Here is a 72089-nt window from a genome sequence, read left to right on the forward strand (position 1 = left end):
ACAGTAATGATGAAGATTTTTATAGAATGAGGTTTTTGGCTCACTCTTTAGACACGCAAAGAAAAGCAACTGAGCTGTATACCATATTAGTATTCACATGTTTTATTTCAATAAATAAAACAGGGAAAAATGCTGAGAAAAAAAGTAGGGTATCTTTTTTTTGTTTTAACTTTTCTCTTAGTAGATTCTGAAAAAGTGAATATTTGCTCCCGCTGTGACTGTTATTAAGTGGAGTATTCTCCCTCTGGAAAAGTAGATTACAGCTCCAAAACATATGGAATGCAACAAAAAGATGAAAGAACAGCACTTACCAATGTCTTCTTTATATAACAGGTACAACTGTATCTGAGCAACAATTCCCTGCAGATTATGCCATGTTTACAATGTAATGGAACAGAGAATTTTGACAGTGGAGATCACGCCGGATACCATAAAGAAAATCTATCACAAAAATATGTTTTTATTGTGTGGCTTACTTTGAAAGTCTGATAGCTTGCAAAGCCAGGAAGATGCATTTATTATTTCTCAATAGATAATTGTGCCTAAAAAATGCATTGTGTAACGAGTTAATATTGCATTTACATACAGTATATTATTTGGATTACTTTTAAGAACTTTGCTGTTATAAAGAATTTTTAACTTGGAAAAAAAATGTTTTTGATTTCTTTGTTTTTTGTCCAAAATGGTAAGCTCGATTTTATTGTCACAGAATGATAAAAATTAGTAATGAGCAAGCACCTCAAATCGAAAAGGTTGTACACTCAAACTGTGTCAATTTGAGTCACAAGCATAATGGAAGTCAAAGTGGAACTCAAGCATTATTCCAAAAAACCTCTGCAGGAAGGCTGGGGGGCAGGAAAATTGCTGAAATTGATGGAAACAGCACACAAATGGAATGGTAACAGTATGGGCAAGATGTCTGGTTGCTGCTAGGAATTACAGTAGCTTACAAAAGTTAGTACGCCCCCCACATTTTTGTTAAAATGTTATATCTTGTCATGGGTAATGATGGGCAGACCCATAGATATCCGGGATTGGTGGGTCCAACCATGTTTAAAAAAAAAAAACAGTTCTAGCCCATAATTGATCCCAGATATCTGCCCAGACACCAGTCCCCATATAATATTTGCCACCAGTTTGGCCATATTTCAGAGCTACAACATTACTGGAGTATCAAAAAGAAGCACAAGGTGTGCCATACTCCGGGAAATGGCCAAGGTAAGGAAGGCTTAAAAAAGACCACCTTTGAACAAAACATAAGATAAAACATCAAGAATGGGCCAAGAAATATCTTAAGACTGATTTTTCAAAAGTTTTATGCACTGATGAAATGAGAGTGACTTTTGATGGGCCAGATGGATGGGCCAGAGGCTGGATCAGTAAAGGGCAGAGAGCTCCACTCCGACTTAGATGTCAGCAAGGTGAAGGTGGGGTACTGGTATTGGCTGGTATGATCAAAGATGAACTTGTGGGATCTTTTCGGGTTGAGGATGAAAGACAACTTCTTCAAGCAGTGGTACAGGAAGAAGTCGGTATCGTTCAAAAAAAACATGAGTTTCATGCAGAACATGCTCCATCACATGCATGCAACTACTCCAAAGCATGGCTGGCCAGTAAAGGTCTAAAAGATGAAAAAAAATTTACATGGCCCCCTTGTTCACCTGATCTGTGCTCCATAGAGAACCTGTGGTCCCTCATAAAATGTAAGATCTACAGGGAGGGAAAACTGTACACCTCTCGGAACAGTGTCTAGGAGGTTGTGGTGGCTTCTGCATGCAATGTTAATCGTAACAGATCAAGCAACTGAGAGAATCTATGGATGGTAGGCTGTTGAGTGTCATCAGAAAGAAAGGTGACTATATTGGTCACTAATTTTTGGGGATTTTGTTTTTTCATGTCAGAAATGTTTATTTCTAAATTTTGTGCAGTTATATTGGTTTACCTGGTGAAAATAAACAGGTGAGATGGGAATATATTTGGTTTTTACTAAGTTGCCTAATAATTCTGCACAGTAATAGTTACCTGCACAAACAGATATCCTCCTAAGATAGCCAATTCTAAAAAAACAAACACTCCAACTTCCAAAAATATTAAGCTTTGATATTGATGAGTCTTTTGGGTTGATTGAGAACATAGTTGCACACAGTGTAATCCAATACTTTAAAATGGTGGTAGAAGGGATAGAGGGATTGGAGCAATCGCGTTATACTTAGTAGTAACGTTACTTCCGGGGCCACTCATTAACCTCATGTACACATGAACTGTTTCCCCTTTTTTGCCAGGAGAGAAAATTTGGTTCAGGAAAATAATGTATACGTTTCAGCACCAAATCTGCAACTTTTATAACAAAAAATGCACAAAAATGTTTTTGATGCCGTTTCAGTGTGGTTTTCTGCCAGTAGATGCAAATTTGGTGCTGAAATCTGGTTTAAAATACATTTTACATTTATTTTTCCTCTGAAATTGAGCAGATTTTAAACAGTGGCTACTCGGCTTTCTCCACAGGATCCACAGCCCTATGGTAGTGGTCGTCCTTCACTGCTGAAACATCAGTGGCAAGCCCAAGTAGTTCTCTTCCCCACCCACTGTGTATCCTGACCTGTCCTTTTCCTCTCAACTTCCTGTTTTTAGCAACCCCAGATATAAATGTAGAAGTCACAAATTTTTCCCCTTTTGAATTTTACCTATATTTTTGTACTCCAAAAGTCCTTTAATTAATTGCCCACCAAAAAAGTTCACATGCCCTTCAATGTACAGTATATCCCAAAATCCCACTTGAGTTCATTCTCATTCCTGGATCCCCACAAATGTCACTGAACTAAGAATTTTGGGGGCATTACCCTAAACATGAGGTTAGTCAAAAAGCTCAGTCTCTGCTCTTACTGTGCAGCAAAAACTGCCTACAGCACCCCTTTATTTGCATCCATTATGACCTAATCCCAATGAGACCCTTTTACGATTCGTCCATTTTAGCAACAATTCTCAAGACACTCAAGAAATGACCCAAACTAGGTCCGCCTTAACAAATTGAGACCCTTAATTTTCCTCCTAAAAGACTCCTTCCAAAATTCCTATTCCTCTGATCAAAATGTTTCAATTAATGAGTCTTTTATGACTTTCAAGGACCATTTGTCATTTCACCAATTCATCGACCCCAAGTGCACCAAATAGGGAATAAAATTATATAAAATATGTGAAAGCACAAGCAGGTACACGTGTTCCCTTCTCATTTATAAACCCTCCAACCTGCCTCTAGACAATTGGCATCCCAGGGAAAAATACTAATGTTATCAAAATCTGTGACGTACCTGTGGATTGAAAATGCACACTATGCCCCTAGATAAAATTCTTGAGGGATCTAGCTTTCATGATGGGGTGACTTGTTGAGGGTTTCTGATGTTTAGGTACCTTAGGGGCACCCCAAATGCAACATTGTGATTCATGTGGGGTATCAGCACCCTAAAAAGAAACTGGGTAAAAAAAATTGGGGGTCCATTTTGTTGTATTATTTCTTCTAAAATAAATGAATGATAGAGCACCATTTTTAGGTAAAATTATATTTTTTTTTTAATTCCACATTGTTTTACTTCCTGTGAAGCACCTGAAGGGTTAATAAACTTCTTGAATGTGGTGTTGAGCAGTTTGAAGGGTGCAGTTTTTAGAATGGTGTTACTTTCAGGTATTTTCTATCATGTAGGCCTGTCAAATTCACTTCAAATATTATGTGGTCTCTTAAAAATTGGTTTAGTAAATGTGGTTGAAAAATTAAATGAAAAATTGCTGAACCCTTCTAACTTTCTAACTCCCAAGAATTTTTTCTTTCAAAAATGGTGCTGGTTTAAAGTATAAATGTGAAAAATATTGTTTATTAACTATTTTTGTGACATAAGTCTCTGGTTTAAGAGCATAAAAATGTGAAATTTAAAAATAGTTACATTTTCAAAATTTTCATCAAATGTCCATTTTTTTCACAAATAAAAGCAAAAAATATCATCCTAAATTTACCTCTATCATGCAGTATAAACAACAAGAAACATAGTATACGGCCAAAATCAGTCAATTTATTAACACATTTTATTAAACATAGAGCATAAAACATACATAATGCCAACAAGTATTGGGAGGAAAGAGAATATTGCACACTATAAAGGTAGATCAAAATGATGTCCAAGGATTAATAAATATAAAGTGAGACAGTGCTTGTAAACATCCAAGGAAAATTCATTATACAATCAGCCTGTATTGCAGCCTATGGAACTATAAAGTGCAAAAGTGCACATTCTAGCAGTGAACAAACAGCAGGGGCAGCCCAAACAATTAGTTTATATAGAAATCCAAAGTAAGTGGATAATGTAATTATGCTGAGCAAGTTTAAAAAGAATTCGGGCTGCTGCAGTGTGCAAACATGCTAAGAGAGATAGTAGCCAGGGGCAAAACAGGGCAAAACAGGCAAAGAAGATTAGAGATCTACAGTTAAATAAGTAAATAGACTTGCAAGTAGTGCATAATACCTCTGTCCACACAACCACGCCTCCAACGCACATTTCGTGACAACTTCTTCAGGGAGCATCCCTGAAGAAGTTGTCACAAAATGTGCGCTGGAGGCGTGGGTGTGTGGACAGAGGTATTATGTGCTACTTGCAAGTCTATTTACTTATTTAACTGTAGATCTCTAATCTTCTTTGCCTGTTTTGCCCTGTTTTGCCCCTGGCTACTATCTCTCTTAGCATGTTTGCACACTGCAGCAGCCCGAATTCTTTTTAAACTTGCTCAGCATAATTACATTATCCACTTACTTTGGATTTCTATATAAACTAATTGTTTGGGCTCCCCCTGCTGTTTGTTCACTGCTAGAACGTGCACTTTTGCACTTTATAATTCCATAGGCTGCAATACAGGCTAATTATATAATTAATTTTCCTTGGATGTTTACAAGCACTGTCTCACTTTATATTTATTAATCCTTGGACATCATTTTGATCTACCTTTATAGTGTGCAATATTCTCTGTCCTCCCAATACCTGTTGGCATTATGTATGTTTTATGCTCTATGTTTAATAAAATTTGTTAATAAATTGACTGATTTTGGCCGTATACTATGTTTCTTGTTGTTTATATTATACTAGTTTTTGGCCGTTATGCTCATAAAAAGGTATAGTGTGGTTATTGTTTTTTCTATCATGCAGTACAATATTTTATGAAAAAACAATCTTAAAATTACTGGGATCCGTTGAAGCTTTTCAGAGTTATTAACTCATAAAGTGACAATGATTAGGTTACTAAAATTTAGCCTGGTCATTAAGGTAAAATACCTGTTTTAGAAAATAGAACACAAGTATTATATGAGTGATATCTTTAGTGGCTAATGAAAAAAATATATTGGCAATATTTCAATGTGTAACAGTATCACATAACACTGTTACCTTTTGTTTTTATCAAAATAGTATTTAACTGGATTTTCTGATTTTATTTAAAAGTCAGCAGTGTGAAATAATGCTTATCAAAAAATCAAACTCACTCCAATAATCCACCCTCAGCTGTAGTAAAAGTTAATAGCTACCATCATGTGCTTGAAAAGGTGTGCTATTTAAATACAGTACACATTGGCTATAAGAATTCTACACATCCCTGTTAAAATGTCAGGTTTTCGTTTTTTTCCACCTTTAATGTCTCCCATATTCTTTACAAATCTATTGAGAAAAAAATGAATTTTTTTGGGGGTGGAAAATAAAAAATAAAGAACTAAAATAATGTGGTTGCCTAAATATGCAAATCCTTAAAATAATTATTTCTTGAATTATTCTTTGAATTTATGACAGCATTTAATCTTTTTGGGTAGGAGTCAATCAGCCAGGCACATCTAGAATTGGTAATCCTTGCCCACTCTTCCTTGCAGTAATGCTCCTAATCTGTCAGATTGTGAGGGAATCTCCTGTATCTAGCACCCTCTTCGGGTCAACATACCATGGCTAGGCCTTTCAAAACTTTGATCTTCTTTTGGTGAAGCCATTCTTTTTTTATTTGAAAGTATTTTCAGCAAAAGCTGGAAGGATTTGATACAACTTCAGAAAAAATGATCACACAGCATATTTCTTCCTCCTTTATGTTTCATTATGGGTATGGTGTTCTTTTGGTGATGCGCATCATACCCATTTTGGACAAAAGTTCAAACTTGATTTCATAAGTTCATAATTCTTTTTACCACATGCTTATTGTTGACTTGATGTAGGCTTAGCAAACCATTGCCAGGCTTGGATGTTTTTATTTTCAAGAAAAGAGTTCTGTCTTGTCACGCTACCCCATTGGCTAGACATGTGACTAACACAGGAGAATGTGGACAAATACAGTACGCAACCAACACATACTTGCCATAAACTTCTGATTTTTTAATATCTTTGGGGCTGCTTAGCTGTCTTCCGGCTCAATTTTCTTTTGTCTTTTCATCAATTTTTGAAGGACTTCAATTCTAGGTTATTTCACTGTTGTGCCAAATTTAAACCATTTTTTTCATGAATAGTTTACAGTGTTCCATGATATATCTCATGTCTTAGAATTTTCCTATACCCTGCTCCTGACTGATAACATTCCTCAATAACATCCCTTTGCTGTATTGTAAGCTGTTTATGGATCCTGCTTTATGTTGTGAAATGCAACTAAGAAAATGACACTTTATATGGATTCAATCAGAATCACCATAAATGATGGCAGCTGTGCACCGACTACTATTTAATATGAGTTTAAATGTGACTAATTACAAATTACACTATACCCCCCATCCCTCAAAAAAAAAAGAGGGTGTTCACATGTAACCACTTTGTTTTAGGTTTGTTATTTTTATTTTCTCCTCAATATTCTTTTAGCTTTAACTGGAAAGCTATGAGATACAATTTTTTTAGGAAAGATAAAAAAAAATCCAATTATTTGTAAGCTGTAATAAGCAAAATATGTATGGTAGAATAATAAAATACATACATTGGACATAAAAAGTGTACACATCCCTGTTAAAATAAGAGTTTTTGTTATATTAATAAGATCACACCAAGAGGAATAATTTATGAACATTTTCTATCTTTAAGCTATGTGCGCACAATGAGTTTTTGATACATTTTTTATGCAGATTTGGTGCAGATTCATCATCAATCTAAATGCCTATCTTTATGCCCACAATGCCAGCAAAGCCAATGAGACTTATGAAGTGGTGTGCACACATTGCTTATTTTTTCCTTGAAGATTTAGTGCAGAAAATAATCTGCACCATGTCAATTGTTGGTGCAATTTTTGCCTGTGTTTTTTTAGCCCTTCCACCCATTAATTAAAAACGATCACTAGGCACAAAAATGCACCAAAAATACATGTGTTTATGGTGTATTTTTCCGCCAGAAAGTGTAGTTTTAGTGCAGAAACTTTCTGCACCAAATGTTTAGTGTGCACCCATAGCTTTAACCCCTTCACGACCTTGAACATATATATATAGTCATATGAAAAAGTTTAGGCACCCTTATTAATTTTAACCTTTTATCTTTATAACAATTTGGGTTTTTGCAACAGCTATTTCAGTTTCATATATCTAATAACTGATAGACTGAGTAATTATTCTGGATTGAAATGAGGTTTATTGTACTAACAGAAAATGTGCGAACCGCATTTAAACAAAATTTGACCGGTGCAAAAATATGGGCACCCTTATCAATTTCTTGATTTGAACACTCCTAACTACTTTTTACTGAGTTACTGAAGCATTAAATTGATTTTGTAACCTCATTGAGCTTTGAACTTCATTGGCAGGTGTATCCAATCATGAGAAGAGGTATTTAAGGTGGCCACTTGCAAGTTGTTCTCCTATTTAAATCTCCTATAAAGAGTGGCATCATGGGCTCCTCAAAACAACTCTCAAATGATCTGAAAACAAAGATTATTCAACATAGTTGTTCAGGGGCAGGATACAAAAAGTTGTCTCAGAGATTTAAACTGTCAGTTTCCACTGTGAGGAACATAGTAAGTAAATGGAAGAACACAGGTACAGTTCTTGTTAAGCCCAGAAGTGGCAGGCCAAGAAAAATATCAGAAAGGCAGAGAAAAAGAATGGTGAGAACAGTCAAGGACAATCCACAGACCACCTCCAAAGACCTGCAGCATCATCTTGCTGCAGATGGTGTCAATGTGCATCGGTCAACAATACAGTGCACGTTGCACAAGGAGAAGCTGTATGGGAGAGTGATGCAAAAGAAGCCGTTTCTGCAAGCACGCCACAAACAGAGTCGCCTGAGGTATGCAAAAGCACATTTGGACAAGCCAGTTACATTTTGGAAGAAGGTCCTGTGGACTGATGAAACAAAGATTGAGTTCTTTGGTCATACAAAAAGGCGTTATGCATGGAGGCAAAAAAAACCACGGCATTCCAGGAAAAGCACTTGCTACCCACAGTAAAATTTGGTGGAGGTTCCATCATGCTTTGGGGCTGTGTGGCCAATGCCGGCACCGGGAATCTTGTTAAAGTTGAGGGTCGCATGGATTTAACTCAGTATCAGCAGATTCTTGACAATAATGTGCAAGAATCAGTGACGAAGTTGAAGTTACGCAGGGGATGGATATTTCAGCAAGACAATGATCCAAAGCACCGCTCCAAATCTACTCAGGCATTCATGCAGAGGAACAATTACAATGTTCTGGAATGGCCATCCCAGTCCCCAGACCTGAATATCATTGAACATCTGTGGGATGATTTGAAGCGTGCTGTCCATGTTCGGCGACCATCAAACTTAACTGAACTGGAATTGTTTTGTAAACAGGAATGGTCAAATATACCTTCATCCAGGATCCAGGAACTCATTAAAAGCTACAGGAAGCGACTAGAGGCTGTTATTTTTGCAAAAGGAAGATCTACAAAATATTAATGTCACATTTATGTTGAGGTGCCCATACATTTGCACAGGTCAAATTTTGTTTAGATGCGGCTTGCACATTTTCTGTTAGTACAATAAACCTCATTTCAATTCAGAAATATTACTCAGTCCATCAGTTATTAGATATATGAAACTGAAATAGCTGTTGCAAAAACCCAAATCAAATTGTTATAAAGAGAAAAGGTTAACATTAATAAGGGTGCCCAAACTTTTTCATATGACTGTATATATATATATATATATATATATATATATATATCCTAGGTCATGTTCCCCACAGGATCCGATCAGCAGACATGTGTGGTTAACAAGTGTGGGTGGATTGCCTGCTAACCAATTGGATTGCACTGTCAAAATCTGACAGTGCGATTTAAATGGCTGTACGCAATTCCCCACCACCATTGGCAGCCCTATAGCGTGACCACGGGGCAGGAATGTGTTGACATGGTAGCATGGGGTCAGCTGATAATCCCTGATGCTAGCATGATGTATTTCCTGTGAGACCTGACAGAGAGCCGCCACACACAGGAACGCTGCACAGGCAATTGGACTGTGCAGTGATCATATCCCCTAGGGGGACTAGTAATATCAATAAAAAAATTTTAAAAAATATGAATACATTTAAAAACCTAAAAGTTCAAATCATATCCATTTTGCCACATTGAAATTAAAACAATAAAAAAAATAAAAAATATACACATATTTGTTATTGCTGCATTCAGAAATGACCTATCAAAATGTAAATTCAATTAATGTGATTTGTACATAGCGTGGTGAGAAAAAAATTCTAAATGACAAAATTATGTCACCGCAACATTGCATTAAAATGCAGTACAGGCAATCAAAACATTACATGTATGCAAAAACTCTATAATTAAAAGGATAAGCTCAAGATGCAAGAAATTAGTCATCACTGAGCCTTAGATCTTCAGAAATGAAAACGCTACTGGACTCGGAATATGGTGACAAAAGCGCTATTTTTTGGGGACAAATTTAGAATTTTCTTTAAACCCTTAGATAAAAGTAAAAGTTTTCTTGTTTGGTATCTATGAACTCATTCTGACGTGAGGCTGATATCATACGGACATGTCAGTTTTACCATATAGTGAACAGCGTGAATAAAAGACCCCAAAAACAATTATGCAATTGCACTTTTTTTGCAGTTTCACCGCACTTGGATTTCCCCCCCCATTTTCCAGTACACTATATGGTAAAACTAATGTTTTCAATAAAAAGTGAAACTCATCCCGCAAAAATACCCTCATATGGCAATATTGATGGAAAAACAAAAAAAGTTGTGGCTCTTAAAAGAAGGGGAGGAAGAAATGAAAACAAAAACTGAAAAATAACTGGGAGTAAAGGGGTTAATGTCACCCATCATCTGTAAAAAAAAATGTATAAAGTCAAGATCTTGAACTAAATGGGATAGACCACTGGAAAATTGTTTTCTAATTCCAATGCAGTTGTACACGATTTTTATTGTGCAGAGTTTATAAACCACATTTTGTTCTTGTGTGTAGTATTAAATAGCAATCCCTGCACCAGGGGCGATTCCTCCCAGTGCAGAATGCAGATGATGATTGGACGTGACATGTTTCAATAAAGGAGACTCGTACCCTTCTGCTGATTGGTAGCAGATGTTCCAGCAGAGATCTTTCAGCTACATAGAATATTTTAATAAGACTGGATAATGTCAGCATATAAATTAATTACTGTTTGTAAAACAAAAAGAGAACAGAAACATATAAATTTAATCAGAATGAAAGGTTATAAATCAAGATGTATTCAACCATTATTGCAGACTAACATCTGCAGCAGCTAAGGAAAAAATGTTTTAGCTTAAAGGGATCCTTTTTATTTGAAAAGTATCTAAAATTGTTTTGTAAATCATTCCCTGAAATATACATCCATTGTTTAAACACAATCACAAAATCCAGCTAAAGAAAAAGTCAATTTATTAGATTTTAAATGGTACTTTTCATTTCAGATGTCTATTCAGAATAAGCGATCATGTGTTTACACGAGTTACAACACTACCATTTGCCATTATACTGTATAAATTGTATCCTGTGTTGTTCACTGTTTTACCCCCTACTGCCTCTAGTTCTAATTTCCACTTATCTCTAAAGCCCGCTTTACACGCTACAAGATATCTTACGATGTGTCGGCGGAGTCACGTTGTAAGTGACGCACATCCGGCATCGTAAGGTATGTTGTAGCGTGTGACAGCAACGTGCAATTGTGATTTTATGAAAAACCGTTCATCGCATGCACGTCGTTCTTTCCTGACGAATTGAACGTCAGATTGTTCATCGTACCTGGGGTAGCGCACATTGCAGTGTGTGACACCCCGGGAACGATGAACAGATCTCACCTGCCTCCTGCGGCTCCCGGACCACAATGCGGAAGGAAGGAGGTGGGCGGAATGTTTATGTCCCGCTCAGCTCTGCCCCTCCGCTTCTATTGGCCGGCTGCCGATATCGTATGCGAAATTGCAACGTGTAAAGCAGGCTTAAGAGATGGGGTGTAGACTAGCTGCCATGATGTCTTATGATAAACTGCATCCAGACACATAAAATATTTTTCAACTCTTGCCTCTTTGTCCCATATTTTCAGCAGAAGAGCATGGAGTACATTATACAGCAGTACGTAGTGTTGCTGTAAATCCAGCGGTAGAGTCAGATAAAACTCTTGAAAGCTGCAGGGTTAATTGATGTGTCTTTGCTTCTTTCTTTCCCTCTGCTTCTAACCACCCTCTCCATAGACTTCAATAGTCAGCTAGAATCTGACCCCTCAGTAAAGGGTATTTTACACGCTGTGACATTGATACCGATATATCGTCGGGTCACGTCGTTAGTGACGCACATCCAGCGCCGGTAGTGACATCGCAGCATGTAACACCAATGAGCGACGATCAACGATCACAAAATCGTTCCAAAACAGTGATCGTTGACACGTAGTTCATTTTCTTAATATTGCTGCTGCCACTGGTACGATGTTGTTCATCGTTCCTGCGGCATCACACATAGCTATGTGTGACACCGCAGGAGCGATGAACATCACCTTACCTGCGTCAACCGGCAATGCGGAAGGAAGGAGGTGGGTGGAATGTTACGTCCCGCTCATCTCCGCCCCTCTGCTTCTATTGGCTGGCCGCTCAGTGACGAAGCAGTGACGTCGCTATGATGCCAAATGCACCTCCCACTTGAAGGAGGGATTGTTCGGCGGTCACAGCGACGTCACGGACAAGGTATGTGCGTGTGGCGCTGCTGTAGCGATAATGTTCACTACGGCAGCGAGCACCAAATGTTGCAGGAGCGACGGGGGTGGGTGCTATCGCGCACGACATCGCTAGCAATCGCTAGCGATGTCGCAGTGTGTAAAGTACCCATAAGTCTTGTTTTGCCAAATACAGATATTAGGTGTTTTTTAGAGTGAATGATGAGTTCAGGGAAAAATTAGAAGTGGCTAATAACTTAAGGAAAATTAGATTTCAAGAAAAAAAAATATTAGAGAGTTTCTTATAATTTCTTGAATTATTGATTTGTCTTAAGTTTGTGGGAATGAAGGCAACCGTTAAACTAACTTACCTTAATTCATATTTATATAAAAGGAAAGTATCAAATTGTTAAAATGGAAGTTGCATACATACAAATTTAAGCCTCTTGTAGATAATGTGGCATACTGATGATGATGATGCTCTGTTAGGGTATGCTACACTGAATGTTGCATGAATGAAGGTATTTATACCTAGAAACATAGTTCCATTTTCCAAACTCTCAAGTCTTTTGCAGCCTCTAACACGTTTTCCTTCAGGATTGCCCTGAATTTAGCTCCATCCATCTTTCAATCAACTTTTACCAGCTGCCTTGTATCTACTGAAGGAAAGCATCCCCACAGCATGATGCTGCCGCCATCATGTTTGACTGTGGTGATGGTGTTTTCAGGGTGATGTGCAATGTTAATCTTCCACTTTTTCAAATTTTGCAGTTAGGCTAAAAAGTTCTATTCTGGTTTCATCTGACAAGAGAACTTTCTTCCACATGCTAGTTGTGTCCGCTACATGTCATGTGGAATATGGTCTTCTAGTCAGAAGAGACCAGGACCAAAGTAGAATTTTTTTGGTTAAATGCAAAATGCTATGTATGGCAGAAAATAAACACTGCACGTTACCCTGAAAACACTACATCCCCCCTCTGCTGTCAAACATGGTGGTGGCAGCATCATGTTGTGGGGATGTTTTTCTTCAGAAACTCCAGGAAATTTGGTTAGAGTTGGTGGGAAGATTGATGTAGCTAAATAAGTGGAAATTATTTAGGGTAAAACCTGTTAGATGCTGCAAAAGACTTGAGACTGGGAATTTCGGTTCAATTTCAATAAGGATAACGACCCTAAACATAATGCCAGAGATACAATGGAATAATTTAGATCAAAGCAAATGTGTGCAAATAGCCCAGTCAAAGTCCACACTCAATACTCATTGAGAATCTGTGGCAAGACTTGAAAATAGCTTTTAACATAAACTCTCCATCCAATTTCACCGAGCTAGAGCTATTTTGTAAAGAAGAATGGGCAAAAACTTTCAACCAAAGCTAGTAGAGACATACTGTATCTCAAAAAATTTGAAGCAGTAAATGCAGCAAAAGAGCATTAACTCAGGGCTGCTGAATACAAATGCAAATCACAATTTTCAAATTTATATTTTTAAATATTTATAAAACTGTGTATCATTTCCTTTACACTTCACAAATACTTGCTACTTTGTGATGGTATATCACATAAAATCCTAAAATCCCAATAAAATACATTTAAGTTTGTGGCTATAACTTGAAAAAATGTAGAAAAGTTCATGAGGTATGACTTCTTTTTCAAGACACTGTACCCTCACTGAGTTGTGTACCTGCGAGAGAGCATAATAGATTCCAATCTAAGCACCAATTCGTACTGAGAATAGTGAATAGTAAATTGTATCCACTATGCACAACACTGGGAATACTTATCAGGTGCAGGTTTTTATTTTTTCAGGGATTGATTGAGAGGGTGCATACATGGAGGGTTTATTTTCACACCATGGATTTCCCTTGAGAAAATTATGTGAAAAACGCACGTCGAGTCATGGATATTCTATGTGATTATTGGGGTAACTATTAACTATTACTACTTGTCTGATTGATTGATTGATTTCCCTTCTATTATTTTGTATATTTGGAATTTATATTTATATATTTGTTAATTCGGTCTAGATATTGTTTTATGCACATGTACCTTAATATGAGTATTATTATTAACTTGACCATATAACAGATTACTTATTTGTATGGGGAGAATTATGTACTGCATATATTTGACTTTATTGACTATATCACCTAAGCAAATCACTTTTTTATGTCTACTTATATGTTTGTTATTTCCCTGGCACAGATATCTGTATTTTAATGATGAACTAATATTTTATATGTATTTAATTAACAGTGTATTTTGCATTTATACATGTGTGGTATCCATTTTTTTCTGTAGCATCTACTATTTATCTATTGGCAAAGACCTGTTTTTTTACATTGGTGATTCAGTTATGGGGTTTAGTTGTTGTCATGGATGATAGGCAACCTCTCCTTTCAGTTGTTGAAATGGGTTATGATTATGCTGCAATAAGAACTGTGTCTTCTCTGAGTATCTTTTTCTTACCATCTTAGGCTATGTGCGCACGCTGTGGATTTCCCACTGATTTTGCCGCATATTTGCCGTGGAATTGCAGCAGAAAATGTGTCTAACATTGCTGCAGTCATTCCCCAGCAAATCCTATGTGTTTTAAAAAATGCTGTGCGCACACTGTGTTTTTTTATACCCACGGACTTACCAGCGAATTCCGCTGCGGAATTAATGAGTATGTCACTTCTTTTCCGCAGGTACCTGCAGTTTTTGCCATAGATAATGGTAACTACCGCTGGGACCAAATTGCGGAAAATCTGCGGTAAATTGTGGCAAAATCACGGGTGCGGTTTTGCCGCGGGTGTGGGATTCTTTCAGAGGGTCCGCTTTTTCTTAAGAAAATGGCACTTTCTAGTGCACACATAGGCTTAGGGGGCTTTTAAATTGGGTAGGTAGGTTTCTTAGGGTTTTAGTAAGAAGGGATGGTTTACAACTTGAAGATGTGTGTAATCACGCTGAAATACTTAGCTATATGTTGCTAAGGTCTAAAACTAATTAGGAGGGAAATGGCTGGTCCTTATTTGTTTTCCTTCTTGGTTCATCTAAAGTGTGACCAATTTGCAATTTTGGTTTGTATTCAGCCTGCATGACATAGATGAGAATCTGATTGTAATAAATTGGATTTCAGATCTTATCTATTCCAGATGGGTTTTGTTATGTGTTTATGTTGTCCTCATTCTATTGGGTTTAGAGACATATTGTGGGGCAGATTTTTAGTAAAGTGTCAGCTTTATGTGAACCTTAATGGCCTGCCAGATATTTTGGTTGTGCAAGCAAGGGGTAAAGAATTGGGAGTCAGTGCATCAAGAGAGCTAGTTAGAGGTATAAATTGGAGTTTAAGTAATGGAGGAATGATTTTCTTAAAAATAATTGTTATTTGATAATACATTGTGGCAAGTAGATCAAGAAGGACTGACACATTCTGTTCAAAGAGTTAAAAAAGTATCAATGTTGATAGGGAGATTGGTAAATTTATGGCTGGAAATGGAGGCATAGTAGTTTGGCACAAATAATTAGTAAGCTTTAGTGAGAATTTTTCAAGGGAAGATGGTCACTCAGAACCTCAATGTGGAAGGTGCAGATTTGTGGATGTTAGCAGTATAAGATGGGCTTGAGTGAGAGGTTGTTTTATGGAGTAGATTACTCTTACGAGGTGTCACTAGAATTAGTTGTTGTGGTAGGGATGTATGGTAATAAATCCAATGAAAAATACTCGCTTTTGGGTTGCCTTGGGTGAACTCAGAAAACAGATATGGGGACTTTAAGCTGGGTTTACACACTGCAACATCGCAAAGGACATCGCTGTAACGTCACCGGTTTTGTGACGTAACAGCGACCTCCCTAAGTCTCTGCTAAGTCGCTGGTGAGCTGTCAAACAGGCAAACCTGGCCAACAACTCAACAGCGATCCGGACCTGCAGAGCGACTTAGCTGGTTGTTGGGGACGTTGATAAGCAGCCTTTTGAAAGGGAAGTTGCTAACAAAGTCTCTGCAAAGTCTTCAAACACTGAAACTTCATGCTGCACAGCGGGAAACAAAGGACCTAGGAATGGTCCTGAACGATTTGTAACGATTACAACTTCACAGCAGGGGCCGGGTCGCTGATAAGTTTCACACACTGCAACATCGCAAACAACATCGCTATTGCGTCACAAAACCGGTGACGTTACAGCGATGTCGTTTGAGATGTTGCAGTGTGTAAACCCAGCTTTAAGATGCAGGTCTGGTATCTTTAAGTTGTTGCAGTAGCGGATGTAGGTAATTAATTGGGCTGCCTTATCATAGAAAATACATGTTTGCAGTGGCTACATGTTTATGGAAGCTGCAAAATGTTTATTTTACTATGTTTGTTATGGTATTTATTAATAAATTTCACTGCATTGGTTGTTTAACCCTATATCATGAAGTGTCTAGTCCCCACAGTCAAACTCAGACAGGGGATGATTGTACAAGTGGCTCCTACACATATAGTCCTTCCCAAGCAAAGTCTATGAGAATTCAGAAAGGCTGTGCACATGTTGCTTCTTTTTTCCTTGCAGTTTCAGTTGCCAAAAAAAAGAAGCAGCATGTCAATTCTTTCTGCATTTTTACCTAATTTTTGCCATTGAATACAGTGAACAAACGTACAGTATGGGCAAAAATGTACCCAAAAAAGCACCAAAAAGGCACCGCATGCGTTTTTTATGCATTTTTTTGGCTAAAGTTGCGTTTTTCTGCCAAAGGGTGCATTTTTTGCTGAAGAAACAAAACTACAGCATGCACACATAGCCTAAGGGGTACTTTGCACGCTGCGACATCGCAGGCCGATGCTGCCATGCCGAGAGCGATAGTACCCACCCCCGTCGCAGCAGCAATTTCATTGTGATAGCTGCCGTAGCGAACATTATCGCTACGGCAGCTTCACATGGACTCACCTGTCCTGCGACCGTCGCTCTGGCCGGCGACCCGCCTCCTTGTTAAGGGGGCGGGTCGTGCGGCGTCATAGCGACGTCACACGCCAGGCGGCCAATCGGAGCGGAGGGGCGGAGATGAGTGGGATGTAAACATCCCTCCCATCTCCTTCCTTCCGCATATCCTACGGAAGCCGCAGTGACGCCGGTAGGAGATGTTCCTCGCTCCTGCGGCTTCACACACAGCGATGCGTGCTGCCGCAGGAGCGAGGAACAACATCGGACTGTCGCGTCAGCGTAATACGCCGACGCTGCACCGATGATACGATTACGACGCTTTTGCGCTCGTTAATCGTATCATCGAGCCTTTACACACTACGATGTCGCAAGCGATGCCGGAAGTGCGTCATTTTCAATTTGACCCCACCGACATCGCATCTGCGATGTCGTAGTGTGCAAAGCCCGCCTAACTCTGGATGCAGATCGTCACTTTTGGCTTTTGGACAACTACTAATTAGTAATTAATTTTCCTAAACTTATTATCAAAAAGTTACTTCTATTAGAGTTTGTAAAGTGATATATATATATATATATATATATAAAGTGGTCATGTTTACTAGCAAATAAATATTGTTTAGGTATGTGACTGAGGAAACTAGAGAGGCTAATCAACTGGCAGGAATCAAATATAAAATATAGAATATATTTTGCCTAGGCCTGTGTCATTATGCTTGACCTTGACTTGATCCAGACTCTTCCCTAGTCTTGTACATGTTGCATATGTGAAGCCCCGCTAGTATGTGTCGGTGCAGTACCTTCAGGGACTCCACGTGGATGGAACAGTCTGGTCACAGGTAGGGAACCTTCTATTAGGATTGTCGTGACGCCACTCTCAGTATTGCGGTCAGCGGGGACCGCCACTGCAGGTTAAGGGATGCCTGGGGCTGATGGTGGGTGCAGTAGGTTGTAATAGCCTCCTGAGAGTAAGGCAAGCCCCAGGTCCCTGTGTATGTGAGTGGGACCACAGGTCGCAGAATGACTCAAACACAGTCCAAGAAGTCTTTTAACGTGTTTACTCACTGTTTAGAGGTCACGGTGAGATGCCCGGGCGACACTGTGATAACCAGGTGGAACCAGGAATTCCAGGAGGCCGTTCTGAGGGTAGCTGTCCACTCGCCTTCCTTGCACTCTTTCTGTTTTAGGAGGATCCTTTGCTTGAAGCGTGGTAGGACCCCTCCAGGGAAGCTGTTACCACCCTGCTCCCCTCTCTCTGGCTCGTCTGCCGGCAGCGTGGCCTTGGTGGGATGGCTTCTGGCCCTGTCCCCTTATGGGCCTGGTGATTGCTGCTTGGCTCAAGCTCTGTGTAGTCGTGGTGAGGGCATGAAGTACCCCCCCCACCTGTAGGTTAAGCAGCTCTGGATGATCTGCTGCCTGTACTGGGGACCTAGTTCCCCTTGTGTGCTCGGATACCGGGATCTCCGTACTCAGCCACCCTTCTCTCTGGATGATTTTCAGGCCGACCCACGGTACTCCTTTCTCCCCCGCTTTCAGCTACTGCACTCCTCAGGACCTGTCTGACACGAGAGCTCCTCTGCTCCCTTCCACACACTTCAACTTCTTCCTCCAGACTTTCCTCCTTCCTCTCTCTCTCTGCCCTGCTTCCTAGCAACTGGCCCCTGAACACACCCCCAGCTGGGAATTGAAAGTTAACCCCTTCTGGCTACCCAAGGGTCCCCTCTGGTAATGTGGGAGGCCTGGTCACTATATGTTTGTGTGTGCACCTCATCCTGGCCTTTGGAGATTACCTGGAAGCATTGTTCCCGCATGGGTGCAATACTCTGTGGTGCCTGACCAGGTCAGGGGCGCCACACATACAATCTAGATATGCAACAGATATTAGAACAGGAATATTCATCCTACATCCAGCAAGAAATGAACTTATTCAGAGATAGAAAATACTATTCAATTCAGCATAAATTTATATATTTTACATTCAGCAGAAAACCTTTCTGAACCATCAATGGGACTTTTAAGAAAAGAGAAACTATTATATCATCAAACATTACAAAAATCTGCTTACATTAGTAAAAAATGGAGTTGATAAAAGGTGAATATATTATGAACCACAGGGGAAAATGGAAATGTGTTTAAACTATCATAAGACCTGCCACAGATCATTAGAAGATGCTTTAATGGCCCAATGAATTTTTCAGATATATTTATTGTCAGATCTCTTGGTAGAAAATTTGAAACCCCAATGCAAACCACTCTGAATGGCTGTAAAATACAGTCTACAAAAAAAAGAACAAAATCCGAGTCACACCTATAATGGACCCTTCATTCGCTTTTCCATTTCACTTAACAAAGCAGTGAAAAATTAAAGAGATGGGAGTTATTGTATTTAGTATAACTAACAGATGCTACCAAAGTTTTCCAAAATAAAGAATACTAGGTTACATAAAAATGAAATAGGATTCTGAAAGATAATGAATTTCGAATCTGTTAGACCTGGTTGAGACAGAAATGCATAATAGGGCAATACTGCAAGAGAAAAAAGAGGGTGAGTGATGGTTTTCTCATCTAGGGGGCTTGTGTGAGGACACAACACTCTAGAGTATGTGGTTGAAGGAAAAGCTCTTCCAGAAATCAAGTGACTTTAGTGGAAATATCAGGTTAGCTGACCTGTACTTGTGAGAATGACGAAGCCTTGATGGTCTATAGTTCAGGTTTTTATTCACACCAATGTATTTCACACAGCTCTGCTACTGTGATATCTCCAATAAAGTGAAAGTGAAAATCAAATTTTGTAGATTTATGGTTGGACAGAAATGTGCCCCAATTGCCATTAATTCCTTCACGATGGCCGATTTTGTGCTTTACTTTTTTTTTTCACCTTTCGTCTTCTGAGAACTGTAACCTTTTTAGTTTTCAGTTAATCTGGTCATGTGAGGGCCCATTTTTTTGTGAAACGAGTCGTACTTTTAAATGAAACCATAAGTTATATCATATAGGGTACTGGAAAACGGCTAAAAAATTCCAAATGCAGAAAACTTGCAAAAAAATACCATTGCACTATTTTTTTTTGGGATATCTTATTCACTGTGTTCACTATATGGTAAAACTGATGAGTGAGTGTGATGCCTGAGGTCAGTGTAAGTTCATAGACACCAAACATGGAAAGGTTTACTTTTATCTAAGGGGTTAAAAAAATCAGAGTTTGTCCTCAAAAAGGGTGTACTTTTTTATTATTTACTAGTACCTCTAGGGGACTATAAGGATCAGCAGTATGATCCCTCATTCATTTCTCCCGATCAAAGCAGCATCGCTCAGACCGGGAGAAATGATCATCTCTTGTAACAGGCAATACTTGGCTGTTTCTTACAGGACCTGAGTCATGTGAGCTACAGGAGTCATCACATGACCCTGTGCTACCATGACGATCATCGGATCCATGTGATCACATCACGTGACTTCCGGTGGAGGCCTATGAGTGTGCGATTACCGCGATTGCCGTTAAAATGGCGCTGTCATATCCTGAATTCCACTCAGAGCTGTGAGGGACACATGTCAGCTGTACAAATCATTTGACATGTGCGTGGATCCCCGCCTGCAGCCCGCAGCAGCAGGTGGTGATTAACACCATGACCGCATGGACGAACTATTACTGTCTGCAGTCATTAATTGGCTAAAAAAAACACTGTAGAAAAAGAAAATGGACCAGGATCTGAAGGGATTAAAAATAAATAATCTTTCACATTTGGCCCCTCACCTGTTCATGCTGCCATAGCTCCTCGCAATTTTTCCACTTGTTCCCTAAGTGCTAGTTCCAATCTTCTCTTCCCTCTTTGATGGTGCCTCTGGTGCAGGCTAGGCTTTGAAGCATGTCATAAAATAATGATTTGCATTACCACACAGTCATATGGGGTGACAGATGTTATGTTCTATGACATATCTGTCATAATGTTCGACATAACCAATTTAGCATTGTAGGCACTGACAAAAAGTGAACAGAAAACCAGATTTTAAGGGTTTTTTGCATTAGGGCGCAAGTAGAAAACCAGCTGGAAACATGGACAGGTGAGTGCGAGGTGAGAATGATAACCTCTTCCGATATGATATTTACAAAATGAAGGCCAACTGAATTGCTATTTTGTAGGATTTGAATAAATAGTATCCCTCAAAAATCAAATTTACTAATAATCCACAAATTTTGTAAAAGACTAAAAGAATTTGATGTATTTAAAATTATTTGCTTATCCTAAGTGCATTTAAAATCCAAAATCTAAAACTCATGCACACCTGTTTTTAGCAAGATAAGCATTGGTAAACTGTGTTCATGCACCTTCTTTGCTAACAAGCTATTGTCAGCTGAATGTAATTACGATATTGGTAATAGGGAATTACTTGCAATCAAATTAGTATTTGAGGAAGGGTGACACTTTTTGGAGGGAGCTTTCCATCTTCTTACAGTAGTTACCTACCTTAAAAACCTTATCTTCCTTGACTTTTCAAAGTGTTTTACACCGAGATAAGCTCAGTTGCCATTGTTTTCCATTAGATTTAATTTTTTCATATCCTATCGGCCTAGGTTTAATAACATTATACAGTCAGGACCAGAAATATTTGGACAGTGACACAAGTTTTGTTATTTTAGCTGTTTACAAAAACATGTTCAGAAATACAATTATATATATAATATGGGCTGAAAGTGCACACTCCCAGCTGCAATATGAGAGTTTTCACATCCAAATCGGAGAAAGGGTTTAGGAATCATAGCTCTGTAATGCATAGCCTCCTCTTTTTCAAGGGACCAAAAGTAATTGGACAAGGGACTCTAAGGGCTGCAATTAACTCTGAAGGCGTCTCCCTCGTTAACCTGTAATCAATGAAGTAGTTAAAAGGTCTGGGGTTGATTACAGGTGTGTGGTTTTGCATTTGGAAGCTGTTGCTGTGACCAGACAACATGCGGTCTAAGGAACTCTCAATTGAGGTGAAGCAGAACATCCTGAGGCTGAAAAAAAAGAAAAAATCCATCAGAGAGATAGCAGACATGCTTGGAGTAGCAAAATCAACAGTCGGGTACATTCTGAGAAAAAAGAAATTGACTGGTGAGCTTGGAAACTCAAAAAGGCCTGGGCGTCCACAGATGACAACAGTGGTGGATGATCGCCGCATACTTTCTTTGGTGAAGAAGAACCCGTTCACAACATCAACTGAAGTCCAGAACACTCTTAGTGAAGTAGGTGTATCTGTCTCTAAGTCAACAGTAAAGAGAAGACTCCATGAAAGTAAATACAAAGGGTTCACATCTAGATGCAAACCATTCATCAATTCCAAAAATAGACAGGCCAGAGTTAAATTTGCTAAAAAACACCTCATGAAGCCAGCTCAGTTCTGGAAAAGTATTCTATGGACAGATGAGACAAAGATCAACCTGTACCAGAATAATGGGAAGAAAAAAGTTTGGAGAAGAAAGGGAACGGCACATGATCCAAGGCACACCCCATCCTCTGTAAAACATAGTGGAGGCAACGTGATGGCATGGGCATGCATGGCTTTCAATGGCACTGGGTCACTTGTGTTTATTGATGACATAACAGCAGACAAGAGTAGCCGGATGAATTCTGAAGTGTACAGGGATATACTTTCAGCCCAGATTCAGCCAAATGCCGCAAAGTTGATCGGACGGCGCTTCATAGTACAGATGGACAATGACCCCAAGCATACAGCCAAAGCTACCCAGGAGTTCATGAGTGCAAAAAAGTGGAACATTCTGCAATGGCCAAGTCAATCACCAGATCTTAACCCAATTGAGCATGCATTTCACTTGCTCAAATCCAGACTTAAGACGGAAAGACCCGCAAACAAGCAAGACCTGAAGGCTGCGGCTGTAAAGGCCTGGCAAAGCATTAAGAAGGAGGAAACCCAGCGTTTGGTGATGTCCATGGGTTCCAGACTTAAGGCAGTGATTGCCTCCAAAGGATTCGCAACAAAATATTGAAAATAAAAATATTTTGTTTGGGTTTGGTTTATTTGTCCAATTACTTTTGACCTCCTAAAATGTGGAGTGTTTGTAAAGAAATGTGTACAATTCCTACAATTTCTATCAGATATTTTTGTTCAAACCTTCAAATTAAACGTTACAATCTGCACTTGAATTCTGTTGTAGAGGTTTCATTTCAAATCCAATGTGGTGGCATGCAGAGCCCAACTCGCGAAAATTGTCACTGTCCAAATATTTCTGGACCTAACTGTAATTGATGATTTGTCCAGGAGTTTTCCTGGGGGAACCCTGTGAGGAACCTGTCCCAATTCTTCAGAACAGAGTTGTGGTGTGAGCGCTCAGTACTGATGTTGAGCCTGAAATAGCTAAGGCTCAAAGGTATGGCCAGTCTGAGGTTGCAGTAAAAAAGTCCCTTTTTCCCTTGAATCTTAATCTTAAGGTTCTGGTAGAGCATCATGATTCTGTTCTGGCTGGTCACCCTGGGGTTAAAGGTACTTTTGATCTTATATTCCATTGCTTTTGGTGGTCCAGGATTCGGAGGGATGTGGTAACCTATATGTCTGTGTGCCACCTGTGCACTCTTGAAGGCATCTCACTCTCATCCTTCGGGATGTTTGAAGCCTTTGAGTGTACCTAGCTAACCTTGGACAGACATTTTTATGGATTTTATAATGGATTTACCATCCTCTGCTGCTAGTACGGTCATTTTATGTATAAGTGGGGAAAATATGACTCTCCGACCTGTGACTGTGGAGCAGATCATCAAACTATCCAGCACATTGTTGAGGAGCCCCCTGAGATCCTACCATGGTGACAAGAAGGATTTCTATATCGTAAATTATAACGCTATTGCATATATAGAAAATCTTGATATTCAAATTTGATTTTTATCCTGTTGATATTTTTCAATCACTGTCTATTGTCTGGTGTTTATTTTTATATGATGGTAAGATATACGTTCATACGATTAAATTAAAAAATAAAGTACGGTCATTTTGATCGTGGAGGATAGGTTATCAAACATGACACATTTATCACTTTGCCGTCTTTACCTTAGGCCTGGATGTGGCTAGGGAAATTGATCTCTGCTTCCCAAAGATGTGATAAACTACAAGTAATTTATGATTTGGGGGTGGGGTAATCACTTTTTCAGACAGGGCACTACAGGTTTGGATGTATTTTTCCCTTAATAATAAAGACCTTCATTTATAAACTGCCTGTTGTGTTTACTTGAGCTATCTTTGTCTAATATTTAAATTTTGTTTGGTGATCTGAAATGTTTAAAGGTCCAGTCACACTAAGCAACTTACCAGCGATCCCAACAACGATAGGGATCGCTGGTAAGTTGCTAGGAGGTTGCTGGTGAGCTGTCACACTGCGACGCTCCAGCGATCCCACCAGCAACCTGACCTGGCAGGGATCGCTGGAGCGTGGCTACACAAGTTGCTGGTGAGCTCACCAGCAACCAGTGTCCAGCCACACGTGCAGAGAGCAGGGAGCAGCGCACACTGAGCGCTGGCTCCTTGCTCTCCTAGCTACAGCACACATGGGGTTAATTACCCGATGTGTGCTGCAGCTAATATGCACAGAGCAGGGAGCAGCGCACACTGCTTAGCGCTGGCTCCTTGCTCTCCTAGCTACAGCACACATCGGGTTAATTAACCCGATGTGTCCTGCAGCTACATGTTTACAGAGCAGGAGCCGGCACTGACAGTGAGAGCGGCGGAGGCTGGTATCAAAGGTAAATATCGGGTAACCAAGGACAGGGCTTCTTGGTTACCCGATGTTTACATTGGTTACCAGCCTCTGCAGAAGCCGGCTCCTGCTGCCTGTACATTTAGTTGTTGCTGTCTCGCTGTCACACACAGCGATCTGTGCTTCACAGCAGGACAGCAACAACTAAAAAATGGCCCAGGACATTCAGCAACAACCAACGACCTCACAGCAGGGGCCAAATTGTTGCTGGATGTCACACACAGCAACATCGCTAGCAACGTCACAAAAGTTGTTCGTTAGCAGCGATGTTGCTAGCGATGTTGCTTAGTGTGACGGGGCCTTTAGTGTGACAAACATGCAAAAGATTCAGGAAGGGGGGCAAATACTTTTTCACACACCAGTATATGTAAGAGATTATTAGTGGTAAGCCTAGTGTAGAAGGGCTTGACACACACCCTGAAGAAATTAAAGGCAATGATCGCATCAGGACCCTCTTGATATGGCAGAGGTGGAGCAGAATAATATGAAAAAGCAAGATAAGAATAACTATGTCCCTGTCATGGGTGTGTCATGCATGAAAGACAGTCCAGTAGTTTCTATCTGTAGAAGGTTGCAGCATTTGGCTACACAAGCTGCACTCTGACTTTCCCTTTTCTCCTGCTTGGGGTTTATCCCTTTCTCTTTTCGACCCTGCGGATTTCTTCACCTTTTCAGCTGTTAATCTTCAGAATTTCCCTTTATGCTTTTAAATACCCTCAATTCCCCTTACTCTGTGCTAGTGATAGTTAAGTCTTCAGTGCAAGCAGTCTAGCATTCTTCTGGAGAAACTTTTTTTGTTGCACTTCCTCTTCCTGAATCATCTGCAGATAAGTTATTTGTTTACTTTCCCCTGTGTGTATTTCCCTGTATGTTCTTAAGTGGTTTACTAAGCACTCATCCAATCCTTTCCCCACCTTGGGACTATTTCAGGGTCAGGTATCGAGCTCAGTGCATAGGTGCAGAACCTATCTAGGGAGGTGAGGGAAGCCAGGAGACAGCAATAGGTTTTGCCAGGGGTCACCATCTCCCCCTTGTCTATACAGAGGGTTTCCCCTTCCCTTTTGACATTCACTTGTTTTTTCTCTGTACCTAGTGTGAGGTAGCACGGTCGGCTGCGCAGCAGAAGACACGGGATCCAGGCATTAAGGTTCACAGCACACGGCTTTAATGTCCAAACAAAAGTCCATAACAAAAATACATGTGGCTCTCCAGCAGAGACTCAGGGAGTTCTGTTCACTCCCTCACACCCGGCACACCTGCCCTTGTTCCTGATTTTATTTAACCCTTCCTTCAGCCTGTAGGGAAACAGCATTAACCCTATAGTGGATCCACTTTCTATCATGGAGTGAGCACAACCGGGGCGAGACATACCGGCCGTCATAGATAACCCCGGTCACAGTCTCACATACCCCCCCCTCAGTTCAAGCGTGCGGGGTTGAACTCCAGCCATCAAACACGGGCCGCGGGAAAAGGCATCGGCGTTGCCCTGCAACCTACTGGCCCGGTGTTCAACCGTAAACCGGAAGTTCTGCAGAGAAAGGAACCACCGGGTAACCCGGGCATTCCGTTCCTTGGCGGACCTCATCCAGACCAGTGGAGAGTGATCCGTCACCAAGTGAAACTGCCGTCCCAGCAGGTAATAGCGTAGGGACTCCAAGGCCCACTTGATCGCCAGGCACTCCTTCTCCACTACGCTATAATTCCGCTCGGGAGGGGTGAGCTTCCTACTCAAGAAGGTGACGGGGTGTTCCTCCCCCTGAACCACCTGAGACAGCACTGCCCCCAGGCCGACCTCCGAGGTGTCAGTCTGTACAATGAACTCCTTCCGGAAATCAGGGTTGACCAGAACGGGCTGTCCGCACAGGACCTCCTTCAGGGCCCGGAAGGAGTCCTCGGCCTGCGGAGTCCAGCGCACCATGACGGACTTCTTGCCTTTGAGAAGGTCCGTCAAGGGGGCTGATAGTCCCGCAAAATCCTTTACAAACCTCCTGTAGTACCCCACGATACCCAGGAAGGCCCTAACCTGCTTCGTGGTCAGGGGTCTAGGCCACTTCTGGATCGCCTCAACCTTGTTAATTTGGGGCTTAATCACTCCTTGGCCTATCACGTAGCCCAAGTAGCGGGCTTCCGTGAGTCCCAATGCACATTTCTTGGGATTGGCTGTCAATCCGGCTGTTCGAAGCGCGTCCACCACCGCTTGTACCTGTTCCAAGTGGGTCTGCCAATCGGAGCTGTAAATAATGATGTCATCCAGGTACGCTGATGCATACGCCTGGTGGGGTTCCAGCACTAAGTCCATCAACCTCTGGAACGTGGCCGGAGCGCCATGTAACCCAAAAGGCAAGACAACATAGTGGAAGAGACCCTCCGGCGTAACAAAAGCGGTTTTCTCCTTGGCGGACTCCATTAGTGGCACCTGCCAGTACCCCTTGGTCAGGTCGAGCGTGGTAAAATATCGCGCCTGTCCCAGCCTATCAATCAGCTCATCCACCCGGGGCATGGGGTAGAGATCGAACTTGGATATTTCGTTCAATCTCCTAAAGTCATTGCAGAACCTTAAGGAGCCATCGGGTTTTGGTATTAGGACAATCGGACTAGCCCATTCACTCCGGGATTTTTCGATGACCCCCAGGCGTAACATTGTCTTTACTTCCTCCGATATGGCTTGTCGTCGAGCCTCCGGTACCCGGTATGACTTCAGGTGTACCTCGGAGAAGACATCGGGGTTCTGCTGAACCAACCGTCTGGCCTCTCACCTCTGTTGCTTGGTGAGGGCTTCTCCAATCCTTACTTCCGGTTCGTCCTCTCCGGAGGTCGCTGGAGCCGGATGTGAACGACCCGAAGAGGAGGGAGGTGGGGGAAAAAACAGCCATCAGGCTTTCCCATTCCTGCCAAGGTTTTAATAGGTTGACATGGTATATTTGTTCAGGTTTCCGCCTACCGGGCTGCAATACTTTATAGTTAACCACCCCGACTCTTTCCTTTATCTCGTAGGGGCCTTGCCACTGAGCCAGGAATTTACTCTCCGCCGTGGGGATTAATACCAACACCCGATCCCCGGGTTTAAAGGTCCGCATGGTGGCTTGTCTATTGTAGCGGCCGCTTTGCGCGGCCTGAGCATCCTGTAAATGCTCCTTCACAATTGGCATGACCGCGCTTATGCGGTTCTGCATACCTAAAATGTGTTCGATCACACTTTTATGGGGGGTGGGCTCTTGTTCCCATGTTTCTTTTGCCAGGTCCAACAATCCCCGGGGATGTCGCCCGTATAACAATTCAAAAGGCGAAAACCCCGTGGATGCCTGTGGCACCTCTCGTATGGCAAACATCAAATAGGGAAGCATCATATCCCAGTCTTTCCCGTCTTTTGAGATCACCCTTCTTAGCATGGTTTTCAGGGTTTTATTGAAACGCTCGACTAAACCGTCCGTTTGAGGATGATACACAGACGTACGCAACTGCTTGATCTGGAGTAGCCGGCATAGCTCTTTGGTCACTTTAGACATGAATGGGGTCCCCTGATCCGTAAGGATCTCCTTGGGCAACCCCACCCGGCAGAACACAGCAAACAACTCCCGAGCTATAAGCTTTGCTGCAGTATGTCTGAGAGGTATCGCCTCGGGATACCGGGTGGCATAGTCAACGATCACTAGGATGTGTTGGTGCCCTCGAGCGGACTTTACGAGGGGCCCCACCAGATCCATCCCTATCCGTTCAAAAGGGACTTCTATAATGGGTAACGGTACCAACGGACTGCGAAAATGGGTCAGGGGTGCGGTAAGCTGACACTCCGGGCAGGTTTCGCAGAACCGTTTTACCTCCCCAAAGACCCCGGGCCAATAGAACCTTTGCAATATTCGCTCCTGCGTTTTCTTGACCCCTAGGTGGCCACTCATCAGGTGTTTATGAGCCAAGTCGAGGACCCGCCGGCGATGCGGCTGGGGCACCACCAACTGTTCTACCCCCACGCCCCGTATTTCATCTACCCGGTAGAGTAAATCCTGCTTAAGAGCGAAATGGGGGTACCTTACCTGGGCACCGGGCAGCTGTGCCACCCCGTCAACTACTGCCACCCGACTCCGGGCATGTATCAACGTAGGGTCCTGGAGTTGGGCTGTCCCAAACGTATCCGGGGACGCCTCCAACTCCGGGATGGGCTCGACCATCTCAGCCTCTCCTGCCAATACCTCTAGGGGCGACCTACCGGGTTCACACTCTGTCCCTATCATGGTGACCCCTACGGCAGGTGTCCCGGATTCAGGATTGTAGGGCTCAGGTCCCGGACCAACCAATATCTGAGGGGACTTAGGGGGTCCCCTCCATAAAGTCCAAAAATAGAGCAGATCCCTTCCTAGGATCACGTCATAAGGAAGAGTGTTAAGAAGTCCCACCTCATGTTGCACCTGACCGCAAGGTGCTGTGATGGTGACAATCCCCGTGGGATAGTCGCGGCGGTCCCCATGTATGCAAACCACCCCCACGGTGCGTCCTGTGGCCTTTACTTTAGCCCTCAAGGTGGATCGCACAAGGGTCACTAAGCTTCCGGAAACCAACAATCCTGTAACCGGACATCCATTCACCTGTATTTGGCACAAGTGGGGCTCCGTCTCTGGGGAGACAAGGTCAGCGGTACACACCACCTGAGCATACATTGAACCCCGCCGGGTAACCCCACAATCCATGGGCTCCGTGGTGAGTGGACACTGGGCTTCCATATGTCCCACCCGCTGGCACCGCCAACATCTAATGGGGACGGAAAACCCCTTGACGGGTTGTCGTTTAGGGTACAGAACCTTCCGGACCTCAGGAATGGCGGCCGCGGCCTCAGACGGGACGGTAGGGGACTCCTGCACCGTTGTCAGCGGTGGGTCCTTGGCCCTAGGCTTGGAGGGGCCGGACCGACGGGCGGTACGCAAAGTCTCAGTGTCCCGTATCAAGTCCTGCGTAGCCACATGCCGCTCTACCAGGGACACTAATTGGTCCAGGGTACTCGGGTCACCCTGTCCGACCCACCGTTGAACGGTGACGGGTAAAGTGCGCACAAAACGATCCACTACTACCCTTTCCACCATTTGCGCCGGGCTCAGAGTGTCAGGCTGCAACCACTTTTTTACAAGATGCAACAAGTCATAGGCCTGGGAGCGTACGGGTTTGGCTTCCTCAAAGAACCACTGATTTACCCGCTGAGCCCGTACATAGGTATTCACCCCCAACCGAGCCAGTATTTCGGCTTTCAGGGTCACATAGTCAATGGCGTCCTCGGTACAGAGGTCCAGGTACGCTTTTTGGGGTTCCCCCGTCAGATAGGGCGACAATACCTCAGCCCACTGCGGGGTCGGCAGCTTTTCCCGCTCGGCCACCCGCTCAAATACCGCCAGGAACGCTTCCACATCATCACCCGGGGTCATCTTTTGCAACGCTTGTCTCACCGCTTTCCGGACGCTGCCGTCGTCACCCGGTCCCGGTGTTGTTGCTGCTGGTCCGGCACGGATCGACTTGGCCAGGAGAACCATCTGTTCTTGGTGCCTTTTTTCCTGCAATTGCAAGGCTTGCTGCTGACGTGCATTGGCCTGATCCATCTGTTCTTGGAATTTTTTTTCCTGCACTTGCAAGGATTGGAGCAGGTGTGCATTGGTCTGTTGCTGCTGTGCATTAGCCTGAGCCAAATGCTTTAGTATGTCCTCCATGGCGTCGCCGGGTTTGGGCTGTAGTATAGCCGCTCGAATCCAGGACATGCGCAGCTGGGTCACCAGGGATGGATGCTACACCTCACCGGCTGTCATGCCCGCATATTCTCCACCATATGTGAGGTAGCACGGTCGGCTGCGCAGCAGAAGACACGGGATCCAGGCATTAAGGTTCACAGCACACGGTTTTAATGTCCAAACAAAAGTCCATAACAAAAATACATGTGCCTGTCCAGCAGAGACTCAGGGAGTTCTGTTCACTCCCTCACACCCAGCACACCTGCCCTTGTTCCTGATTCTATTTAACCCTTCCTTCAGCCTGTAGGGAAACAGCATTAACCCTATAGTGGATCCACTTTCTATCATGGAGTGAGCACAACCGGGGCGAGACATATCGGCCGTCATAGATAACCCCGGTCACAGTCTCACACTAGCTTGACTATACCCTTGTGTAAGTGGGAAGGGGTGTATGGGAATGCTACACAAAAAAAGGAACATTTTAATTGACTTTATGTTTGGCTGCTGTCATATGGTGGGGTTGAGATATCTGGGTCAATGCAAGCCTTGTACATTTTGATGAGTCAGCCTGTCAGCATTCTCAGTTGACAGGCGGATGCTTTTATCAGTTATTATGCCTCCAATGGCACTAAATACTTGCTCTGACAAAACGGTAGTGGCAGGACAGGCCAGCATCTTCACGCCGTAGAGGGACAGTTCATGCCACATTTTTAACTTGTACATCAAAGAGGAATAATGGAGGATGGTGGCATGGTTAGCTAGGCACGCCAACATGTTTCATGACTTTTTCCTCCTTATCAGAATATCCCATGTATAAGGGGCTGGGCACTGGTGGGACCTAATTAAATTGTCCCAGTCCATTGAAAGTGTTCTCCTGCCTCTGATAAACAGTGTGTGTCTCCTTCATCTTTCCTCCTTGTTTGCTCAAGGAACTACTACTTCATCCACCGTGGTTGTCAGATGGGACTTTTTTGACCAATTCTTCAACTATGAACTTCTGGTTTTGCACCACTTTAGTAGCCCTCTCCGCCACAGGAAGGAGAGAAGAAAAGTTCTCCTTGTAGCATGAGTCGAGAAGGATGAACAAGCAGTAATCGGCATTGGCCAAAATGCGTATAATGCGAGGGTCGTAGGAAAGGTAGCAAAACATAAAGTAATCCATATGTGTCAGACTTCGAAGATGCAATACATCCCTGTCACCACCAGGAGGATAACTCTCCATCTCCTCCTCCTCCCCCTTTTCCTCCTGATCTTTTTCGTCAGACCATCTATGCTGAATAGACCTCATAAAGCTAATGTAGGTAGAACCCTCTGTAGCACAGGCAACCATATCCTGTTTCTCCTCATCCACCTCAGCTTCCTCCTCATTACCACCCAAACCATGCTGAGAAGATAAAAAAGCAATGGGTAGTATCACCCTGTGAACTTATTTCTATAATTTCCACCTGATTTTTATGCAAAGCTTCCTCTTTATTTGAGAGCAGCAAGTGCTTAAGTAAACAAAGAAGCGAGATAGTTAAGCTGATTTTGGTGGCCGCTCCCCATCTTGGTTGATTTTTCAATATTTTGGAGAACTACACAGATGTCAGACATCCATGACCACTTGTTAGTTTTACGTGGAAAGGCTGGCAAGAATACCGAGGGCATGTTGTAGCTAGCATTCAACTCCTGCTCTCTACTGCTCCCAAAGCCTTGGCAATATGTTCAGTTCCGGTACATGGGAAGTTCACAAACCAATCGGCTAGCTGGCATTTGCAATGGCTGATTCAGCAGTGTCTGACCGGTGGTCGCTGTAACCAACTTGCGAAAATGGGCACACACGCGGCCCACGTTGACATGTAGCTCAGGCAACTCTAGGTAAATTTTCAGAAAGCACTGAATATTAAGTTGAGCATGGGGCCCAGGCAATGTATGTTTGCCATTTCCAAACACAACAATGCCTGGTGGAAGGTTCTGATGTGAGAGCCACAGATTTGTCTGGTCTGTTAGACCTTTCAACAACTCTATGGTGCTGTGCTGTTCATCACCAGTGATGGGTGAACCCAAACTGTAAAGTTCAGGGTACATACCGAACACATATTGTTCGTGCACACGATCCAGAACATGAGTTTTTCTAGGAAAAAAAAGGCTCGTGTTACAGTTCAAGTCCAGTTCGGGTGCAGGGGCTGTAAAAAAAAAAATGCACATTAGTGAAAAACAATATGATTATACTTACAGGTCCCGTGACGCGTCCTGAAGACCCACTCAGCCGCTGTCTCCCGGACACTATTGCTTAAAGATCCAATCATTAACTTCTGGTGGTATTAACTGCACTGCTCATTACTCGTCAGTTTTTGGCTTTTTTCGGCCATGTTCGCGGTGACGTCAGGGTTCATCCGCGTCAATAAGCCATGGACTTGATTGAACTTTGACTGTCATTGTGCGAGTCTCACATCAGCATCACCCAGCACGGCGCACACTCAGCTGACTTGAGCGGGTTGGCTGCATGTATTTCCATGCAGCTGAGGCGCTCCTGTCAGGAGAGTGTGCACTGTGCTGGGTGATACCGATGCGAGACTCGCAGGATTCATATGCAAGCCTCAGCTATGCACTTGGGTGAAGTCTCTGATAGCTGTCAGCTGAGTCTGTGTGAGCAGACCTGTGTTTGTCTTCTCGCACAGATGTAGCAGAGCTGAAGATACCCGCCTGCCTTTGGAATACGTCGGAGGTTTTTTTGGGTAATAAAGATGGAGTCCTAAATGTCTTCTATTTTATTTCTAATAAAATATTTTTATATCTGTGTTGTTTTATTTAACTGTAAAAATAACAGACAATCACAGACAATCACAGACACTGTCACAGAGTGGGCATCTGTGATTGGATGCTGAAGTAACCTGAAACCAGCCCATACATTCTTGCATCTACTGTAGAATATATGGGCAGATTTTAGGTTACTCCAACAGCCAATCAGACGCCCATTCTGCGTGACTGCATCTGAGAATGGCTGTTGGGTCCCTCACACATATATAGTAGTGTAAAAATGAATATATAATTAAAAAAATGATGTAGCGCTCTGCAGAATTTTTGATTCTCTTTGCAGAAAAAACAGACAGCTACATACTGCCACCCCCATCTGCCTGGCTTAATCTTGGCTGGCAATCAAAATACAGGGAAGCCTATTAATTTCTTTTTTTAATTATTTAAAAAAAAAATTAAAAAAAATGCATGGGCTTCTTCCGTATTTTAATTGCTAGCCGGGTAAAAGCAGGTAGCTGGGGGCTGGGATTCTCCACAGCCCGCAGCCACTCCTGGAAATGGCGCATTGTTTCTTAGTGCATTTCCAGGCGCTTTACCGCTCATTCAGAGGCGCTGATGGCGATTTCACGCTGGGTAATAAAGGGTTTAATACCAACTTAGCATTCTCAGCTGGTAGTAAGCCCAAAACTCATGGTGTCACGCCAAATTAGACATGGCCAGCATGAATTTCTAGTAAACAGTAAAAAGAAATGCACAATACATAGAAAAACATTTTTTTAATTAGAAATAAAAAAAAACATTTAGAGACTCATCTTTATTATAAAAAATCCTTTGTCCAACATAGTCCACAGGTAGAGCAATGTCAGCTCTGCTTCATCAATCTGTACAAACAAGCATCTCTATAGAGAGCAAAGCAGGCTGACACTGAGGTTATGATTCCACTTGCGTATGACTCCTGTGTGTCTTGCGTCGGTATCAGCCAGCACAGCGCACACTCGCCTGACAGGAGTGGATATACATGCAGCCGACCCGCTCCTGAAAGGAGAGTGTGCGCCATGCTGTGTGATACCAATGCGAGACTAGCAAAGTGGCAGTCAAAGTTCAATCAAATCCATCCCTCATGGACTCAGGTGAACCCAGAAGTCAACGCAAGCACGGCCGAAAACAACCTGTTGAGTGACAAGCAGTACAGTGAATACTACCTGAAGTTAATGATTGGACCCAGAAGCAGAAGCGGCTGGGAGACAGAATCTGCAGGACGCGTTGCAGGAGCAGTAAGTATAATGATAAAGTTTAATTTTAACTATATTCTTTATTTTACAGAACCCCATGCCCCATCCTAAAATTGTAAAATCCAAGTTCGGGGTTCCGATGCAACTCAAAATTTACCAAAAAGTTTGGGCGAGTCTCCCAAACATGAACATCGGGGGGTTCGCCCATCACTATTCGTCACCTAAAGAAAAAAGTTTCAGCAAAGCATATTGCTGCTTTGCCGAGGCAGTGCAGCAGTCCTTCCAATTTGCAACTGATATGGGTGACAATTTGGAGATGGAGGATGATGAGGAGGAGGGGGTGCAAGAAGTGGTGTAGGAAATTGGTGACATCCTTATGGAACTAGGGCCTGCAATTTTTGGTGTCTGAAGCATGTGTGCCATCCTAGTCTTGGGCTCGGTCCCGGCCTCCACCAGATTCCCCCAATGTGCTATCAGGGAAATGTAGCATCCCTGGCTACAAGCATTTGACCACTTGTCAGTGGAAAGGTGGACATTCCCTGTAACTGCATTAGTATGGGCACAAGAGATGTAATTGGACACATGCTTGTGTAAGGAAGGACAACACACTGGGAGAAATAGTGGCGGCTGGGAACCGAGTACCGAGATATGGCCACCACTATCAAGTTAATGCGGGTGGGTGGGGAATGCAGTGCATATGGAGGAGCAATAATGAGCAGCCCTGGAAGTAAAATGAGCTGCCCCGGAAGCAGTTACAGCCGCGCCAAAGACTCAGTAAGTATAAGGAGCTTGCTTTATTCCTATTTTCCTTATTTTTTATTTTATTTTTTTGCCCAAGTTGCCGGATCCAGAGAATTAATCATAGTTACCTGAGAACTCCTGGCCTGGGCCTGACACTCGGGGACTTTAGAAACCTCGCAGATCCGGACTTTTACAGTCCTGGACCGCACATCACTACTAATTACATTTAAGAGAAGTATTAGTATAAAATAGAATCTTTTTGAAGTAGCTCTGAAAGGGACTGTTGGTTTAATGTTGCTGCAGCAAGTACTGTGACGCTATAACATACTGTTCCTTCTCCAGCAGAAACTCCCCTGACACAATTTATGGGTACAGTGTGCTAAGCATGGCATCACCGTGTCAAATGCAGACTCTACAACACTATGCAGCCTGCCAATCCCAGCAATGCCAGTAGCCAACATGACTATAGCATTACCATGATTGGTAAAAAATCCCTGCATATTTAGTGGCTGAAAATTAGCCATGAAACATGCAGGGTTGGGGATTCAAGCATGGCACTCGATTACCAGGACACTGGATCTGATGTTTGATTGAGTACCAAGTGTGACGCCCTGGCAAAACCAGGTAGTCACAAATAGGCCCCTGCATAATACCTTCCATCATTAGGAAACACACAGCCAACCTAGAAACCCTAGTCACCCCCCTTAAGGAAAGATAGACACAACAGTGGGCGGTACCAGGCGGTTGGGACACGCCCACCTCTGGGTCTAGACAGCCCAGGGTGGGAAAATAGTTAGTGGAGTTTGGAGTTTAAGCTGTAGTTCAGTTTGGAGAGGAGTGTGGGCTGGAGCTAGGTGTAGCTTCAGCAGGGAAAGTTCAAGTTGAACCGTGCCAGGGTTGGAGCCCTGGTACCTTGGCTAGGAGGCAGACGGTGGTCTCCGTCAGCAGGAGATGGGAAGATGGCTCGGCAGAACCGAGGTGGACTGGGACAGGGTTGTAGTCCGCCCGTACCGACACGGGGAATCGACCCGGAAACCGTAGCACAAAGTGGGCTACTCGGAACCTGAAGCCAGAACCGGAAACAAGCGGACTGGTTAATTCGACGATTGAGGCCAGGACTAGAGGTCCTGTCCCACCCAAAGTCCCTCATAGAAGACAACAGCCCACCGATAGGAATAGGAGGTCAACGCCAGGGCCCATAGATCCCACGGGCCAGCGTCTGCGGGCACGGCTCCTCAGGCCACATGCAGCCGGGAGCGAACTCCTGAGTTCCAGACAAGGAAGTCCAAATCAAATAAAACCAGTGCAGAGTAAAGAGATAGATGCCACCAACCGGATGGGGGATCTGATGCAACCGGCCGCGGCGGCCGGCCACCAGCACCTTGGTTAAAAGACTCATGTGGTTTATTGACTGTGAATACTCAAATACCTCTTTGCTGTCACAATACCCTGCACTAAATCCCCGGGCAACCACCCCTACCCATGGAGGGGTTAACAGCTGGCTGCCGTAACATCTCCCCCCGGTGCCCTACAACAGCAGCGGTGATGTACCACTTCACCACACACCGTGGGTGGCGTCATGAACCTAATGCAGCCTAGCCTGTACATCTACATCCCTTTTTATTTGGCATGTCCGCGAGATCCCCGGGTCCGGCAACCCTTGGGCCACCACCCCAGGAGGCCAGGATCCGAGCAGTGTCGGCTGCTGGCACGGGGGCGGCACACAAGCAGTACCAAGCAAGCTCGCCCATCACTACTAATCACTATTTAAAGTTTACTTCTAATGAAATTTTGGTGCAAAAAAGCTGGTCTGTTTATAGGGTCTTTCCAGGTGACTCGGCCTCACCGCCTGCCTCAGTTGTTAGAATCTAGTTAGCCAACCATCTGAAAATTTACAGTTAGCAAAAAACAGGTGCTTTTTCCTGTCTTCCACAGTGTTCACCTGTGCTTTTTTTCCTGAAGATTGTCACTGTGCATGTGCATTGTAAGAGATACTTGCCACTGGCTCAGTGGCAGTAGTGAATCAGAAGAAAGAGCACAGAACTGATGGAGGAGCATATTGAAAAAGAGTATGATTCTTTCCCTTTAGAGACATAACTCCAGCACAACTCCAAGCAGACCATTGCCTTGCTAAATGAACTGAAAGTAAAGGTGCTGGACTGGATAAGCATGTCTCCAGACTTAAACCTTATTGAGCATCTGTGGGACAGCCTTAAACAGAAGGTGGAGGAACGCAAGTTCTCTAACATGATGTCTTTATGGAGGAGTCGAAAAAAATTCCAGTGCCAACTTGTGAAGTTCTAGTGAATGACCATACCAAATAAAGTTAAGGGAGTGATTGAAAATAATGGTGGCCACACAAAATATTGACACTTTGGGCACAGTTTTGCCTTTTTTCACTTAGGGGTGTACTCACTTTTGTTGTCAGCAGTTTTGACATTAATGGCTTTGTGTTGAGTTATTAAGATCGCATACCAAATTTACACTGTTAATGTATACAATCTGCACACTGACTACTTTACATTGTATGAAAGTGTCATCTCCTCAGTGTTGTCACATGAAAGATATAATAAAAACGTATTAAAATATGAGGAGTGTACTAACGTTTGTGATATACTGTGTATATTGTAACATGGCAGCCGGTATGTATCACAATGGTGGGGAAACATCTTCATTTTCTTTCTTGCATTTGTAGTGCAATGAGTCTTTTTAGTGTGTACGAGGGCCAGGTTTTACAGATGGCTGGAGACACAGGCAGATCTGGCTATCCTCCCACCTCCTCCAAAGGGCGTATCTCATCTGTTAAGATGCAGACTGTTTGCCACATGGTCAGTGTGGGTAGGCTGTGTGAAGCCTCTGGAAAGAATCTCTGAGAAAGAGAGGATTTGCGAGTCCAGAATGGGGTGGTGTTCAGAGGTTATGACGCCCCTGTAAGAAATCCTCTGAGGAAAGAGTGTTAGTTTCATCTGACTGGAGTCAGTGAGTGGAGGCTGAGATGCTACCACTGGGATACTTCAGAGGACAAGTGAAAAAAATAGATCCAGCTCACCCAATCCTCAGGAGATCACTCGACCTGAATATACTTCAGAGGATAAGTGGTATGCGAGCCTAAGTGAGTGTACTTCTAGTCAAACGGACATGAAAACCCTGTGTGTTATGTACAAAGAGTGCGGATCGTGTATGTTTCAATAAACTGGCTGGGCTTTTAAATGGAAGTGCTCCTGTGTGAAACCTTACACCGCAAGCACAGTGAGCAACCCCATCATAATGTATATAAGGCTCAGTACAATTTCCTGTTTTTGTATACTGGGTGAATTCTCAGTATCTGTATTATTCTGTGCATGAGCAAATTGAGATCTTGGCTGAATGATGTCTTCATAGAGCCAGGATCACAATTTGTGCATGCGCCGTTTATTTAAGACCAGACCTGAAATCAAACTGCGCACATGGCACCCACATTTGCCACCCACACTTGTGCACTGAAATCTCCTTCAAAGAAAACTGCACATGCTCAATAAGCAATTACCACAATGCACATTTCTTCACCATCTTTATCAATTCAATCTGTATAATTGCACCATTATGTCCATGTATTTACTTTCTATTACTAAATCGTGTTGAGAGGACCTCTTTAAAAAAATAAATTATAGAAACTTTTAATAAGGATGTCCAACCAACCACAATCATGGTAGAGACAACAACACTCACAATAAATTGTTTATTTCTTTGCAGCTACTTGCACAACTATTTTACTTCCAGTTTAATATACTGAATAAATAATAAAGTGAACAAGCTCTAAATTGCCTCATCTTGCATTAATTATTAGAATGGGTTATTACTTGTCTAACAGTATCAGTTGTCTACATTAATATTTCAAAAGATTATTTCTTGCATGAATCTATAATAGCCTCAAAAGAGCATTAAAGGTTTTATTAAATCACAATTTGCCTAAATGAATAATTATTTGATAGATAATTAATGTTATTTTCATACATATCATGTGGTTTGATTCACATCAACATAGGCCAGTATTTTTTTTTTCTATAGCGTATAAACAACGTTTAAAGGATCTTAAAAGGGGAAAATAAAAGATGACCATATGACCAGATGTAAATATTTTAATTGTCTAATTTGCATATTGCCTAATTTATTAATAGACATGAGTCTCTTCATGAAACAGGAGTTTTGCATTCTATCATCAAGACCGGGGTAAAAAATGCCAGACTGTATGAGTAAAGGCAGATTAGTGTGTAATTAACGCCATAGCGACTTATATACGTCATACGTAATTTCCCTGGCTTTGATCCAGGCTGATATGCTAAACCTGCATCTTATGCTGCAGATGAAGGCTCAATTGTTCAGCCTTTATCTGCCTCAGCTATGGGTGGAGAGGAGCTCCGCCCATAGTTGTTAACCTGTTAAATGCTGTCTGTCTCTGACACAGCTTTTAATGTTCATTATCAGGGGTTTGTGCTATTCTGAAGGAAAGAGCAGGTAACAGGCTGAACAGGTGCTGCCATCCTTTGCCAAGGAGACTCCAACTGTGGACATGGCTTCTGACAGAATGCTTGCACTTAATTATTTCTTTGGGCTGGGGTTCCTCACCCCTGCTGCTAGTCGTCAATGCCGTTGGGTTGTAAGACAGTTAACACCAGAGTTCACTTCATCAACAAGTTTCTGTTTACTTTCCAATCTTCACAGCATTATGACAGATATGACCTTCCTCCCTCTCTTTGTCCTTTGCTATTTTGGACTTGTGGCACCCTAAGGCTTCCATCGCCACAGAGGTACTGCACCTCAGCTAGAGGTGTGGTATCCCATCCTGAGTAAGTAGGGGGTCATCTACTGGTTCACAGACAAAACCTGCACACACCAATTGTTAGGACACACACTGGGTTAGTGTTTAAGGCAGGTACTCCATTAATGCTGAGAGTAGCGACCAGTATACCTGGTTATGGGTCCTTAAGTCCCGTTCACTGGCCAGAAGGGGGTGGAGCCTAGCAAGGGGGAGCGTGGGAGGAGTCAGTGGAGTGGTTAGGAAAACCAGCTAGTTCAAGTTTGAGCCAGTAAGTCAGACAGAAAGAGTGAGGGGAGGAGGAGAACTGGTTTGAACCAGCCAGTCCTAGTCAGAGAGTCTGTCAGGAAAGTGACAGCGGACAGAAAGACCTAGTCAGAAGGAGGTTTTTGGTGAAGATCCTGGGGTCTTGCTAGGCCCAGGTGACACCGATTGAAGGGATTCCAGAGTGCCACGAGTGTGCAAATGCCCCGTGGACTTGTTCCGCTAGAAATACCGGGTGGAGGGATCAGGCTGCAACACAGGGACGGTCACTAGGCATAAAGAAGGAAGACATTACTTTCAGCAAAACCGAAGGCCTGGGAGATCGCTTCAGGCGCCCGAGACCACAACCTGCCCCAGATCACCTGCAAGGGGGAGCAACAAAAGACCTAGGTCAGCCACCCTTTGGACAGGCTCGGTGGCAGAGGTGCAGGACAGCCTGGTGCAGTTCAGCGCTCAAAGAGAAAGCCAGAAAGGACACATTGAGGGGTGCACCGGTACTGACCCTTGAACTATTCGGGATCGGCGGAGGCCCATGACAGCGGATCCTGGCATACCACGGGTAACCGGTCAGCGCATCTGTGAGACTAACAGTGAGTAAAAACCATCTGAACTGCAAGCCCCGTGTCATCTGTTTTGTCCTGCACCTCATCAGCAAACACCATAGACTTTTCCAAAGGTTGCCCCAGGGTACCCGCTCCACCTGTGGGGAGCAATAAACACCTCAGCTGCCACAACATCATCCCCGGAGGTCCCTTCCAGCAGCTGTGGCTCCATAGCTGCACAATTCTACAATTCCACAGGTGGTTCTAAGAAGTGACATGTCACTTCTTCCGTGCGCTTTGCCTGCAGCCCCTGCTCTGTCTATGGGAGGAGCTGCAGTCAGAGCGCATGCAATCGGCTTTTTTTTTTTCACTATGGACATTTTCTGCAGCGATTTGAAGTGCACGTGTGCTTTTCAGATAGCTGCAGAAATTTCTGCAGTGACTGTACGCAACGTGCGCACATAGCCTAAGGCTGATTAGGTGACCCACAGGCTCTGGATCTCCAGAGGTATCCTCGTGGGTTCCCTAACTGGCCCTAGCAACAAGGGCATGTCTTCTCACTTTGAACCCACTTCTTCAAATGCCTTCCTCTGGAGCTCCCTTGCCTAACCATACCCTCATGACATCTGTCACGCCTCCCTTTTACTACTTTAACCTTATTTTATGTAAACATCTCTTCTAAAACTCTCTTCATTGCTGGCTAACCTAACCACTAGATGGCAGTATTTGGTAACCTGATAACAGTCCTAACTCTTCTACATCTGGAACCTATTCTTTTCTAAAAAAATAAACATATATTATCATATACAGTATATGTATAATATTCAATAGTAAATACATAAGACATATCAGTTATAACATGGGGTACCGCCCCCTATTACACCCCTTTCCACTTAAATATGGTCCTGTTAGACTATAACTCATTATATAACATTAAATGGCTATGATCCTTGACAGTCCATTAATACTTCATACACCTTGTGACCCTTAGGCCAGAGTCCGCACATCTGGTTATACACGGCAGGGTGCATGTACCAGTCCTTTTTACGGCTGACACATCAGGTCTTATGATTTCCTCCTCCCGTCTTTATGGATGACAGCCCATTCTTTTACACATTGCCTGGGTATGCATCCTGGAGACAATGTCAACTGGGCAAAGGGTAAAATCCATTGGACATCAGGGCAATATGAAGTTCTTGGGGAAGGACAGAGTGTGCATGGAAGTGGACGGACAGCTCTACTGCATCACAGTCCTGTAATCAAGCAAATCAAGCAGAGGGGTACTCAACATGCGCAAAACTACTTAGGAGGAGGAAAATAAAAACTAAACTTTAGTCGATCCTGTCCAACTTGTTCGGGGAGCCAAATCTCCTGACCTGCCCACCCTATTCAGGATGCAGACTTGTCCCAGTGAGCTTCATACAACTAGCACAACTGGATGGGGGGAGCTGCGGAGCTGGATTCTAGATACAGGCACTGCAGTGGAATTCCTGTGGCCAAACCTTACAGCCAGGTAGCTTTGGACTCAGCCACCTTGACATACATGGCCATGTATATGTGGTGCCCTGTGCCTAGTCATCACAGATAACTATATGTGTATTTCCATCTGTATAACATGTATTCTTAGCTTTCATGAGTTATATTTTTCTCTGCTCTTCACCACAAAACACACATTTGCATACATTCCCTTACTAGGGCTGTTCTCTTGTGATAAAACCAATGCTTGAAGGAGAGCCCTTAAAGGAGATGGGGTGAGGTTTAGTTTTGAGGTAAAATTCCAGTGAGAGTGAGTCGGTGTGAGGTGAAGTGAGGAGTGCAACATGGAGACGGTTCTGTCCTGAGGTAACTGCTAAAACCTCCCTAGGTCACCAGTACTTTCAAGGTCAGTGACAAACTGATAGACATCAGCCTTTTTACAAGGGGCAGTGAAATTCAGTGGCACGTGTGAGTCTGGAAATGTCTAGAAGAAATAGTAAGTTTTTCCTTTAGGATTCCAGTTACCTGCTCACAAGAGGGATTACAAATCTAGATTGTTCTTGTCTTGGAAATCCCAGGATACCAAGTTATGTATTTCGGGCAGGGAAATAGTTGCAGAGGAAAAATACACCATCCCCATACAGTAGAGGAACCAACTCTCATCAGGGCAGGAAGTAAAAAGTTAAAAGCTCCCTGTCCTGTCTCTGGCTGAATTATTTCCTGCTGCATCATCCCTACCTCAACACATCCGCCAGTACCAAGCCCTAGTTGGGAGAGCAAGAGGACAACCCTCTGGCACTGCACATCACCACCTAACTCCTGGGGCCCTCTATCAGTGCCCGGTCATACCAAAGCCGAACATCCCAACTGTATAAAAACGAGGGGAGATCAGGGGTACGCCGGGGCACAGATGTTGATTTTTCCATTTCTTTATTTTTTACTAGAAGGTGGCCCGATTCTACGCATCGGGTATTCTAGAATTTAAGTATTGTGTAGTTCATGTATGATTTTTGTTATATATATATATATATATATATATATAGATGTTGTTGTGTGTAGTTACCAAGTGTTTGTGTAGGGCGCTGTACATGTTCTGGGTGTTGTCTGGGTGTGACGGGGGGTGAGAGCGGTGTTGTATGTGTGTTGCGTGTGTTGCGTTGTTTGTGGAGCGCTGTGTGTCTGTAGCGTTGTGTGTGTGTGTGTTGCGCGGTTTGTGTGTGTGTGGTGTGTTTTGGGGGAGAGGTATGTTTTGTGCAATGTGTGTGTTGTGCGGTATGTGCGTTTATTTGTGTGTGCCGCGGTGTTTGTGTGTTGGGTGTTGTGTGTGTACAGCGTTGTCTGTGTGTGTGGGTGTCTGTGTAGGGCAGTTGTTTGTGGTTCCCAGTGTGTGTGTGTGGTGTGTTGTGCAGTGCGCGCGCATGTGTGTGTGTGTGTTTGGGGGAGGTGTGCACTTCCCATCGTGCTCCATCCCCCATGTAGCACACTCCCCATCGTGCTCCATCCCCCATGCAGCGCACTCCCTATCGTGCTCCATCCCCTATACTGCGCACCCCCCATTGTGCTCCATCTCCCATGCTGCGCACTCCCAAACGTGCTCCATCCGCCATGCTGCGCACTCCCAAACGTGCTCCATCCGCCATGCTGCGCACTCCCAAACATGTTCCATCCGCCATACTCCGCACTCCCCATCGTGCTCCATCCCCCATGCAGCGCACTCCCCATCGTGCTCCATCCCCTATGCTGCGCACCCCCCATCGTGCTCCATCTCCCATGCTGCGCACTCCCAAACGTGCTCCATCCGCCATGCTGCGCACTCCCAAACGTGCTCCATCCGCCATGCTGCGCACTCCCAAACGTGGTCCATCCGCCATGCTGCGCACTCCCAAACGTGCTCCATCCGCCATACTCCGCACTCCCCATCGTGCTGCATCCCCCATGCTGCGCACTCCCAAACGTGCTCCATCCGCCATAATTCACACTCCCAAACGTGCTCCATCCACCATGCTGCGCACTCCCAAACGTGCTCCATCCGCCATGCTGCGCACTCCCAAACGTGGTCCATCCACCATGCTGCGCACTCCCAAACGTGCTCCATCCGCCATGCTGCGCACTCCCAAATGTGCTCCATCCGCCATGCTGCGCACTCCCAAACGTGGTCCATCCGCCATGCAGCGCACATCCAAACGTGGTCCATCCGCCATGCTGCGCACTCCCAAACGTGCTTCATCCGCCATACTCCGCACTCCCCATCGTGCTGCATCCCCCATGCTGCGCACTCCCAAACGTGCTCCATCCGCCATGCTGCACACTCCCAAACGTGCTCCATCCGCCATGCTGCGCACTCCCAAACGTGCTCCATCCGCCATGCTGCGCACTCCTAAACGTGGTCCATCCACCATGCTGCGCACTCCCAAACGTGCTCCATCCGCCATGCTGCGCACTCCCAAACGTGCTCCATCCACCATGCTGCGCACTCCCAAACGTGGTCCATCCGCCATGCTGTGCACTCCCAAACGTGGTCCATCCTCCATGCTGCGCACTCCCAAACGTGCTCCATCCGCCATGCTGCGCACTCCCAAACGTGCTCCATCCGCCATGCTGCGCACTCCCAAACGTGGTCCATCCGCCATGCTGTGCACTCCCAAACGTGGTCCATCCGCCATGCTGCGCACTCCCAAACGTGCTCTATCCGCCATGCTGCGCACTCCCAAACGTGCTCCATCCGCCATGCTGCGCACTCCCAAACGTGCTCCATCCGCCATGCTGCGCACTCCCAAACGTGGTCCATCCGCCATGCTGTGCACTCCCAAACGTGGTCCATCCGCCATGCTGCGCACTCCCAAACGTGCTCTATCCGCCATGCTGCGCACTCCCAAACGTGCTCCATCCGCCATGCTGCGCACTCCCAAACGTGCTCCATCCCCCATGCTGCACCAGCATCAGCCTCTCTACCCGCAGCATCAGCCTCTCTGATCGCAGCATCAGCCTCTCTCCTCCCAGCATCAGCCTCTCTACCCGCAGCATCAGCCTCTCTCCTCCCAGCATCAGCCTCTCTATCCCCAGCATCAGCCTCTCTGTCTCCAGCATCAGCCTCTCTCATCCCAGCATCAGCCTCTCTCCTCCCAGCATCAGTCTTTTCTGTCCACAGCATCAGCCTCTCTCCTCCCAGCATCAGCCTTTTCTGTCCCTAGCATCAGCCTCTCTCCTCCCAGCATCAGCCTCTCTCCTCCCAGCATCAGCCTCTCTCCTCCCAGCCTACCCCAGCCTCAGCCTCCCCCAGCATCAGCCTCTCTCCTCCCAGCATCAGCCTCTCTCCTCCCAGCATCAGCCTCTCTCCTCCCAGCATCAGCCTTTTCTGTCCCCAGCATCAGCCTCTCTCCTCCCAGCCTACCCCAGCCACAGCCTCCCCCAGCATCAGCCTCCCCCAGCATCAGCCTCTCTCCTCCCAGCATCAGCCTCTCTCTTCCCAGCATCAGCCTCTCTCCTCCCAGCCTACCCCAGCCTCAGCCTCCCCCAGCATCAGCCTCTCTCCTCCCAGCATCAGCCTCTCTCCTCCCAGCATCAGCCTCTCTCCTCCCAGCCTACCCCAGCCTCAGCCTCCCCCAGCATCAGCCTCTCTCCTCCCAGCATCAGCCTCTCTCCTCCCAGCATCAGCCTCTCTCCTCCCAGCCTACCCCAGCCTCAGCCTCCCCCAGCATCAGCCTCTCTCCTCCCAGCATCAGCCTTTTCGGTCCCCAGCATCAGCCTCTCTCCTCCCAGCCTACCCCAGCCTCAGCCTCCCCCAGCATCAGCCTCTGTTCTCTCAGCCTCCCCATCCCAGCCTTCCCCAGGATCAGCCTCTCTCCTCCCAGCCTCCTCCAGCACGCCGTGCTCCTCTGCCGACACTGACATATCCGATCGCATACACTCACACACACACACACCCGATCGCATACACTCACACACACGCGATCGCATACACTCACACACACCCGATCGCATACACTCACGAACACACACATTGACGATATTGCACATACGCGCTCACACTCACAACATCCGGAGATACCACATGCTTCTGGCCATGTGATCCTCCGGCAGGTCCTGGAAGCTCACAGCACAGTATCGCCGCCGAGAAGCAAGCGATATCCCAGGATGTTGTGAGTATGTGGATGCGATGTGATGTGTGTGTGAGGTGTGTGTGAGAGTGAGTGTGATCTGATGTGTGTGTGTGTTGTTATGTGTGTGCGTGTGTGTATGTTCCGCCGCTGCAGGACCTTGATGCGCTGGTAACTATGCTACCATGGTTACCAGCGTATCTCGTCCCCCCCTCGCACGGAAGCCCACACCAGCATACGCCCGCCAGCCCCAGCAATGCGAGGGTATGTGTCGGCTGGTTTGGCGGCGTACGCTGATGTGGGCTCCCAGGGGTACAGTACTCACCTGGGAGATGTGGCTCCGTGTCGGTTTGGGGAATGCGTGGGGGGGCGGGGCCAGAGCTAGCGTGCATTGCGTGAGGGGGGCGGGGCGTGGCCGAGTTGCCAATGCCTCCAGGGTGCCGGGGCGAGAGGCCAATCTGTAGGGGGGGCGGAGCCTGGGCGAGCGGCCGGCCAATCCGTGTGGGGGCGCAGTCTGGGTGAGCGGCCAATCCGTGCGGGGGGGCGGGGCCATGGCGAGCCCAGCGGCCAATCAGCTTTGTGTCACCGTAAGGACACAATTTTGGAGAAAGACAGACAGACAGACAGACAGAATAAGGCAATTATATATATAGATACAGGTGAGGTCAATTTGTTTCAGAGATCGACTGGACATATAGGAACCATAAAACTGACTGCTACAATAGGGGGAGTAACCCTGTATTTCAAATCGTGACGCGATCATTCACTGTTACAATAACGCAAACACTTTAAGATAACACATTAAATTACAGTTTAAAACATCATGGAAATGCAGAATTTTAAATAAATTAACAATAAGGATAATTAAAAGGATAAGGATAATTGCCATTTAATCAGTACGTCAATGTTGAGCTGTGGATATATTCTTCAGTCCTCCACAAATTAAGGATCCCCCTTTAAGTTTTCTGAGTTCTAGGCTTTTTGTTGTTATATTGCCCAACCAATTATTTTCACCTTTTTTCTCCTTTTTGTAATCTTTATTTTCATTTTGTATTATCCTTATCGTTAACATATTTCAAATTCTGTATTTCCATGTTTGAAACCGTAATTTGATATGTCATCTTCTTAAAGTGTTTGCCGTTATTGTAACAGTGAATGATTGTGCCAAGATTTGAAATAGAGTGGGCAGTCTTCTGACATATTTGTATGCATATATACACTGTGTGCAGAATTATTAGGCAAATGAGTATTTTGATCACATGATACTTTTTATACATGTTGTCCTACTCCAAGCTGTATAGGCTTGAGAGCCAACTACCAATTAAGTAAATCAGGTGATGTGCATCTCTGTAATGAGGAGGGGTGTGGTGTAATGAAAAAAATAAAAAAATAACACCCTATATAAGGTGTGCTTAATTATTAGGCAACTTCCTTTTCTTTGGCAAAATGGGTCAGAAAAGAGATTTGACGGGCTCTGAAAAGTCCAAAATTGTGAGATGTCTTGCAGAGGGATGCATCAGTATTGAAATTGCCAAACTTTTGAAGCCTGATCACCGAACAATCACGCTTTTCATGGCAAATAGCCAACCAGGGTCGCAAGAAGCATGGTGGGCAAAAAAGTCGCAAAATAACTGCCCAAGAATTGAGAAAAATCAAGCGTGAAGCTGCCAAAATGCCATTCGCCACCAGTTTGGCCATATTTCAGAGCTGCAAAATTAGTAGAGTATCAAAGTACAAGGCTTGCCATACTCAGGGACATGGCCAAATTAAGGAAGGCTCAAAAATGACCACCTTTGAACAAGAAACATAAGATAAAACGTCAAGACTGGGCCAAGAAATATCTTAAGACTGATTTTTCAACGTTTTTATGGACTGATGAAATGAGAGTGACTGTTGATGGGCCAGATGGATGGGCCAGAGCTGGATCAGTTAAGGGCAGAAAGCTTCAGTCCGACTCAGACGCCCGCAAGGTGGAGGTGGGGTACTGGACTGGTATGGGCTGGTATCATCAAAGATAAACTTGTGGGACCTTTATGGGTTGAGGATAGAGTGAAGCTCAACTCCCAGACCTACTGCCAGTTTCTGGAAGACAACTTCTTTAAGTAGTGGTACAGGAAGACGTCGGTATCGTTGAAGAAAAACATGATTTTCATGCAGGACAATGCTCCATCACATGCAATACATCTTGATGCCTTGACATTCCCAGGGATGTAATAAAAAAGAGAAAAGGCTAGGCACTGCAAGCCCAGGCCAAAAATAATCCAAGGGGAGAGCCCAGTAACAATTGGCCCCTTGGGCTTTTTTGGTCCTAAGAGTGCATTTGGAGATATTAGTGAGGATGCGTTGTTTCTATCTGAGCTGAGCGAGGAAAATCTCGACGCTCCTGTTAGCAACAATGGGGTTAATGTGGTAACCCACCCTTTAGAGGAGGCTTAAAATCTACCTTCATCCCCCCAACTGCACCAGGCAATGTAATAGATCTGTTTCAAAATTTGGTTATTAAGGATATAGAGGCACTGAACTATCCTGAAGCTCCAAAGAACCTGACTTATGCAGAGGATAAGGCATTAAAAACTATACAATCTTGGGACGATATCGTTATCCGTAGACCCGATAAGGGAGGGGGTACAGTCCTCTGGCCCAAGAAGTTGTATATTGAGGAGGCAGACAGGCAGCTAGGGGATTCCTCCGCATATGAAAGAATTATGTTTGATCCCACAAATAGATATAAGGAAAAACTTCGGTCTTTCCTGAACAAAAAAGTTGCAAATGGTTTTCTATCCAGCAAAATGGCAGAAAAGCTATTACCTTTGTATCCACAGAAGCCACATTGGTACTGCCTACCTAAAATCCACAAACATAGTGAAAAACCACCTGGGCGCCCTATAGTCTCGGGCATAGGCTCGGTTTTTGAGCCCCTATCCGAGTATATAGATTGGCTTCTTCACCCATTGCTGGCTAGAATTCCATTATATATCAGGGATACTGGCATGTTTGTTTCCACCTTAGATTCTTTTGAATGGCAGGAGGGCTTTGCGATGGCTTCTATCGATATAGAAAGCCTATACACCAGAATACCCCAAGATCAAGGGGTCCAGATCATTAAACAACTAATTGTCAATCTAGGTGTAGAACATAATATGGCTTGCTTCATAGAGGAAGCATTAAATCTTATTTTGAAGCATAATTCTTTCAGATTCGGGGAACAATGGTTCCATCAATGCGGGGGTACCGCGATGGGTACCCCCGTAGCTTGTTCATTCGCAAACCTCTTCTTGGCTTCAATGGAAGACACATTGATTTATAGCACCACTAATCCCTTTCTGAAGCACATAAAAAATATCTCAGATACGTGGACGATATTTTTCTGGTCTGGGATGGGTCGGAATCAGACTTTCAGGACTTTGTCCAGTTTTTAAATGAAACCAACACCCATAACATGAAATTCACCAGTGTGTTTGGAGGTACTGTGCTGGAATTCTTGGACGTGAGGCTTACACTAGAAAATGGTGAGTTAACACGGGAAGTGTTTAGGAAGCCCACGTCCAAGAATTCACTATTGCACTATGAAAGCTACCACCCATCCCATACCAAGCAGTCCCTCCCATTCGGCCAATTCCTACGTATAAAAAGGATTAACAATAACAAGAAAAAATATGAAGAGCAGAGTGTCGATTTAGCAACCAGATTGCAGAATAGGGGTTACCCACTCGATATTATTGAAAAAGCCCGGCTCCGCTCCAACTCCAGACCCCCTGAGCTTACTAATAAAAAACAAAGAAAAACTGGGGAAGAAAATTCTGGTAGATTCCTTTTTAGTTTCAAATTTGGCCCAATGGACAGCATTATCCGGTCCAGTATAAAAAGACACTGGCATTTAATAGAGGAGGATTTCGATCTATCTACTAGGGCAAAGAAAGGACCATTGGTGACATATAGAAGGAGCAAAAACTTGGGAGACCTACTTGTACAGAACAGGCTTACTAGCCACAAAAAAACATGGTTAGACCGTGCCCAACCTTTAGGGAACTATAGGTGTGGGGACTGTAATTTTTGCTCCTTCCATCTGACAGCCAAGGTCCTGAATATAGGTGAACATAATTTCACCGTTAGACATTTCATCTCATGCAAGACCAAATTTGTTGTATATGTAATCTTTTGCCCTTGTTCCTTCTTCTATATAGGGAAAACCATACGCTGCCTATACGTACGTTTTCGAGAACACTATAACTCCATCTTAACAGGGAAGGGGTCCCCCAGGCTAATTAGGCACATTAGAGAACATCACGCGGGTAATCCAGATGTTCTATCTTTTGCGGGTGTATTCAAGATCACCCCATCTGGAAGAGGTGGCGATACTCATAAACAACTCTTACAGAGGGAATCGCGCCTCATTATGGAGGTTAAGGCATTGGGTCCTTTGGGACTCAATGACCGTAACGACATGTCCGTTTTCCTATAACGGACATTTAGCGTGTTTAAATTTCCTGCTAAAAGATAGAAAAAAGCCCCCCAGTAGAGGCCAGATATCTTTAAATTAAAAGTAGGGCATAAAAAAAGTAAAATAAGTAAAGAATAAATATAGATATTACATCAAATCCATGCACATATTTACTGTCATAAACTTTCCTTTTGAAAAAAGTACTTGTTTTGGCAGATCCATAATCGTAGACTTTATAGTCCAACCTGCAATTCCTTTCCCCGAGTCAGTCCTCAATCTAAAATAAGGCGCACTTAGCCCATACGATTTCGGACATCATGTGGCTTTTTAGAGCCGTATATTCTCCTCCCCCCCTTTCAGCCCGAAAAGACTAATATCCCTGACGTTGTCTTGATATAAATACTATTTGAAACCTTTTTTAAAAAAATCAGTTATTAGTCTTACTCTTTGTTTAAAAGTGATATCCACGGAATAGGGAAGGATGAGACCCCATAAGGGTTAGGCGGTTTTTGACTCTCTTTCTTTTTTCTTTTTTCTTGCACGGCAGAGCATATTTTCTCATACATAAGGATTTTATCCTCTCAAAATAGAGTAATAAATAATCTTTAAAATGATTTAATAATAAAAAAATAAAAAAACAAGTAGAAGGTATAACATTGTGTTACACACATTATATACATATATAAAAAAAAGACCTTCTCGGTTTTCAGCAGCAATGCATCTCTATTGGAAGAGGGAACAAGTATATATGATAAATGTTCGTCATATTCCTTGCTGATAACTTTCTCTACACTCTGTATTCGTTTTCTCTATCCAATTTTGATTGATTATCTGTAATATGGATTATATTGTTACGCTGTTGTTATCTGGTATCAGCCATTGAGCTTTTTAGTTGCACCTGTCAGATTCCTCCATAAGAGGGAGGTTCATCTGACTTTGCTAATTCGGACCTGTGGAAGCACCTGCTACGGTGCGAAACGGCCGTCGTCCGGCGCCCCTGCACTCCCCCCTCCCTGGTTACACTGTAACAATGCTGCAGATTGTGCAATAAAAATTGCCGTTAACGTTCACCAGTGAGTTGCCGCCATTCCTTCTTATTTGATTCCCAGGGATGTGATACTGCTATATTACTACTAAATATATTTTCTATATACATACATATTTCTTGTAGATATCTGCTGGTGGTTGAATTAAACATTCTTTGGACCACAAAATCCCCCTGGGGGGCATTGGGACCTGTACATGTCCTTTCTTGTGTTTGTCACTTTCTATAAGCGTTATATAGCATTTTCCTAATAAATATTTTGGAGCATTCATGCCCTGTCATCTGAATGAATTCATGCTCGTTTGTGAATGCATTTGCCGAAAAAAATACCGTGGAGCATTGTTGAGCTTGTTTGTCCCCTGCACATGCGCATATATCACCACTCTGCATTCTACAGCTTTTTGATTACTGTGTGATCCTGTCATCTTACACTGCGCAAGCGCGAATATGGCGCCTCACAGTGATGACAGCGCTCAGTATCCAGCCATACAGATGTGTGCATTTATGTAACTACTCACGTATATATTACCCCTTTATTCCATGCTGACATTACTTTCCCTGATGAAGCTGCTCTGACGGCTATACGCGTGGGGTCGCCCACTCTGAGCGGTTGCCCACTCTGAGCTGTATTTTCGCCTTCCAACGTGCATATGGTGACTCTTTCTTTACCCCTGTGTTTCTCTTTGTTGGCCATTTTGTGCATAACTGCTTGATGCTATTAGGCATTTTCTAGGCCCATGATCTAACCTTTGCTGGCCTGCACATTCTTATACTTAGGGATGTATTATCACCCTTTGTGAAGGCTGCTGGTTGCTGGGGTCTGCCCCCCATGTAGGTGCTTACCTCACTGTTTGCTACCATGATGTATTGGTATAGATATGTATGTCCTTCTAGCACCTTATTTGAGGCTGTGGGTCACTGGGTTATATAATCCACCGGTGTATATGTATCTAGGATATATTAGCACCCATATCAGAGGTTGTGGTCTTACTTCTTATGCAGATGTTCCCTATACCTTATGTAATCTAGGTATCCTGGTGCAATTATATGTCCAGGTCTCATTAGTACCTTTATTAGGGGATACACACCACTGGGCTATATCGCTCAGTTAGGTGCTTACCATACTATTTACATCTTGATACGTTGATGTATTCATATTACCACTCATATTAGAGGTTATATGGTACTGGTTTATATTGTCCAGGCAGATACCCATTATACTAGTCACATCTTGAGATATTGAGGCAGGCCGTACTAACATCCACAATTGAGGCATTTTTCCACTTGGCTTAGCCTCCGTTGCAGGTGTTTTCTACACCCTTTATAATTGAGGTATATTAATGCTCTGGTTTTGCTGCATTTTGGAAGTGTGTCACTCATTCAAACAGGCTCCTTTCATTCTGCGCCACTCAGAGTCTATGTACACCCGCAACGTCAGCACCCCCTTTAGGTGCATCTGTTATACAGCTTAATCATCTCATTAACCTCATATATCGTGCTCCTTGACCCACTCACCCATCCCTCATATGGGATTATGTTATAATATAACATCTTGATTACTGGATATTGGCCAACAGAGGGTCGGTAACCATTTTGTAGGTATTTTATCTATCATTGCCTCTTATTATTCATTTGACCCCCTCTGTTACATCTTTAGCACCAGACCTCTTGTTGACGGTTGATCCTCTAGCCTTCACCTTTTTACCATCAGATGGCCCTATTATTCATGTCATTGCATTTTCATATGATATTCAATATTGTTTGAACACAGGGTTGATTATTATTATCTATTTATGTATTTTCTCTACTGTTCACCATATTCACGGTTACATCTGGGGACAGACTCCGCTTTGTATGTGTTGTCCTTCATGTCTTATTTTAAATGTTTTTAAATATTGTTGGGGGGGCTGGACCATATATGACAAGCTTTTCTCCCCCCTATTCACCTTTTGTGTCTCCCCTATTTCCTCAGACTGTAAGCTTACGAGCAGGGCCCTCACTCCTCCTGGTATCTTAATTTTGTTATTTTGTATTGTCTCATATTGTCTGTATATGTCCCCTCTTTTGTAAATTGTAATTTTGTAATTGTAAAGCGCTGCGGAATATGTTGGCGCTATACAAATAAAACTTATTATTATTATTATTATTAATATTGTTCTTTGTGTGCCCTTAATAAAGGTGTTTATTGACAATTTATATTACAATAGGTGTGCCCCTGGCTTTATGTGCAGTGTCTTTCTCCTCTTTGACATCACATGCATGCAACTACTCCACAGCGCGGCTGGCCAGTAAAGGCCTAAAAGAAGAAAAAATAATGACATGGCCCCCTTGTTTACCTGATCTGAACCCCATAGAGAACCTGTGGTCCCTCATAAAATGTGAGATCTACAGGAAGGGAAAACAGTACACCTCTCGTAACAGTGTCTGGGAGGCTCTGGTGGCTGCTGCACACAATGTTGATAGTAAACAGATCAAGCAACTGACAGAAGCTATGAATGGTAGGCTGTTGAGTGTCATCATAAAGAAAGGTGGCTATATTGGTCACTAATTTTTTTGGGTTTTGTTTTTGCATGTCAGAAATGTTTATTTCTAAATTTTGTGCAGTTATATGCAAAGTTCCAGGCTTCGGGGTCCCAACTACACTGAGTGCTGGGGACAGAGCAACCGAGTCATTAAATGGGCACTGGAATACAGGGACCTGAACCAGACGTCCACAGGTTAAAGTGAGTAGAGACTGTTCCTTACAACCCTGGTGTGATCTCCTTCATTATAAAGTGAAAAGCTCCCATCGCACAAATCCCCTACCTCAGCCCTGCCTGCGGAGGGTCTACCACCATAACTGCCAGCACCATCAGCCCAGGTGTAATCCCCTAAGCAGCGGTGGTTCCATCCTATTAACCGAAATCCGCAGGTGGCATCACATAAATGACTTTAATTTCCCATGTAAATAACCCCTTTTCAAAAAGGCCCCAGGGCACGGGACCGAGTACCCCATTCCCTGGGTGACACATGAGCTACAGGAGTCATCACATGACCCTGTGCTACATGACAACCACCGGAAGTTACGGTGACCCTGACGATATATTGTTAGCGATGTCGCAGCGTATAAATGGCCCTTTACTCTTAGGGGTACTTTGCACACTACGACATCGCAGGTGCAATGTCGGTGGGGTCAAATTAAAAGTGACACACTTCCGGCATCGCATGCGACATCATAGTGTGTAAAGGCTCGATGTTACGATTAACGAGCGCAAAAGCGTCGTAATCGTATCATCGCTGCAGCGTCGGCGTAATCCATAATTACGCTGACGCGACAGTCCGATGTTGTTCCTCGCTACTGCGGCAGCACACATCGCTGTGTGTGAAGCCGCAGGAGCGAGGAACATCTCCTACCGGCGTCACCGCGGCTTCCGTAGGATATGCGGAAGGAAGGAGGTGGGCAAGATGTTTACATCCCACTCATCTCCGCCCCTCCGCTCCGATTGGCCGCCTGCCGTGTGACGTCGCAGTGACGCCGCACGACCCGCCCCCTTAACAAGGAGGCGGGTCGCCGGCCAGAGCGACTGTCGCAGGACAGGTGAGTCCATGTGAAGCTGCCGTAGCGATAATGTTCGCTACGGCAGCTATCACAAGGATATCGCTGCTGCGACGGGGGCGGGTACTATCGCGCTCGGCATCGCAGCATCGGCCTGCGATGTCACAGCGTGCAAAGTACCCCTTAGTGTATGTAAACTTTTGACTTTGCAGAAAGTAATAAAAATGCCTTAAAACATTCTCTCTCATTATTCTGGAATTTGGCAAATATAAATAATTTTTGTTCCTAATTGACCTAAAACAGGAAAGGTTTATTCTTGTTTCATGTCAGATAGTGAGAAAAACATGCATATGTGTCTTTTTAGAAAGTGTATGTAAACTTCTGGTTTCAACTGTACATGACTCATGTTTGTGATAAATTTACTGTAGTAAAATGGTGACATTCCTACTTATATCATCTAGCTTTAGTGCAGCACAGATTCATTTCAAATAAAAGCTTATTCCTTGATCAGGAATAGAAGAGACATTTATAGGACATTTCATAACTTTCCCAAATTCTTATGAAAAAATATTCATCACATACTGCATTGAACCACTGCACCCAATTTATTATATATTTTAGGAGTCACTGTAGGTCCATTTTATACTAAATCCGACTCCACCAAAATGGCCACTGACTCCGACTCTGACTCCACAGTCCTAAAATTTACAATATGTATTTCAAATTTCAGACCAGCAGTTGACATTAAAGCATATTGGCATACTGCAATGGCATCACAGTACGCTGCTAGATGCCGGTTCACCAGAGCACCACCATGCATTCTATTAAAACGCCATTAAGTTTTATTTTCCTCTGTTAAAGACAGATGTGAACAATTTAATATATCTGGCCTTTACCATGTGTGAATAGTGCTTGGCTCCTGAGCTCTTTACACACTTGATCATCCCTGAAATCATACACATATATATTCTAGTGCGCTAGGGATGAATGGTTCTTGTCACTAGATTTTACAATAAAAGCTCCAAAAATTATTTATTATTTCTCTAAAGGCTGATTTACACGCAAAGACATCGCTAACGAGATGTCGTGGGAGTCACGGAATTCGTGATGCACATCTGGCCTCGTTAGCGACGTTGTTGCGTGTGACACATATGAGTGATGATCAAAAATACTCATCTTATCGTTGATCGTTGACACGTCGTTCATTTCCATAAAATCTTTGCAGCTTCAGGACGCAGGTTGTTCGTCATTCCTGAGGCAGCACACATCGCTATGTGTGACACCCCAGGAACGATGAACAATACTGTACCTGTGTCCTCCGCCAATGAGGTGGGCGTGACTTTTCTGCAGCTGCTCTCCCCCCCTCTGCTTCTATTGGTTGCCTGCCATGTGACTTCGCTGTGACGCTGCACGAACCGCGCCCTAAGAAAAGAGGCTGTTCGCCGGTCACAGCGACGTCACTAGGAAGGTAAGTCCGTGTGATGGATACTAGCGATTTTGTACACCATGGGCAGCGATTTGCCCATGATGCACAAACGACGGGGGCGGATGCGATCGGCAGCAACATTGCTAGCGATGTTGCTGCGTGTAAACCGGCCTTAAGACTCAGACCGGATGAGGCTGGTGTGCTACTTTAAAAATCCATGTCAAATTTGTTGGACATTCCAGGTATCAAAATGGTCATTCTAATATCAAGCTTGAAAACTTTCAAATAGAATTATACAATCATTTTTACATGGATTTTATCTGTAAGTACACCAGTCTTATCAAGTCTTAGAGACTAAATTAATCACGTGTAGTTTGCTCCCCCAGTTTAGTTGCTCGCTAAAAAAATAGACTATTGTGTTTATTATAAATCCAGTCAATCATTTTTCCATCAGAGGAAAGTGTGTGAAATATGATTAAAGTTCTCATATCACAGTTTGCTGCACATTGTTAATTTCTCAGCTCATAAACATTTTTAAAGCATCTGTTAATTTTAATTTTGGAGTTAACTAATATTTCCATTCAGTTTAAAAGATTGATAGAAGTAAATCAATTCTTACATTTCAAAATTAATGTCATGAGAAAACAAAATGACACTGTGCTGGAGCGCGTTTCCTTGATGATATAATAGGTCAGAAAGCAAAGTGAAATAAAGACACATAATTAATTCAAATCTTCCCACGAACTTCAATTGTATTTTATTGATCACAAATCCAACAATAACATTAAGTATTACTTTACACATATAGGATTTCTACATATATTCCTTTAACTTGAATATGAATGCTAACATATTACTGCCACCTACTGGCCATTCTGTACCTATATATTGCAGACAGCGTCCAGCAAAACTGTATGAAAAGTTTTCTTATTTATGAGTTGTGGATCAGATATGTCTCCACAATGTAAATATTGTACTATGTTTCTTTTTAATCAACATTAGGGATGAGCGAACCTGAACTCTAAGGTTCAGGGTACATACTGGACACCTAGTATCCAATGCTCAAATCCGAACACTGAGTTCTCAGGGAAGTCTGTGGTCAAGTTCTGAGTTTGATGCTGAATAAAGTTTGTTGAAAAACTGCAGTGCAGTCAATCAACAAACTTTTCGGCTGTGGGCTCTTCCGCAGCCATCACAAACATGCTGAGTATTGGCCTGGCTCTGATTGGAAGCCGCACCACGTCACCTGACCTGTACAACCACCGGATTACGAGTGGTACTGCTATTTTTCTGTAACTACTGTAGGAACGAGATGCTTCTCAAGGAAGGGACAGTGTTAGGTTACTCATATTTCTCCTCAGTCTGCATATTCATAAAACAGGCTCTGTGTGGCCACTCTGCACCAGGCTCTGCGGGGGTACTCTTACAAAAGGGTCTGTGGTAGAAATTTTATTAAAGGGTCTGTGAGGGTAGTCTTAAAAAAGTGTCTGTATGGCCACTCTGTACCAGGCTCCATTGGGATAATCTATCAAGGGTCTGTGGGGGAAATTTTAATAACGAGTCTGTGAGAGTTCTCCTAAAAAGGGTCTGTATGGGGACTCTGTACCAGGGTCTGTGGGGGTATGTCTATTGCTGCCTGTATTGCCATTCCTCACAGCCATTTCACATAGGCCTCTCACTGTTTGGGTCTCCTTTGCTGGCTTGAGAGTCAAGAATTAGGACTTTTGTCAAAAATAATCCAAAACTGGAATCAGAGTGTGTTCTGTACATCTATTGCTGCATGTATTGCCATTCCTCCTCCCTATTTTAGCTAAGCCTTGTACTGCCTACATCTCATTTGCCTGTTTGAGAGTCAAGAATTTAGAGTGCTTTCAAAATTGATCACAAACTGGGATCAGAGTGTTTTTTTGTACATCTATTGCTTTCTAAAAAACGACAAAAAAGAGAAGTCTTTGGATTTGCCCCATATACCATTATATCCCATGGCCCAAAAACCACCAACAACAATGCAAATTGCACATAGAAAAATCTTTAATTGATTGGGTCAAGCATATAATTTTCTCTTTCTGTGTTTTTTCACAGTCATTTTTCCAAGCAGCATGGACTTTAAAGCCCGTGAATCCGCGTGGCAAACTCAATTAAACCAGGTTTTTGACACAGAGGGCGAAGTGGACAATTCAGCGGATTCAAGAAGTCACAGGGAACTTTGCAGCCAAATCAAAGTATTGTTCAACTGCAGAATGAGACTCTGGTGGAACAAGGCATTTATGCAGCGCTATGTTGATCGGGGGTTAATACCCAGAGGTCTTAGGGTACAGGTCTTTCCCTCATTTAATGTCACGGATGAGACGTTCAAAAGGGACTGGGAGGAAGCAGCTACTGCTTGCTCCAGGTCCTTTATGGGGCTTCTTATTAACAATAATGAGGCCTCTCTCCGTGCCATTGATGAAGAGATTTCTGTTCTACAAGACCGTACCACGAAGGAACTCACCCCCGCTGAGCTATCTAATTTCCACGAGACAATGAATAAGGAATTTGTCAAGTGGGAAAAGGAGTTGGTCTCTAATAAAACAAAAAAATATCAACGTGATGTTACTGATTATAAGAATCAGCAGGTGTATCGGTGGAAAGGGACAACACGTCGGAGGAGAAATTTTGTCGGACTCCCTCATTCCGTGTCAGCCTCCTCCATCTCCTCAGTGGAGGATGAAAGTTCTACATCTCAGGCCTCATCTAGACCTGTAACGAGAGGTTTTTCGGGTAAAAATAGACCCGAGAAAACATCACCAGCCCTTGGAAAATCCACCTTGGGAGCAATTCCAAAGAAGGGCAATTCCAACCAACTGGAGGTGATTAACCTATCTCAGGTCCAATTGACTACTGACCAGATTGAGGTCCTAAAACTAGGTTTAACCTTTGTACCTGATTGTAATTTTGATCTTTTTACAGTCGCTAAGGACCTGAATCTGTTCCTCAGAAAGGTGGTCCTCCATAAAATACATGCTAGAGGACCGAGCCTGAACCCTTGCACCGTCGAGAGGGAGGAGGAGGCTGTGCGGACACTTGAGGAATTGGAGGGACAGGCATCTGGTGAGTTGGATAATATTTTTCCTACACGTTTGTATCCGCGCTCCACCACGTTCCCCCCGTTTTCGCTGTGTCCTCAGGTACAAGTCTTCCATGACTTAGTTATGGGTGACCTGAGATCCCTCTCTAAGAGAACAAATAATAATAACCTTGCTGTTAAACATCAGCGAGCCCTCGAGGAACTGAGGAAACTAGAGGGAGTAATCATTAAACCAGCGGACAAGGGGGGTAACGTGGTGGTTTGGCCTTCTGCCATGTATGAGCGTGAGGTGTACAAACAATTGAGAAATACAGACTTCTACCAGATGCTCCCCTCCAATCCAACTAATGGTTTCCTGACCCAGTTGACTCTCATACTCGAGAATGCTCTTGCCTCGGGTACCATTACTAAGAAGATGTATGATGGTCTCCTTCCAGATATGCCAGTAACGCCCACATTCTACCTTTTGCCTAAAATACATAAAAACCCTCGGGTTCCCCCTGGACGTCCGATTGTCTCTGGCATCGGAGGGCTATGCGATGCAGTATGCAAATTTATTGATTTTTATCTCCAACCTCTGGTTGAGACGCTGCCCTCCCATGTTAGAGACACTTCGGACGTCCTTAGGAGGATTAATGGCCTGACAGTTGAGCGTGGGATTTTGCTGGCGACTCTGGATGTTGAGACCTTATATACCAACATCTGTCATGAGCATGGCCTGCAGGCAGTTGAGTATTTCCTGGGTATGAGTAACTGGGCACCACCATTACAACACCTGATTCTGGAATTGTTGGAGTTCGTACTGACGCACAATGCCTTCACCTTCGGTGAGCGGTTCTTCCTCCAGCGGCGCGGCACTGCGATGGGGGCGGCGTGCGCGCCTTCGTACGCAAACCTCTTCCTGGGTTACTGGGAGAGGGAGGTTTTCGGCGACGGCGTGCCGGCTAGCTCCCATGTGCAGTGCTGGCTCCGCTTCATTGATGACATCTTTGTCATCTGGGGGGGGACCGCCCTGGAGCTTGAGGGCTTTGTGCGCCACTTGAACTCCAACTCCTATAACATCTATCTCACCTATCAGGCTGATCCGTCTAGGGTTGATTTTTTGGATATTGGTATTTCCATTAATGATCAGGGTCTTCTGACCACTGACATTTATCGGAAACCCTCCTCTGTGAATGCCCTGTTACATGCATCTTCTGGCCATCCACAATCTACCATCAATGCGATCCCTACCGGGCAATTTATCCGCCTTAAACGGATTTGCTCAGAGACGGATACATTTGAGGGTCGAGCCAGTGAGATGCGTGATAGGTTCAGGGAGAGGGGCTACAGTGCCAGATCCATTAAAAAGGCCTATAGACGCGCTAAAGCAGCTTCAAGAGACCAACTACTTTTGCGTTTTAATCCTGACAAGACGAAGCCTGCTGAATCTAAGGTGCGCTTTATTTCCTCATTCAACCGCCAATGGGACCACATCCGTGGCATATTAACTAAACACTGGTCTGTTTTACAAACAGAACCAGTGCTGAAAGATATGCTTCCCGACCGACCCCTCATGACGGCACGTCGGGGCCGAAGCCTGCGCGACATGTTGGTCCAAAGCCATTATGTGGCACAAAAGAAACCACCATTCATGATGGGACGTCCTATCTGTGGATCATATCCATGTGGCTCATGCATTGCGTGTCGTCATGGGAACATCCTCAGGGCAACATCCTTTACTTCCTCGGACGGCTCCAAAACATTTGAGATCCGACAATATATTTCTTGCAGTAGCACGGGCGTAATTTATTACGCCACGTGTGCCTGTGACTTAATATATGTCGGACTCACTAGTCGTGAATTACGGGTCCGGACGAGGGAGCATATTAGAGATATCATCGCTGCCAAACAAGCGAAATCTGAGGATGTTGATTCCCTTAAGACCATCCCCCGCCATTTTAGGTTGTATCATGGGTCTGACCCCTCAAGTTTTAAGGTGAGGGGGATTGACCGTGTGCACCTTGGACTGAGGGGTGGTAACATCCATAAGGCGTTGGCACGGGTGGAATGTCGCTGGATATTTCTCCTTGACACAGTGGTCCCTCGGGGATTGAATGAGAGGCAGACCTTTATTTCCTATTTATAAATCAGTTGATCTCATCTGCGGTTGATGTGGTTCCCGTTATAGGGTGTAATTGGTTTTGGCTGCGGGTTCCCTGCACTGAATCTGCTCTGTATATAATGGTTTTTAAAAAAAAAAAAAAAAAAAAAAAAAAAAAAAAAATTTTAACTGGACTCCCTTTATGTCTCTTTTTCTTTACAGTTTTTTACTTTGTACCCTTGGTGCATATCTTTCTGTGTCATTAACCTGGTGGTCCGTCTGCATTGAACATGATCTGGGAAGGAATACAATATGCTCATGTCCTCCATATGTGATTCTTTATTAGACTCTGTTTTATTGATGAAAATGTTGTTATATCTGATATTGTATAAACAGTGTTAATGTCTTTCATGTACATCTTTTTTGGATGCTATTATGATGTAATTGTATATATTCTTGTCCCTGTACAGTGTTCTATATTATCTGTGATTCCTAATGCGATTTGCCCTTTCTTCTGCCAGGAGTAGACATGGCATTTGCAGCTTTACTTCCTGTTTGCGGCTCTGCACATGTGCAGTGTGTACGGCTCTCCCTGAAGCGTCTTCTGGGTAAAAGTGACGTCATCATAGGGTTTTCCCTAGCCCAGGTGACGCTGGAGTAGCCGCCCACGCCTGCTCAGTGTGCTTTAGCTCTGCAGCCGTGACAGGTGCTGCAAATGATTTGATATACACTAGTGTATAAATTTGTCCATTCCCCTCCTTTGTCCACGGTCCCCTGAGGAAGTCATCACGAAATACGTATTGGGACTGCTCCCCCTGTGCGTCTGCATGTGAGTTTTACATTTGGTGGATTCCTTGCCGGGCTATGTGTTTGGGTAAATGTGCCTATGATTCTTTACTTAGTACTGCTCTGTCTTTCACATTGAATCTGTTTGCTGTGAAGGCACTTACACTGGCCCTGCTGGGAATATACCCTTGTGTTTACCCTGCTAGATCCATGCAGCCTCACATGGGGATTTCTTGTTCGCTCTCATGTGTCTTTTTACCTCCTTACCTGTTATAATGTTTTATATCCCATGTAAAATTATATGCTTGACCCAATCAATTAAAGATTTTTCTATGTGCAATTTGCATTGTTGTTGGTGGTTTTTGGGCCATGGGATATAATGGTATATGGGGCAAATCCAAAGACTTCTCTTTTTTGTCGTTTTTATATGTTCCTGAAGTTGTTGCCTTTCACTTCATTGAAGTCTGTTGTGACTGTCTTGGGTGTTGTTAATTATCTATTGCTTTCTGTATCGTCATTCCTCCTGGTGGACTAGGTGGGCTGAATCTTTGAGACTACAGTCATTCTCTTGGTTGCCATCCACTTCTTTCTCGCTGCTATGTCAATGCCTTGTCCAGGATGCAGGTGCAGATGCCTACCACCATGAAACTGACGCCCTGGCCAGGCCAGGTAGTCACAGATAGGGCCCCGCACTACACCAGTCCCCTAACAAGGTGACAGCAGCCAAACATTTAAACCCTAGTCACCCCCCTCAGTGCTTGATTAACACCAGGGGGAGGAACCAGGTGGTTGGACACGCCTACCGAGGAGTTCGGAGGGCCTGGGGTGGGAAAAGTGGTCAGTCTGTTAGTAGAGGTGAAGTAAAGTGGAAGCAAGCCTGTGTGTCTGGCCTGCAACTAACTGACAGGTGCAAGGGTTGGAGCACTGGTACCTCTGGCTAGGAGGCAGATGGAGGCCTCTGTCTGCAGGAGCCAGGAAGATGGCTCGGTGGAACCATGGTGGACCTGGACAGGGTAGTGGCCCGCCGGTACTGACCCGGGGAACCGACTCGGAAACCGGAGCACAAAAGGGGGTACTCAGACCCTGAAGCTAGGTCCAGAAGCTACTGGGGGCTAGCTAATTAACTGATTGCAGCCAAGACTATAGGTTCTGTACCACTAAAAAGTTCCAACTGAAGACAGCCCAATGAGGGGGATAGAAAGCCACCGCCACGACAGAGAAATCCCACGGGCCAGTGTCTGTGGGCAAAGGGCTCCTTGGGCAACCACAAGCCAGGGAGCAGACTCCTGATGTTGCAGGCGCAGGTAGTCCACCATCACACAAACGGTGCAGGAGAAAGGCAGAGACCACCAACCGGGTGGGGGACCAGACTGCAGCCGGCTGCGGGAATCGACCACTATCACCTTGGTTTACCAGAGACCTGTGTGTGTTACTAATCGTGAGTGGATCAGTGCCCTCCGGCGGCCCATTTCCCTGCACCGCCCAACTCTCCCCAACGGGTCCCGGGGCCACCATCCCTACCCACGGAGGGGTTATCAACATCTCCCCTGGGTGCCCCGTAACTGCAGCGGTGGTGTCCACCTTCACCACAACCCGTGGCTCAAACACGGCTCCGGCCATACACCTATGTGACGCCCTGGACTAGCCAGGTAGTCACAGACACGACACATCACACACCCCTTCCCCGGATAGGTGACAACAGTCACACTAAAAACCCTTGTTGCCACACTCCAGGATCTGATGTCCACACCAGGTGGGGTGGAGTCAGGCAGTTGACTCCGCCCAACGAGGAGTACACAGGCCTGGAGGCAGGAAAACAAACAGAACAGTGCAGTAGTGCAAGAGTGCAGTCAGGACAGTGGAGGAGTGAGGAGAAAAGTCAAGGGCAGACCTGGGACCAGGCCTGCTATGGACTGTCTAGGTGTCTGAGTTGGAGCCCAGGCACCTCCAGCAAGGTCGGCAGATGGTGGTGGCCATCTGCAGGAGTTGGCGAAAGGTCGGTGGAACTGTAGGACCGGGGTCGGGCGGTGGCCCCCAGTACCTAACCGGGGAGCTGATTGGAGCCAAGCACCAGGCAGGGTACTTAGACCCCGACTAGGCTAGAAGCCACCCTGATAGTCGAATTTACTGATTGCGGTCTGGACCTCAGGGGTTCATTCTCACCCAAGTCCCGTTTGACGGCAACAGCCCAACCATCCCGGATAAGTGCCACCGCCAAAGACAAGAGATCCAAAGGTCCAGCACCTGTGGGCAAACGGGCTACTGCGACATTTACACGCCGGGGAGCAGACTACCAGTGTCCAGGCACAGGAGTCACTCACAACACAACACAGGTGCAGGGAAACGACAGCCATCACCAAACTGTCCAGGGAGAACACTGCAGCCGGCTGTGGGCCCCGTCCATTCTACCGCTTGGTTTACTAGAGACTCCGTTATCTTGTGTCAGAGTGAGTACACCAGTGACGTCAGGCACCTCACCGCGCTGCACCGCGACCCTGCACCCCGGCCTTCATCCTTCCCGCGGGCCCCCGGGACCATTGCCCCTGCCCACAGAGGGGTTAACACCAAGCTGCATAACACCATCACCGGGAAGCCTAGTCAACGGCAGCGGTGGTGTCCATCCTACGATCACCACAACCCGTGGTTGGCGTCACGAACTTTACCAAACAAACACCCCAAACCCCCCCCCTGCGTGCACTGCCAGTACATCCTTCCAGAGCGACGTGACCCCCGGGTCCGTAGGCGCTTGAGCCACCGACACATGAGCCCGGGCCCGAGCGGCTCGGAGGCCGCAGCCGAGGCCATGGGGTGGTACCCCTACGTCCCCCCAAACCGCCAACCCATTTTTAAATTGGAGTGACCGTGGACCCCCGGGTCCGGAGACCCTCGAGCCACCTACTGAAGGTCCGGACCCGAGCGGCTCGGCTGCTGCCGAGCACGGGGTGACACAAAACTGTATTTGAACATTTGCAAACACCATTAGCAACCACATCTACTTCTTTGTCCCAGCGCAACAACCAGCTGTCTCTACCCCAGACCTTGGAGTGCAAGTCCTAATACTCAGCCACCCAACCACATGCCCAAATAATAAATGGCCACATCCCCAGGCTGATCTCATTGCCAATGTTGTTGCTTAAGGCTGTGGACTCTTATGAATTCAGGAACCTAATGGCAGCAGCTGTCTCTCGATATCTCACCCCCAGCCTTCACTATATCTCCCAGTGTTGCATCCCCATCTTAAACAAACTCATGTTCTTTAACATAACCTGTGCTGCATAGTAATTTTGGATAGGCCTCATAGTCACTGCAGATCCTTACCAGTTTACCTATTAATACTGCTATAATACGTCCCTAATTTAAAATATGCCTGCAATGCGGTAAGGGAAGGGGACTTGGATGTGCTGCTTATGTCGCACACACAGGTCAAGATAAATGGGCAGGGAAAACTGTGCCTACTGCATAAGTACCACAAAAATGCATACCACATATGTTATACTTTGGCCCATGGGTCAAATCTGTCCCTCAGGATGCTTTTATTTGGCCCGCGAGGCTATTGTATATGGAGAACTATATTGGGTTCATTGTGTATGGCGGGCTATGTGGGGCACATTATTCTGTATGAAGGATTATGTTGGGCCAGCGATAAAGGTGGCTTTACACGCTACGAGATCGCTAAAGAGATCTCGTTGGGGTCATGGAATTTGTGACGCACATCCGGCAGCTTTAGTGATGTCGTTGTGTGACACCTATGATTGATTTTGAATCGTCGCAAAAACGTTCAAAATCGCTCATCGGTGACATGCCCCTCTATTCCCAATTATTGTTGCTGCTGCAGTAACGATGTTGTTTGTCGTTCCTGCGGCAGCACACATCGCTATGTGTCACGCCGCTGGAACGACAAACATCTCCTTACCTCCTTACCTGCGTCCCCTCCTTTTCTATTGGGCGGCGGTTCAGTGACGCTGCTGTGATGTCGCTGTGACGCTGAACGAACTGCCCCCTTAAAAAGGAGGCAGTTCGCCGGTCACAGCGATGTCGCTGCACAGGTATGTGCGTGTGATGCTGCTGTAGCGATACAACGACGGGGGCGGGTGCTATTGCAATTGCTAGCGATGTCGCAGCGTGAAAAGTGGCCTTTAGTTTGGCCCTTGACTTGACTGTTTATTTTGTCTAATTGAAATGGGAAACTGCTGATTTTTTCAAAAATGCTAAGGCTGTGTGCGTTTTATTGCGCTATTTGATGCATTTTTAATGCAGTTTAGTTACAAATTTGGAAGAAAATTCTTATGCCCACAAAGTCAAAGAGACACCTTAAGTGTAGTGCACGTGTTGAGATTTTTTTTCCTTGCCGATTTGGTGTAGAAAATAATTTGAAGCATCTCAATTCTTTCACCATTTTTTCCTGCATTTTTCACCATTGAAAGCAATAAAAAAATGCATGAAAAAAAAACATAAAAAATGCATCAAAAACGAGGCAAAAACACATGTATTTGCCCTGTGTTTTTTTATGTCAAGAGATGCAGAAATGGTGCAGAAATTTCATCAACGAAATACTTGCGAAGTTGTTCAGGAAAAACTGGGTGTCATGCCGCGCTCATCACTATTCCAGGAGGCATATATTAATAATCCATGTCTTTTTATTTAAACAGGAAATACAAGTCTACGCGTTGCAAGGTTCACAGCCCCCTTCCTCAGGAATCAGGACAAATATCAAATGACAAATATCCTGTCATTTGATATTTGTCCTGACTCCTGAGGAAGGGGACTGTGACCCTTGAAACGCGTATCATCTGTTTGAATAAAAAGACATGGATTATTAATATCTGCCTTTTGGAATAGTGATGAGGGCGGCATGACACCGTTTTTTTCCTGAACAACTTTGCGTCTCAAACTTTCGGAGCTGCAGCTGTCTTCACCTTGTGACTACACTATCGTGACGCCCTGGCCTATCAGGTCATCACAGGGTATTGTGCAATCTGCCCTTCTGCACAGTATCCAATCCATCTTGGTTACGGGTCTTGGTCCTTTGGTGTTGCTAAGAGCTTAGCCAGTCAAAACCCTAGAAACACTTTACATCATAGCCTCCAGACAAACCATTTGGGGGCCTGAAGGGAATAGGGCCGCCCACTTGGGGGGTTGGTAGAGGAAGGTGAGAAAGTGAAGGAGAACTGAAAAAGGAGTGGAAGAAGTAGGGAGTAGGAGGTAGAGTGGTGACTCTGTGACGCCCTGGACCCCAGCAGTCACAGGTAATAACACCTACCACATACACCCCCCCATCCCCTGTGAGGTCACACACACGTCACCCGAAAGGGAGACCTGATGCCTCCCTCAAGGCCAGTAGAGCACACAAGGTGGGCGGAGTCAGGCGGCAAGGCACGCCCACCGAGTAGACTACTGGCCTGAGGCAGGAAGTACAAACAGAACAGAGTGTACAGTGACAGTGAGTGGTAATGGAGCAGCTGTCAGGGACCCGGGTAGGAGCCTGGGCCCCTTGGAAAACGTCAGGCAGGCAGACGGTGGTGGCCGTCTGCAGGAGTACTGGTACAGCGACCGGCGGAACCGTACGGACCGGGCCTGGGTTGGAGCCCGCCGGTCCCGAACCGGGGAGTCAACCGTGTACCGGAGCACAAGAAACCGGGTACTCAGACCCTGTCCTAGCTTACCAAAAGGACCCGTCCCCGTTGGGACTTGTGTTTTGAAACCCCGTTTTACCCTGATGCGTGAGTGACTGCTCATGGACAAGGCCGTGGACTTGCCGGCCACCCAAAAACTTTTGGGCTTGTAAATATTGCCCTATCTGCCCCCTTTAACATGCCTTCCCATTCCATTAGCCTCCGGAGAGGCAGATTGGATGAAGGACCCATAGCAGAGCAGGCTGGGGTCCGGTCACCACTGTGACCGGTGACCATCCTCCGGGGAGCCTTTGACAACTGCCGGGTGCGCCGCACCGTACCTGTTCCCACCTGGGTGACCTTCCATGTTCCTGTTTCCGGACTGGGGAAAAGGGGTGCTGCCCATTTCTTAGGGGCAGCATCAAGGCTAGGTTGTTTGGGTGGGAAAGGCGGAAGGACATGAACCCGTTCCGTTTAATAAAGTTTGAAACGTTAAAGCAAAATGCCTCCCGTTATGGGAAGAAAAGGATAACTCCGGCACACTGTATATTTCCCAAAATGAAGGTATAATGGATACAGATAGTTGATTTTGAATCCTTTTCTTTTATTTGAGGTGCAAAACTGAAAAAGTGCTGTACAAAACAAGTCCGCCAAGTAACGACGTTTCGGCCTCACGGGCCTTCCTCAGGTTGGACAGACTAAATGAGGTGTTATATATAACAAACAAAACAAAAGGACATCCATCAATAAGAACATATAGATAATTTTGGCAATACAAGTGGTAAGAATCACAGTACACCCTTTGATATCCTGTATGCTCATTTCTCTATTTTATTCCCACAGCAGGTGGATAAGCACATTTGTATACTTGATATCCTTACCTGCTAGTGATTCCTGTCCATCTTAGGTGAGCCTACCAGCCTCCCTCGTCTTTCCCACCCCTTACATAACATACCGCCTTACCATTACGGATCCACACCACATAACTCTGGAATATATGGGATTTCCCCTCTTTATGCCTATATACCATATACCTTATAGATATCGTTGATGCTGTGTATCCTTGATTCTTTGCTGTATCCTCCCTATGATTTACGTATGCTATTCGTACTGTGATTCTTACCATCTGTATTGCCAAAATTATCTATATGCTCTTATTGATGGATGTCCTTTTGTTTTGTTTGTTATATATAACACCTCATCTAGTCTGTCCAACTCGAGGAAGGCCCGTGAGGCCGAAACGTCGTTACTTGGCGGACTTGTTTTGTACAGCACTTTTTCACTTTTGCACCTCAAATAAAAGAAAAGGATTCGAAATCAACTATCTGTGTCCATTATACCTTCATTTTGGGAAATATACAGTGTGCCGGAGTTATTCTTTTCTACCTAACTTTTTTTCTCCTGAGCACCTGTGGAAGGTGATGTGAGGTCTTTTCTTGTATATCCCGTTATGGGAAGACCTTCAGAAACCATAGTTTGTATAAATGTTATTATAATTGTAAGCGTTTTCCCGTTTTTCCCGTGTTTTACAGTTGAAAAATAAAAATAAACCGGAGTTGGTCGGGCAGCCTACGGACGGTCTGCATTAAACCAAGGTGGAATATGACGCCCTGGACCCCAGGGGTCACAGGTAATAACACCTACTACATACACACCCCCCCCATCCCCTGTGAGGTCACACACACGTCACCCGAAAGGGAAACCTGATGCCTCCCTCAGGGCCAGTAGAGCACACCAGGTGGGCGGAGTCAGGCAGAAAGGCACGCCCACCGAAGAGACTACTGGCCTGAGGCAGGAAGTACAAACAGAACAGAGTGTACAGTGACAGTGAGTGGTAGTGGAGCAGCTGTCAGGGACCCGGGTAGGAGTCTGGGCCCCTTGGAAAACATCAGGCAGGCAGACGGTGGTGGCCGTCTGCAGGAGTACCGGTACAGCGACCGGCGCAACCGTATGGACCGGGCCTGGGTTGGAGCCCGCCGGTCCCGAACTGGGGAGTCAACCGTGTATCGGAGCACCAGAAATCGGGTACTCAGACCCTGTCCTAGCTTAGAAGCCACTGAGTATAGGCAAATTGACTGATTGCTGGCTGGACCTCACGGGTTCATCCACATCCAAAATCCCAAAAGAAGGCAAAAGCCCACCGATTCCGGGTGAGCGCCACCGCCAAGGGCCAAACACCCGACGGGCCAGCACCTGCGGGCAACCGAGGGCTCCTCCGGCAGCTCAACGCTAGGGAGCAGGCTCCCACTGCCCAGGCAGGGGAGCCGAAACACAACTAACAAAGGTGCACAGGAAAGGGGCCACCATCAACCCCACAGGGGACATCAGCAGCCGGCCACGGGGACCGACCACATCCAAACTTTGGTTTACCAGTGACTCTGAGTGTGAAATTAATCGTGAGTACACCAGTGCCATCAGGGCACGACACTACACCGCGGCACGGCACCTTGCACCCCGACAACAACAGCAGTGCTCGCAGTCCCCCGAGCTGGAGGCCCCGGGACACACTGCCCCTACCCACGGAGGGGCTGACATCTGAGCTGCGGACGCAACAGCGATCCCGGACAAGCCCGCCCTCACTCGAGCCACAGCGGTGGTGCATCCCGTCACCACGACCCGTGGGTGGCGTCACGACCCATAGGACGGCGACGCGGCCCTCCCCGGCTGCGCGCCTCGTCCCACATCACCCAGCTACCTCTTCCCTCTAACAGAGCGACGTGGCACCCGGTCCGGAGGTGCTCGTGCCACCGACCACCCGAGCCCGGACCTCGAGCGGCTCAGCCCGAGCATGCGGAGGAAGCAGCCTGGCCCCTCTTAGGGCGGTACAACTCTCTAAAAGGTAGAGGTCACCGGTGAGGAGCAGGGCTCCTTGAGTACTAGGTGGCAGACGTTAGGGGATCGTATCAAGGTGCACGGATTGCCGAGGAGGGCAGCCGGCGGCCTTGAGCCATCTCAGGGCAGGGACCTGGGCACGACGGGGTACGCGGACCCTGGGCCGGGAAGTAGCTTCAAGCGTCCTGGTAGTTTACCCAACGGGGGTGAAGCATTCAAGATTCATCCCTCACCTGCTTCAAAATCGGGGTACTAGTGCACCAATGGGATAGGACTTTCCCTGACACAATCCATCAAATTCCAAGCGTGAACCCTGAGAGCAAGCTCACTCCGTTAGCCATACGGGTGAGCGAGACCCGACTAGTTCCACACTACAGGGTCCAAACAGTGAACAAGGTGCCACGGAAAAGGCCACAGGCTATCAAGCAACACCAAGGGCACGGACCCAAGCGTGCTCCCTCCTGGCTGCAGCGATGCTCAGAATTCTGGTTTACAAGCTGTCGGTTTCAGTATTCTTGGACTGAGTGAGTACCCAGAAACTCTTCCTTTTCCCAACAGCACCCCACTCCTGCACTACCAACACCGGGCTCCCGGGGCACAAACCCCCTACCCACGGAGGGGTTAAACACCTTGCTGCCGCACCATCGCCACTGGGCTTCCCCTTTCCCCAACAGCAGCGGTGGTATCTCATCTTACCATGCACTGTGGGTGGCGTCACGAACTTCTAACTCCCCTGTACCTACTCCCCTTTTCAACCTCGAGTGTCCGCACGATCCCCCGGGTCCGGAGACCCCTCAAGCTACCACGGTTCAGGATCCGAGCAGCTCGGCCGCTGGCACGGGGGCGGTACACTATTATAGGAGTTGTGACTGTCACAACCCCTATAGGTGAATGCTCTTACATTCTTTCCTATT

This window comes from Anomaloglossus baeobatrachus, chromosome 3, assembly GCF_048569485.1.
Source record: "Anomaloglossus baeobatrachus isolate aAnoBae1 chromosome 3, aAnoBae1.hap1, whole genome shotgun sequence".
Lineage (NCBI taxonomy): Eukaryota > Metazoa > Chordata > Amphibia > Anura > Aromobatidae > Anomaloglossus > Anomaloglossus baeobatrachus.